The 72,089-nt window shown below is 40.5% G+C and overlaps 3 protein-coding genes across 4 annotated transcripts in view; 2 read left to right on the top strand and 1 right to left on the bottom strand.

Annotated features, from left to right (window-relative positions):
- LOC113145728 (troponin C, slow skeletal and cardiac muscles-like) overlaps nt 1-8,585 on the top strand; it is an 8,952-nt gene extending 367 nt beyond the window's left edge. The window contains exons 2-6 of the mRNA XM_026332770.1: nt 865-895; nt 2,454-2,600; nt 2,732-2,846; nt 7,813-7,949; nt 8,427-8,585. Of these exons, the coding sequence (XP_026188555.1) occupies nt 865-895; nt 2,454-2,600; nt 2,732-2,846; nt 7,813-7,949; nt 8,427-8,458 (462 nt within the window). The 3' untranslated portion in view covers nt 8,459-8,585. The remainder of the gene's footprint in view (nt 1-864; nt 896-2,453; nt 2,601-2,731; nt 2,847-7,812; nt 7,950-8,426) is intronic.
- An 18,535-nt stretch (nt 8,586-27,120) lies between these two features.
- On the top strand, nt 27,121-58,320 carry suv39h1b (SUV39H1 histone lysine methyltransferase b). 2 transcript variants are annotated; one of them, XM_026333027.1, is made up of 6 exons: nt 27,121-27,249; nt 28,032-28,177; nt 29,044-29,703; nt 31,995-32,141; nt 33,671-33,800; nt 58,274-58,320. In XM_026333027.1, exons 1-6 carry the CDS (start codon nt 27,231-27,233, stop codon nt 58,303-58,305), a joined length of 1,134 nt encoding a protein of 377 aa, XP_026188812.1. In that variant the 5' UTR covers nt 27,121-27,230; the 3' UTR covers nt 58,306-58,320. The 2 variants fall into 2 exon arrangements, with proteins under 2 accessions (XP_026188812.1, XP_026188811.1); XM_026333026.1 differs by lacking the exon at nt 58,274-58,320 and adding an exon at nt 52,737-54,295.
- A 5,690-nt stretch (nt 58,321-64,010) lies between these two features.
- LOC113145929 (probable G-protein coupled receptor 173) lies at nt 64,011-65,492 on the bottom strand. The gene has a single exon (XM_026333086.1). It carries the CDS (start codon nt 65,490-65,492, stop codon nt 64,308-64,310), a length of 1,185 nt encoding a protein of 394 aa, XP_026188871.1. The 3' UTR covers nt 64,011-64,307.
- Between the last annotated feature and the right edge of the window lie 6,597 nt (nt 65,493-72,089).

The following is a 72,089-nucleotide window of genomic DNA, read 5'->3' as shown; positions in this document are numbered from 1 at the left end:
AAACACACATTTTAGCTCTGTCAGTAGGTCAACAATCATATGACAATAAGTTCAATACTTATACAACCAGTAGGAGTACAGTAAAATCCCAGACATAAACCCTGTAGTAACTAATTCCTTTGTAAAGCTACAGTAAACAGTTGTTTGAATTGTGTCAGAGGTTTCAATTTATGTATATCATTTTGTCAAAAATTTGATTTCAGTATTTTTGGAATAATTATGTTGAAATTACTTTCAGAAAATAATATATAAATAAATATTTTGTCTACTGCAATAATATTACATCAGTGTGGAGATGACAGAAAATATAATGAAGCAGTTGACCGAATTAAAATATAAAAAAAAAAGAAGTGACTCACGATACCAGTATTTCTGAGATCAGATGGTCCTCAGATGGTCATGACTGCAGTTGTGCTTCTGTTTTTTTTGCAGTGACTGTGGCTTATAGTGTATCTTCCTGTGATGACCACTTAATGTTTAAATTAAAAAAATGTCATGAATATTATTGATATCATAAAACAAGAGTCTCTGTTTCCATAGCTTGAATAAATATTTGTGACAAGCACATATGGAGTTATGGAGTGTCAGTTTTGCAGTTGGGTCATATTTCTCTGCCCGACAATAGAACAAAGAGTTGAGTGGTAGGCCAAGGGGAGAGTGAGGGGGTGGGGAGTGGGGGGCAGCTGATGGCTATAAAAACAAATGGGTGACTACTAAAAATAGTAAGTGAAGGTTGTAGGAGCGTGACATACTACACTGAGAGCAGCAAGGGCTGGAGGTGATCAGTATAACCTAGTTGAGTTCAAGTTCTTTTTAAATTGTAGAGTGGTAAAAAGAAGTGTGTTATTCTTTTCTTCCCTTCAGGTTGAGAACTTGACAGAGGAGCAGAAAAATGGTGAGGAAATTACTACTGTTTATAGTTAAATGTTTATTACTGAGATATTTTCCATATTGACTCATAATACTAATAACTTATCTACAAATATGACCTCTGCTACTAACAAGACTATGTAAAGGACGTTTTACTGACTTCCCAATTTGTCTTAACAGAAACAATGACAAACAATCAAATATGAAACAACATATAACAACAAATATATTTAATGATTAAAGGCTTCCCTTCAAAGATTAGATCACAGAGATTTATCATTGGCAACACGTGCACAGATGAACACAGGAAGGTTAGGTATCTTCCCTCACGTGAAATAATCGAGGCCAGCACACAGCAGCAACAAGAGAAGACTGTCATCATGACTGGCGGAGAAAGTGGAGATATAGATACCAGTTCTGACACAAGGCAAGATGAAGTGGAAAAATATCTGCAGGACAAAGCCCCAACGCCCAGTGACAGACATCTTAGAATTCAGAAAACACTATAAAAATCTGCTCTAGTTAATGTCTAGTTAAAAATCCTGTGGCCTAGAGTCAAAGGTGTGAAATGTGGGTCTGCCATCAACATCTTCATCTATAATTCAGACAATCATTAGACTTACTTCAGCACTGCTAGCATTATTGCCTTGCCCTTTTGAAACAGCAACATATTATCAAGACTATAGAGTGTCATCTATCGATGTAGTAGTTTTATTAATGCCATTATTTTGACTGAAAAACGTTAAAGACAACTTGGAAATAGTTTTGATGATCCACTCTATTCACGGCGTCAATTAATGCATCACAGTATACGTAATTTCACATTTGCACTGCTTATAATTAAATCCACAAAACACAAAAACATTTTATTTTAATTTATTTAGAAAAAAAAGCAAACTGGACAGACAGGCAAAAAAGGATATATTTATATACATATTAATGTGCCATAAGCAGAAAACCAGTTAAGAACAACAACTGTAATGTTCTGCAAGCAAAGAACAATATACAATTTGGTAGATGAGAAGGGTAAGTGCTTAAGCCCTGTTAAGTCAATAATCATAGCTTCTTAATTGCCTTGGGTAAGCAGGGCTCCCGGTCCAAATTGTGCCAGGGTGTTTGGACCTTGGATCTATTCGGGTTGGGTCTGGCTGTGCTCAGGTCCGTGTCAAATTGGGTCTCAATTTTTAAAAAATTAATGAAAATAAAGTTTTGTATCCATGAAAATTCCTAGTCTCCATTCAAATTTCAACAAAGAATCATGAGACATTAAGGAATAAGGGACACCAGGATGACACCATGAGTCATGTCAAAAATTCCAAATGCTAATTATTCATATTTTCCAAGAACTCTCCAGGACCAAATTATGTCTTGATAATGAAAATAGCTAAAATACAATAAATACTAATAAAAGCGTGTCTACAGGTAACCCAGCTATTTAATGTATATGCAGAAGAAAGTTTCCAAAAGCCAGTGATGACTTCTATGTCCTTGGTGTTACATCTTTGACAATTTTTTTATGTTTGTATTAACTTCTAGTAACTTAAAAGCCTTGTATGGTAGTAACTGTTATTATGCTCTTCTAGAGTTCAAGGCTGCATTTGACATCTTTATCCAGGATGCCGAAGATGGCTGCATCAGCACCAAAGAGTTGGGAAAGGTGATGAGGATGCTTGGACAGAATCCCACTCCTGAAGAATTACAGGAGATGATTGATGAGGTGGATGAGGATGGTATGACAGCATCATCAAGCTTATTTCATCACCACACTCGGAAGAAAATTAAACTAAAGCAAACTATAAATGTAAATTTAAGGGGAAAACAGGGTTTTGTGAGGTTAAATATTCGTGGTGTATCTTCATAGGGAGTGGCACAGTGGACTTTGATGAGTTCTTGGTTATGATGGTCCGCTGTATGAAGGAGGAGAGCAAAGGGAAATCAGAGGAGGAGTTGGCTGAACTGTTCCGCATGTTTGACAAGTAGGTTTTTCTTTGTATTTCTGTTGAATCATTGCACAAATCCGCTACAAAATGTCACCAATATACTGTAAATTGCTGCAAATACCTAGTAGTAGATTAACAGATGATGTTTTCAACATTACAAATATTAAACAGAACTTCCTTGGTGACTGTGATCAGTATCTAAAAATTCAACATGACCATGTTAAAGAAATTATAGGATTCAACACAGTACACTGAGAACAGTTTGGTGTGCTAAAGATTCAACTTAGCAAATGGGCATAAGTCCGGCCACACATTGGACCAGGGATATTCAACTAAAATTTAAAGAGGTCCAGTTAGAGAAAATTTCTTGAAGCAAAGGTCCGGAAGATCATATGTCTAACTAGTTAGCATGATATATATTTAAGTAGCCTAGTAGTTTTATCAACATCTGCATGTAATCACTACCTGACTGTCAAATCAAATGAATTCAGTACAATTCAAAAACTTTCTGACAATATTTATTGTCATGTAACATACAACTGAACATATATGTATGGCTGTAGATATGTATAATGTTCTCTCATTAACTAAGTTCTCTCTCTTTCTCCGTCTCACTCGACAGTTTCTCTCCCTTTGTTTTCTACATGTATCGCTCTCTTTCTTTGTACTGTCTTTTCATGTGTAACTTGTCTCTAGCGCTGTTTACACTGTAGAGTCGTAATGTTTACCGCCTGGGATGCACAGACTTGATTGGCTGAGTGGTATCACGTGGGATGGCTCAACTCGTATGCAATTGGTTTGTGCGTTTCCACTACCGTAAAGTCTAAAAAAGCTGCGCCGGTGGAAATAGAAGCGCCCCGTTAGGTTTTAAATCACAATCTTCTGTTTTGGCTGTAGGTTAGGGTCCGTATGGGGCAGCTTCTGGGTCCGCACCCGGACCGCGGTCCGCCTGTTAGTGACCTATGCACTAGACGATTTTGTAATCTTCCTTGATTTTAAAAATGTGGGAGACCACAGACATAAAGTCAGTTTTAACTTATCTTTAAGATTATAATCCTCTGAACGCACTAGATGATTTGACCAGCCCGGGAGACCACACACCTGGCGTTTGCATCAATTTCACATTGGTTATGCCACAGACATGAGATTTCCCAGAAACTTGCATGATGAAACATGACTTTGTGAGCACTGGTTTTTCATTGTTGGCTCTTTTTTGGTATGTCTTGCACAATACGTTAACCCTCTGGGGTCTGAGGGGGTTTTTGGGGCCTGGACAAATTTTGACATGTCCTGACATTTGTGCTTTTTTCAGTGTCTTTTAAACATATTAATGTCTAAAGTCTGATAACACTGTAATCAGCACAAAATTGGCTACAATAATATGTGAGCAGCAAGTTTATACATGATTGTGTTTTTGAGAAAAAAGTTATGCATGGTTAGTGCAAAACTACAATTTTTTACTCACTGAAATAAGACCATAAAACACAAACAGAACATTGGTTCACAAGACTTTGGAGACCTGCATGTTGTAGGCTAAAGTGTTTACTTCAGAGTGCTGTGAATGTCATCTTGTTCACACATTCACAGTAAACAATACACTGATTAAAATTTTCTAAGACACTTTTTGTCCAGAAAGGCCATATGCAAGAGGGTGTGTCTGAGGATGAATAGTCATGTGATTTACCTGAGAACACAAAAGACGCGCATAATGAGCATTTCAGTCAATGTAGATGGGACGGATTAGTGCAGCACAATACAACACAATGAGTAGCCAAACGATCCTCGTTTAGGTTAAACTATTTGTCTCTGTGTGGAATACAAGAAGCGCTTCTTCACGTCCGTGACGTGCCATCATCCAAACGCGCAGAAAAAGTGAGTAAATTCTATGATGAAGTTTGACGTTTTATGTCATTTCTCGGGGGTGTGCACATATTTACCTGGTTCACCTGAGATTATTTACATGTGAACAGTGGACAGTGTACAAGGCGGGACCGCATTACCTGTAATGAGGTGAGACAGGAAAAAACGGACTTCTCCTTACGTTCATACGGATTAAATAAAAAGTGATGATTTGTTTTCAACTTGAATTGTTTCACTTAAAAGAAAACATTTCAAGCTTTCTAGCCATATGATTCTTATTTTTATGAGCCAAGTATTCGCTGAGATTCTGGTTGTTTTATTTACGCGTCTGTGAAGAGAAATGGCAGAGACAGAAAAGGCCGAGAGCGCACCCTGTAGGCTTTCTTTATTTAAAAAAAGCACAACGTTTTGTTGTTATTATGATGGTATACCACTAAAACTAGACCCTTTACAGATTTGAATGATATACTTCTTTTATCTGTACGATCAGAATTGACGGAGTAATTTAAGTTTGTTTCGGCCTTATCAGGAAAAGATGCGTCAAAACGCGCCGGCGCGTGCATCGACCCCAGAGGGTTAAAAAGACAATCATGTTGTTGCCATAATTCATCAGGCTTGACTTCTTTTTTAATGCTCCATTTAGCTTGGGTTGTGTTGTGATGCACTGACTCACTGTTTGTGAGGTGTTAAAGAACACAACATCTAGTTGGTGACGTTTCCAGGGCTGTTCTTTCTCAGTGGCTATCGTGGCCATTCCAAGCAGAGCCTCCCCTACCAGGAATTGTAAATATCAAATATTTAATCAGGGGCAGTGAAATAATCTTGTTGACATCACACAGGATTATTTAGACAAATAATCGACAAGCCTCAAACATGGCCACAACCCCATAATTAGTCATATCCCCTCTACGCGCCTGCGCACTGAAGAGAAATTCATTTACGTGGCCCCCCTCACCCGAACCGAGTGTCCACATGCAGCTTCCATATAAACAAAGGAAATGTGAGTAACTGCCTGACCTCATGAGGAAGCAAGCACCAGGTGGGATGCATATGCACTGGTTTTAGATAAAGCTGAAAACAGATGGATGCCTGTCCCACATCCATGTAACAAAACACGCCTCCCGGGCCTGCCAGACTAATTACAACTGGAAGTGTGAGATAGGGATGAACTCGCAACATCCCACAAATAGAAACACAAAGGAACACGTGGAGGCCCATGGGGAGGTCCACGAGGCCGCCACGCAAATATCTTCCACTGACAAACCGTGCAGGAGAGCTGTGGAGGATGACACTCCTCTAGTGGAGTGTGCACGGATGCTGACCAGAGGCTCCCTGCTCAATGCGGAGTAAGCCTGTTCAATGGTGTCACATAGCCAGTGAGACAAACGTTCTGCAGAGAGGGGGAAGCCCAGCGAACACTCTCTGTAGTGAACAATCAAGCACTCTGAATGATGTAACTCCGCTGTACATTCTACATAACATGCCAGAGCGCGCACCGGGCAGAGAAGATGTGAAGCAGCTTCCCCTGTGGACGCATGGGGAGGGGGAAAGAAGCCCTCCAACATGATCACTCTAGATCTGAAAGAACTAGTGATGCATTTAGTCATGTATGCAGGGTTAGGATACAGAACTGCTGCACTGCGATCCTCCCTGATCTGAAGACACTCCGGGGATACTGATAGAGCCGACAGATCGCTGACCCTCTGTGCGGAGGAATGACACCAGCAGAAGAGAGGTTTTTCCCGATAAAAAATGGAAAGGGACCTGCTGTAACGGCTCGAACGCGTCCGTGAGTAGGCGTAAAAACACAGCAAGGTCCCATTGTGGAGCCAGGGGATGTGCGACAGGGTGCTGTCTGCGCACTCCCCTCAGAAAACGCTTTGTGAGCGGGTGACTGAACACCAATCTGTCACCGAACCCCTCATGGCATGAGGAAGTAGCCGCAGCATATGTCTTAATGGTGCTAAATGCCAAGTTTCTCTCCAGTAATAACTGGAGAAATGACCATCTCTCAAACGCGGCCCATTTAGCCCGATACAACGCTGTAGTGGACCGGGCGCGCGCCATTTGTATGTTGGCAATGACGCCGGCGGAAAACCCCAAACTCTCTAAGCGGTTCCTCTCAGCAGCCAAACCCACAGGTGCTGCCTTATTACCGGAGGGCTGACTATCACGCCCCCTGCCTGCGACAGAGCATCCTCCCTCCATGGAATCTTCCAAGGGGAAGATGCCAGCATGCGCTGCAGAAGGGGAAACTATGATGCTCAGGGTCCTCCTGAACCCGGGCCAGCAGCTGAGTGATCAGGGAGATCGGAGGAAACGCGTAGAGAAGGTAACAGGGCCATGGCTGATGAGTGAAGGCATCTACCCCCGGCGGAGGGTTGTCCTTCACACGCAAAGAAAACCACAGGTTGCAGTGCGCGTTGTCGTGAGCTGTGAAAAGATCCACTGCTGCGAACTGGTTCCATATCTGAGCCACCAGGCTTACATGGAGATGCCAATCCCCTGCGCTAGGACCGCCACGTGACATGATATTGGCGGCCACGTTGCATTCTCCTGCAGTGTGCACCACTTTCACGGAGAGAAGATGCGTGTGAGTCCACAGCAATAGGCGATGAGCAAGGCAGAGGAGACGCGCTGAGAGTACCCCCCCTTGCTGGTTGATATATGCCACTGCTGTCGTGTTGTCCATTTGGACCAGAACGTGGCGACCCCTCAACAGTGGAGAAAAGTGCCGGAGAACTTTCCACACTGTGAGCAGCTCTAGTTTGTTTGTATACGCCGCCTCCCTGATCGTCCACTCTCCCTTTACTGCACGTCCCTCCCGAACCGGAGGGAAACGCGTAGAGAAGGTAAAGCATGCGTGAACACTGACACGTGAGAGCACGGGGGGTTTTCCAGTAAAGCGCGGGGTTTTTTCCAGTAAAGCAGATCCGGGCCCACTGACTGGGGGAGGGATAGTATGCGCCGCTGGTGACATGCTGGGTCGAGCCTCAGTCAGATAAACCAGTGCTGAAACAGCCTCGTATGCAATAGGCTGAGTGGCACCACCGGATGAGCCGCTGCCATCATCCTCAGAAGGCGCATCACCGATAGCAATTGTGTGGCCATTCCAAGTCTGATTTCCTTATCTTGTTTTGAGGAATGGAGATGGCTACATAGACTTAGAAGAGCTGAAGAACATGTTGGAGTCCACTGGAGAAGCCATCACTGAAGATGATATTGAGGAGCTGATGAAGGATGGAGACAAAAACAATGATGGCAAAATTGATTATGACGGTATGCGAACAACCGCATTTATTGCACAACAGTAAACAACATGAAACTGAATGTCCTATTTGGCATATCACATTGGCAAATGTAGCAAGTCTTTATGAAATTGGCAAAATGTCTGTCAAAAATAGATATTTGTTTCAAATAAAAACACCAGTAGCTTGTGTACTTTGCCATTTAGGGTACAATTAGGGATGCATTTTTTAAATTTACTGTATTTCCGACTATAGTAAATCACCCATAAATCACTATGCAGCCAGTCTAACCATCGAAAGTGCACATTCCCTATGTGAAGTTCTGTTTCACCAAATTAAAAAAAATTAAATGTGACCAAATTTTTCCAGGCTTATTAATAAAACTTGTGGATTTAAGAACACCAACTTAAATGTTGTAAGACTAGATATAAGAAAGACATACAAATTTAAACAATAGCAGGATTTCATTTGTCTGTAAGCCTGACAAATTTTGTGTTTTCTGTGACAGAGTTCCTGGAGTTCATGAAAGGTGTTGAATAAAGGATTCAGCTGGAGGCCTCACATGTCGAATCTACCATCACTTTGATGACTGTCAATTTATGAAATGTGAAGGTAAATCAAAGCGTTATGTTTAAGGGCTATTTTAAATAAAATAATTGTAAAATAATCCTGTGTTTCAATTTTTAATTCAATTCAATTTTATTTGTATAGCAAGCCCTAACTATAAGCTTTGACAAAAAGGAAGGTTTTACATCTAGCCTTAAAAGTATAGAGGGTGTCTGCCTCCTGAACCCAGACTGGGAGCTGGTTCCACAGAAGAGGAACTTGATATAACCACAAGTAGACCTGCAATTTGAGAGCAAAGTGCTTTATTGGTATGGTGTGGTACTATGAGGCGTTTAAGGTATGAAGGAGCTTGAGCATGAAGGAATTTGTATGTGAGGAAAAAGATTTTTAATTCTATTCTGGATTTTGTATGGAGCCAATGAAGACAAGCTAACAAAATAGTAACTGTACTGTAAAAAAATAAAATAATAAAACTGTACAGTTCCTACTGTCTCAAGAAAGCCATGAATATACTGGAAGACCCATCACACCCTGTCCATCCTCTGTTTGAGCTGCTGCCTTTGGGCAGTAGATACAGGATGCTTAAGAGAAGAACAAACTGATTTAAAAAGTTATTATCACAGAGCCATCACGGCCTTGAACGCTGCTAAAAGGACTGAATAACTAAAGTGTGCAATATACTATGATGTTAAATGCTGCTCAATCGGGGTGTACTTTTTAGAAATGTATATATATATATTTTGTTTTTATAAGTATTTACGGCACCAAAGATAGCATTTTCAATTTTGTTGCATTTGTGTAATGACAATAAAGATTCTAGTCTATTCACTTTTATCTGCCACTGCAGGAAAAATGATGCATCAAAATGAATGTTGCTGCCAATTATTGACCCATCTCAGGCCCTGATAAGAATAATAAAATATTCAATTCAGCTTAATTCAGTTTTATTTGTATAGCGCCAAATCACAATACAATCATCTACATCACCAATCATGGTGTACAAAAAACACCAATTCCCTTATGAGCAAGCGACAAGGCGACAGTGGAGAGGAAAAACTCCCTTTAATGGAAGAAAAACCTCCAGCAGAACCGGGCTCAGTTTGGCTCTGCCTGACCGGTTGGGGTGAGTGGATAGAGGAGAGAGAAAAGAACAGCAGCAATAAACAACCAACAGACACTGCAGGTTGGAGGGGCCAGTACCTGCACATCAGCAATATACAGCTCCAGGACCGGGGACACCTGCAGAAGGTACAGAGAGAGAGAACAGAGAGAGAGCACAAGGTTAGTGACATTCAATGGTGGAATATACATGTGATGGGGGAGGAGAGGTAGAGAGGGGAAGAGAAGGGAGGGGAGGGTTAGGGTAGGGGAGCTCAGTGCACCGATGGTCCTCGGGCAGTCTAGGCCTATAGCAGCATAACTAAGGGATGGTTCAGGGTTACCTGAAGCCAGCCCTAACTATACGCTTTGTCAAAAAGGAAGGATTTAAGTCTAGCCTTAAAAGTACAGAGAGTGTCTGCCTCCTGAACCCAGACTGGGAGCTGGTCCCACAGGAGCTTGATAGCTAAAGGCTCTGCCTGCCATTCTGCTTTTGGAAACTCTGGGAACCACAAGTAGACCTGTGCTCTGAGAGTGAAGTGCTTTATTGGGATAATATGCAGAAGAAGAAGGATTTTAAATTCTATTCTGTATTTTACAGGGAGCCAATGAAGAGAAACTAATATAGAAGAAATATGATCTCTTGCTAGTTCCTGTCAGAACCCTGGCTGTAGCATTCTGGATTAACTGGAGGCTTTTTATGGAGATACTGGGACATCCAGATAGTAATGAATAACAGTAATCTATCCTTGAGGTAACAAATGCATGGACTAGTTTTTCTGCATCATTATGAGACAGGGCGTTCCAAATTTTGGCAATGTTGCGCAGAAGGCAGTTCTAGAGATTTGTTTCATGTATGAGTTAAAGGACATGTCCTGGTCAAAAATAACTCCAAGGTTTTTCACAGTAGTGCTGGGGGCCAGGGCTATGCCATCTAAAGTAGCTATAATTTTAGAAAAGCTATTTCTTAGGTTTTTAGTCCCAAATACAATAACTTGTGTTTTCTCTGAATTTAAAAGTAGAAAGTTACTGGTCATCCAGGCCTTTATGTCAGTTAGACACGCTTGAAGTACGGTGTAACTGGTTTGTGTTATCAGGTTTCATAGATACAGCTGAGTGTCATCTGCATAGCAGTGGTAATTAATAGAGTGCTTCCTAATAACATTGCCTAAAGGAAGCATGTACAAGGTGAACAGAATCAGTCCTAGCAAAGAACCTTGTGGAACACCATAACTAACTTTTGTGCACGTGGAAGGTTCATCATGGACATGAACAAATTGGAGTCTGTCTGATAAATAGGATTGTAACCTCTTATAGGTTTCCTCTTGTAGGTTATAATGCTGTACCTCTGATACCAGTCACATGCTCCAGTCTCTGTAATAAGATGCTGTGGTCAATAGTGTCAAATGCAACACTAAGGTCTAGGAGGACAAGCATAGAAACAAGTCCATTCTGAGGCTAAGAGAAGATCGTTGGTGACTTTTAACAGTGCTGTTTCTGTACTATGATATGCTCTAAATCTTGATTGAAAATCTTCAAATAGAGATAAATTTACCAAGTCTAAACAAGATGAGTTAATTAATGGCAAGGTGTCTTTAAGCAGTCTAGTCAGGATGGGGTCTAAGACACGCTGATGATTTAGATGAAGCAACTACTGATGTGAATTCAGAGAGATCTATGGGTGAGAAGCAGTCTAAACAAAACTGAAGTCTTACAGATGATTCAAGAGCTATTGTAGTAGAAGATTCATTTATGGTAGCTATAGGAAGCATCTGATGAATTTTATCTCTAATAAAGTAAGTAATTGTAAAGAAACTCATAAAGTCATCACTGCTGAGAGCTATTAGTGATGAATTGTATGTAGTTCTGGGTTTACGGAGAGCTTTTTTATATGTTAATAGACTGTTTTTCCAGGATAGATAAAATTCTTCTAAATTTGTGGAATGCCACTTCCTTTCTAGACTTTGTGATGCTTGCTTTAAGGTATGAATATGGAAATTATACCATGCTAATTTCCTCTGATTCAATAACTTCTTTTTCAGAGGGGCCACAGTATCAAGAGTATCACGCAGTGAGGCTACAGCACTGTCAACAACATGATCAATTTGGTAGGGAGTAGGATGAAGGCAGCTGCCCTCCACTGTGTTGGCACATAGCATAGATGTAAATAAAGATTTAATAATTTTCTTAAATTTATCAACAGCATTGTCAGATAAACATCCACTGTAGTGGGATTTTCTTCTGAATGCTGCATGATCCTGTCATGATCTGTATTTTGAGTTTCCTGTTTTGTGCTTTCATTTTGTAGGATCATTTAGGATCTAGTTTTGTTCATGTTTTGTCCCCTTTTACTTTGACCTGATTTTAGTTAATCGTTTTCACCTGTAACTTGTTTTGTTCCTTCAGTTTATATACCTTTGTTCAGCCACAGTCTCATTGCCAGGTCGTCTGCCCAGTACTGCCAAGAACTGCCATTTTCACGCCAAGTGTTTCCAAGTTTGTTTTGCCTTTTGTTTCCCCATGTCACTGGATTTCCCTCTTTGGACTTTTTTGTCATGGATCACCTCGTTAGCTAAGTAGCCTTTGTTCTTTGTATGTGTTTTCTAAGTTCCCTCACCATGTCTTGTGTTCTTGTTTAGTTTTCTTGTGTTCATGTTTCCTTGTTCCCCTAAGTAGTCTTGTCCTGTTCCCCTAGTTCATGTTTCCCAACCCATGTGTTCATGTTCATGCTTTGTTCCCCTTGTTCACGTTTGTGTTTTCCTGTGGTCTGGTGAGTCCCCGAGTGTGTGTGTGACCCCGACCTTCATGTTTGTTAGCCTTGTTCACATTCATGTTTTCTTGTGGTCTGGTGAGTTCCCGAGTGTGTGTGTGACCCCGACCTTTATGCTTTGACCCCTTGTTCCCTTGTCCTTGTTTTCCTGTGGTCTGGTGAGTCCCCAAGTATGTGTGTGACCCTGACCTTCATGCCTTGTCCCTTGTACTCCTGTCCATGTTCCCCTATAGTCTGGTGTTTCCCCTAACATGTGTGTGACCCAGACCGTCATGTCTTGTCCCTTTTGTTCATGTGCCCATGTCCCATAGTTTCCTGTTTAGTCCACCCTTGTCAAGCCATAGTCTTCGTGTCTCGTCCTGTTTTCCTGTTTCTGGTTTTCCTTGGTTTTTGTTTGAATAAAGTTTCCTTTTGAACCTGAGTACCAGTTGTGGGAGAATCATTGGTCTGAATTAATTATAACCCCCCTCCCCCCCAATCATGACAGATCCATTATCTTAAATTCAAAAGTTATTAAAGAATGAGCTGACAAAATAGGATTTGGGGGAAAAACTATTAAATGTTCAATTTCGATGCCATATGTCAGAACAAGATCAAGGGTGTGATTGAAACAGTGGGTGGGTTTATTAACAATTTGAGTGAAGAAAATTCCACTACAGCAGATGTTTATCCGACAACGCTGTTAATAAATTTAAGAAAATGATTCCATTTTTATTTACATCTATGCCAAGTATAAACATAGTGGAGGGCAGCTGCTTCAATCCCACTCCCTACCAAATTGGTCATGTTGTTGACAGCGCTGTAACCTCACTGCGTGAAACGCTTGATTTTGTAGCCCCTCTGAAAAAGAAGCTAGTGAATCAGAGAAGACTAGCCCCATGGTATAATTTACATATTCGTACCTTAAAGCAGGCATCACGAAGGCTGGAAAGGAAGTGGCGTTCCACAAACTTAGAGGAAATTTTTCTAGCCTGGAAAAACAGTCTACTAACATATAAAAAAGCTCTCCGTAAAGCCAGAACTGCATACTATTCGTCACTAATAGAGGAAAATAAGAACAATCCCAGGTTTCTTTTCAGCACTGTAGCCAGGCTGACAAAAAGTCACAGCTCTGTTGAGCCCAGTATTCCCTTAGCTCTCAGCAGTGATGAATTTATGAGTTTCTTTACAAATAAAATCACAACTATTAGAGATAAAATTCAGCAGATGCTTCCTATACCTGCAATAAATGAATATTCTACTACAGTAGCTCTTGAATCATCTGTAGGACCTCAGTTATGTTTAGACTGCTTCTCTCCCATAGATCTCTCTGAATTTACATCAGTAGTTGCTTCATCGAAATCATCAACCTGTCTCTTAGACCCCATCCCGACTAGACTGCTTAAAGACACCCTGCCATTAATCAACTCATCTTTATTAGACTTGGTAAATTTATCTCTAGTATCAGGCTACGTACCACAGGCCTTTAAGACTGCAGTAATCAAACCTTTACTCAAAAAACCTAGTCTTGATCCAGGAGTCTTGGCTAATTATAGACCAATATGCAACCTGCCATTTATTTCTAAAATCCTAGAAAAAGCTGTTGCTAAGCAGCTATCAGACCACTTACACAGGAATGAACTATTTGAAGATTTTCAATCAGGATTTAGATTTAGATTTAGAGCACATCATAGTACAGAAACAGCACTGTTGAAAGTTACCAACGATCTTCTCTTAGCCTCAGACTCAGATAATGGACTTGTTTCAATACTTGTCCTCCTAGACCTTAGTGCAGCATTCGACACCATTGACCACAACATCTTATTACAGAGACTGGAGCATGTGATTGGTATCAGAGGAACAGCGTTAAAGTGGTTCCAATCCTATTGATCGGACAGATTCCAGTTTGTTCATGTCCATGATGAACCTTCCACACGAACAAAAGTTAATTATGGAGTTCCACAAGGCTCCGTGCTAGGACCGATTCTGTTCACCCTGTACATGCTTCCTTTAGGCAATGTCATTAGGAAGCACTCTAATAATTACCATTGCTATCCAGATGACACTCAGTTATATCTATCTATTAAACCTGTTAACACAAACCAGTTAACCAGACTTCAAGCCTGTCTAACTGACATAAAGGCCTGGATGACCAGTAACTTTTTACTTTTAAACTCGGAGAAAACAGAAGTCATTATATTTGGGCCAAAAAATCTCAGAAATAACTTTTCTAAAATTATAGATACTCTAGATGGCATAACCCTGGCCTCTAGCACTACTGTAAAAAACCTTGGAGTTATTTTTGACCAGGACATGTCCTTTAACTCACACATAAAACAAATCTCTAGAACTGCATTCTTTCACCTGCGCAACATTTCCAAAATTAGGAACATCCTGTCTCAAAATGATGCAGAAAAACTAGTCCATGCATTTGTTACCTCAAGGCTAGATTACTGTAACTCATTACTATCTGGATGTCCCAATATCTCCATAAAAAGCCTCCAATTAATCCAGAATGCTGCAGCCAGAGTCCTGACAGGAACTAGCAAGAGAGATCATATTTCTCCTATATTGGCTTCTCTTCATTGGCTCCCTGTAAAATATAGAATAGAATTTAAAATCCTTCTTCTCACATACAAATCCCTTCATAATCAAGCTCCTTCATACCTTAAAGACCTCATAGTACCATATTATCCCAATAGACCACTTCGCTCTCAGAGTGCAGGTCTACTTGTGGTTCCCAGAGATTCCAAAAGCAGAATGGGAGGCAGAGCCTTTAGTTATCAAGCTCCTCTCCTATGGAAGCAGCTGGTCCCACCAACCTGCAGTGTCTGTTTGTTGTTTATTGTTGCTGTCCTTTTCTCTCTGCTCTATCCACTCACCCCAACCGGTCGAGGCAGATGGCCGCCCAAACTGAGCCCAGTTCTGCTGGAGGTTTTTTCTTCCGTTAAAGGGAGTTTCTCCTCTACCCTGTCGCCAAGTCTGGAAATTCAGTTAAAAAGTCTGAGTAAGGGACAGGTGGACAGTACACAATGACAAGTAGAACTGGTTTTTGTGTTTTCCAGTTTGGATATGAGATGCTAAGAGTGAGGCTCTCAAATGAGTTATAACTGTTTGCTAACTCCACCCAGACTAGGAGTAAAACACTGGATAATCCTACCCATATAAGAAAATTACATAGTGCTGTTGCAGCCAATGCAATGTCACTCAGGCTGCAGTGGTGGTAGAATTTGTCCAGGTAAGAGTTGCTCTCCCACTGAAATTTGGTAGAAATCCTAACGACCCCTACCTCTGCTCACTTCTATTGTTTACCTAACGAGCCTGTTGTGTGAAGTGAAAATAACTCAGGAGTGTGGGTCTAACGACTATCACTCCATTTACATAGATCATTTTACTAGCCTATTTCAACACCCTATACAACAGACTTATTTCCAGTGACCATGGTTGCATGCCAGGGTTGGATATATCAGTCCAAACAGTACTTCCTCTGCTGTCTGGCCAGACAAATCATTGCATGGGATGTCAAGGAAGTGCTTTGGTGCTTTCTAAATTGCACAATGTTGGTGGGGGACTGGTGATCTGTTGAAAGTGCACTGCATTTTTATGTAAAATACTTGTAATTTACTGCATGTTTAACACCAGCTGAACTGATCTAATACAGCAAGTACCACAAAACAGTGATCCTTATGTTGATGGAAAAACTTACAGAGTACTTTCAAATGGACATTTTCATGTCATCTACTAGGCTGCTGTTGCTGTACTAGTAAAGCTTTATAATTGGTTTTATCAGTTATCTTAAAGGTTGTCAAACAAGTTGTAAAAACAATATTGGCATTCTGAATTTATAAAGTTGATATGGTATCTTATTAGCAAGCAGTTGCCTGTTTATAATTCGAACAGCTATGGAGTAACATTAGCTTTTATTTTGAGTGTTCAATACTTTCTCTCTTTAAATATCCATCCATCCATTTTCTATACCCACTTTCTATACCCACTTATTCCTTAACCAGGGTCATGGGGCTCTTTTTTGGTTTTAACAAACTTCTGAGAAAATATCAGGCTCTAAAACTGACCTCTAATTGTGGCTGTCTACTGAGCAGATAATATATAGAGGCTCCTCAGAGCTTGTTCTCTCGAAACAGCAGCAAAAGTTGCAGTAAAAAAAAAAAAAAAGCTATAGACCGAATCAAAACAAACACACAGACAACAAACAAAAAACAAACAGAGGACATATTTTTACAAACATGATTTGACTTACTGTTTATTTCAAATATTTATTTGTGGACTTTTTTTTTAAAATTAATAACAGTATTTTTCATGAGATATTCTTAGATGTACTTCAAGCCTCTTGAATGGACTTGGATCCCTCACCTGTCTTCTCATGTATCTAGTCAGTCATTAATGTCTCTAATCAGGAGGGAAACTGGTCAGGTCAACACGGAAATAAAAGGACAAAAGCCTGTGGGAACTGGCCTAAACACCAGTCTTTCATCCCTGATTTGGGAAGACTACAGGGTTTTTTGGGTACTGTTGGCCATTATTCAAAAACATGTTTTTGTAGCTGGCTAATTAATTTGTTCATGTTTGCGTGTTTGTTGTATGACAAGTGAAAAGAGAGGAGAATAAAATTATATTCAGAATCGGAAGAGGGAACAACTGTAGATGGATTGGGCCTGAGATCCCTCTGTCCTCACAAATCTTCAGTGGTAAGTACAATGTTTTACTTGTTCAGCAGTTGAATTTCAAGTTTCTAATGATGTCATTACTATCAAAAGATATTGTTCTCAGCCTTTATGCAATGTGCTTTTCTCTGTTAGAAGGATAACGTGGTAAAGGGCCTTCAATTTTAACAGCAATTAAATGTTGCTAACAACAATAATAATAACAATATTGCTGAAATTCATGGGACTGATTACAGACTTCTTTGGAGGAAAAGCTGATATGCTTGCTGCTTTGACTGCACCATCACCAACCATGCCATCAGCCCCTGTTGATGATCTTGTAAGCAGTTTCAGCTCCAAAGTTATGACTGTTATTGATTCCATTGCCCCAATTAAGACCACAGTATTGTCAGCAAGAAAAATGTCACCTTGGAGAAATGCCACAGTGGTTAAAATTCAGAAAAGAATATGCAGACAGGCAGAACGCAAGTGGCAAAAAACCAAAATCCAGGTTCATTTCGACTTGTACAAAGAGAGTTTTCACAACTATAACCAAAAATTAAAAAATGCAAGGCAATCATTTTTCTCAGAGGTTATCAATAGAAACAGCAATAATGCCTGCACATTGTTTTCGGTTGTAGACAGACTCACAAACCCAGCAGCCTCTGTTCCTTCTGAACTGAAAGTCATGCAATGATATTGCAGCTTTTTTCACAGACAAAATATTAAAGATAAGACAAACTATATCTAGCTGCAGTCCAAGGATCATGACAATATCACCTGTGCCTCCTTGTTCTCCAGTGAATCTGGAACATTTTGGTCTCCTTGATCACAGAGCTCTGGCAGAAACGCTTCTACAATTAAAAGCTACATCATGCTGCCTTTATATTTTACCAACAAATTTTTTAAAAAATGTTTTTAACAGCTTAGCTTCAGATGTATTGCAGATTGTCAATAGTTCAGTTAAGTCAGGGCAGTTTCCCCAGGCCTTAAAAACTGCTGTCATAAAACCTCTTCTTAAAAAGCCTAATCTAGATGCTTCAGCAGTAAGTAACTACAGGCCAATATCAAATCCATTCCATTTTTAAATGGTAAGGTAAGGTAAAATAACGAATTTGTTTTTCAACAAATTCACAGTTTTATGGTGCAAAACAATCTTTTTAATGCACTTCAGTCTGGATTTCGCACACACCACAGCACTGAGACTGCACTTATTAAAATTTTAAATGATTTACATTTGAATAATGATGAATCCAAAACCTCTGTTTTAGTACTACTGGATCTCAGTGCTGCATTTGACACAGTTGATCATGATGTGCTGCTTGATAGACTAGAAACATGGGTGGGAGTTACTGGCACAGTGTTAAAATGGTTAAAATCTTACTTAGAAGATAGAGACTATTTTGTCTCACTTGGTAATTACGAGTCTGAGCGAACAAAAATTAAATGTGGGGTTCCTCAAGGGTCTATTCTTGGACCTCTCTTATTCAATATCTACATGCTGCCCCTTGCTCAGATTTTGACTACCTACAACATTGACTACCATACCTATGCAGATGACACCCAACTTTATTTATCAGTATCATCTCATGATTATAGTCCTCTAATTTCATTATGTGAGTGTATTAATCAAGTCAAAGAATGGAGGTGCCAGAATTTTCTCCAGCTCAATACAGACAAGACAGAAGTGATTGTTTTGGCCCCAAAAGTGAAAGGTCAAAGGTCATTGCTCACCTTGACTCCATGTCATTGAGAGCTACAAACCAAGCCAGAAACCTTGGTGTAATCATTGACTCAGACCTGAATTTTAACAACCACATAAAATCCATCACTAAATCTTCCTATCACCACCTGAAAAACATTGCTAGAATAAAAGGTTTTCTGTCTAAACAGGATGCAGAAAAACTTCGTGCATTTATCTTCAGTAGGTTAGATTATTGTAATGGCTTGTTTACAGGTCTTAGCAAAAAGTCAATCAGGCAGCTGCAGCTAACCCAGAATGCTGCTGCCAGAGTCGTTACAAACACCAGGAAACTGGACCATATCACACCAGTTCTCAGATCACTACACTGGCTTCCCGTTAGTCAAAGGATAGATTTTAAAATCTTATTGCTAGTTTATAAAGCACTGAATGGTTGTGGATCAAGATGTATTAGTTCCCTATGAGGTTTCCAGACCACTCAGGTCATCTGAGACAGGTCTACTTTGTGTTCCCAGAACCAGAACCAAATAAAGTGAAGCAGCATTCAGTTACTATGCTCCTCACTTGTGGAACAAACTTCCTGAACACCTGAGGTCAAACTGCCAGCTCATTCAGATCAGGACTGAAAACACTGTTGTTTACTGCTGCCTTCAAATAATTTTTCATCATTGTTTTCTTAATGTGCTTTTACATGCTATTTTAATTTACTTTATTTTATTTAAATGTATTTTATTTTAAATGTCTTTGTTTTTAAATGCTCTTTTCCATGCTTTTAATGTAATTATATGCCTTGTAAAGCACTTTGAATTACGTAGTGTATGAATGGTGCTATAAAAATAAATTTGCCTTGCCTTGCCTTGGACAGCAGGTATCTCCAGATCTTTTCCACTGTTGCTGCTGCTGCTGTCTCCCAATGGTGGCCATCAACAGGTGAACACCAGACAAAAAAAAAACAAAAACAAAAAAAACACTTGCATTGAATATTTGATGCTTTGAATAGATTTCAAAAGAGTCAAGCTGTTCCATCAGCTGTGATGGTGGCAGGTTGGGTCTCCTCATCATCACATTGAAGTACATTTTACATACTTATTTTGAATGGTTTAATTTGATTTTATTGACACAAATGTATTAGTGTGACTTAGCATACTGCTAACATGTTAAAACGTTCTCCCTTCTATTGTAACTCTCTATTGTTCGCAGTGTCCTGTTCTTTATCACTGTGGTCCTGTGGACAGATGAACAGTATGACTATGGTGATGTAAGTCATTTATTCAAACCTTGATCAGAGCATGTTCTCCCATTAAGCATTATCTAGTCAAGCTGTGTGGTCTGTAATGATGTAATGTACTGTATTTTGTAGTACGGAGGATCTAGGACTTTATCCAGCTTTTCTTCTTCATGTGTTTTTCCAGGGCTTTTTTCACAGAAAGACATTTGATATTTTTCTCTCAACTGAAAGAGATTGTGAATGATTTGTTTAAAGCCATTCTAGCTATAGCTAATTTGTATAAATTATTTCAGTGAGCCTGTCACTACAGCTATAGCTCAGTTTGGACATTCAGAATACACAGAAACATGACATGGTCAGCTGAACAAAATACTTTATTTGAAAATTATTGAGGCCTCAAAAGTCTTAAGCCTCGCTTGTGGCCTATAGAAGCTGCAATACCCATTTAAATAACTCTTAAATAAGTACACTGTATTCTTTTCAACCAGCCCTGGATCTTCTTCTTTTCCTTTCGGCTGCTCCCCTCAGGAGTCGCCGCAGCGAATCATCTGCCTCCATTTAAACCTATCCTCTGTATCCTCCTCACCCACACCAACTATCCTCATGTCCTCCTTCACTACATCCAAGAACCTCCTCTTTAGTCTTCCTCTAGGCCTCCTTCCTGGAAGCTCTAACCTCAGCATCCTTTTACCAGTGTGTTCATTGTCCCTCCTCTGAACATGTCCAAACCATCTCAGTCTGGCTTCCCTGGCTTTTTCTCCAAAACATCTAACATGACTGTCCATTTGATGCACTCATTCCTGATCCTATCCATCCTCATCACTCCTAAAGAGAACCTCAACATCTTCAGCTCTGCTACCTCCAGCTCTGCCTCCTGTCTTTTTCTAGTGCCACTGTCTCTAAACCATACAACACTGCTGGTCTTGTACACCTTTCCTTTCATTCTTGCTGACACTCTTTTGTCACACATCACACCTAACACTTTCCTCCACCCGTTCCATCCTGCTTGCACACGTCTCTTCACTTCTTTTCCACACTCTCTGTTGCTCTGGACTGTTAACCCTAGGTACTTAAAATCCTCCACCTTCTTCACCTCTACTCCCTGTAACCTCATCATTCTACTTGAGTCCCTCTCATTTACACACATGTACTCTGTTTTACTGCGGGTAACCTTCATTCCTCTCCTTTCCAGAGCAAAACTCCACCTCTCTAGATTTTCCTCCACCTGCTCCCTGCTCTCACTACAGATGACAGTGTCATCTGCAAACATCATGGTCCATGGAGATTCCTGTCTAACCTCATCTGTCAGCCTGTCCATCACCACAGCAAACAAGAAGGGCCTCAAAGCCGATCCTTGGTGCAGTCCCACATCCACCTTGAACTCCTCTGTCACCCCTACAGCACACCTCACCACTGTCTTACAGCTCTCATACATGTCCTGCACCACTCAAACATACTTCTCTGCCACTCCAACCTTCCTCATACAAAACCACAGCTCCTCTCTCAGCACCCTGTCATACGCTTTTTCCAAATCTACAAAGACACAATGCAGCTACTTCTGGCCTTCTCTGTACTTCTCCATCAGCATTCTCAAAGCAAATATTACATCTGTGGTACTCTTTCTTGGCATGAAACCATACTGCTGCTCACAAACGCTCACTTCTGACCTCAGCCTAGCCTCCACTACTCTTTCCCTTAACTTCATTGTGTGACTCATGAGCTTTATTCCTCTGTAGTTTCCACAACTCTGCACGTCTCCCTTGTTCTTAAAGATGGGCACCAGTACACTTCTCCTCCATTCCTCAGGCATCCTCTCACTCTCCAAGATCTTGTTATGTAGCCCAGTCAAAAACTCTACTGCTACCTCTTCTAAACATTTCCATACCTCCACAGATATGTCGTGAGGACCAACTGCCTTTCCACTCTTCATCCTTACTAATCTTTGCTACTTCCTGCTCCACAACAGTCAGCTCTTCTACCCTGTGCTCTCTACCATTTTACTCATTCATCAACTCTTCAAAGTATTCTTTCCATCTTTCCATCACACGTGGCACCTGTCAACACATTTCCATCCCTGTCCTTGATCACCCTAACCTTCTGCACATCCTTCCCATCTCTGTCTATCTGCCTCGCCAATCTGTACAAATCCACCTGTCCCTCCTTAGTGTCCAACCTATCATACAAATCCTCATATGCCCTTTTTTTGGCCTTTGCCACTTCTACCTTCACTTTACGCTGCATCTCCCTGTACTCCTGTCTGTTCTCTTCTGTCCTCTCGGGGTCCCACTTCTTCTTAGCTATCCTTTTCCTCTTAACACACTCCTGAACTTCCTCATTCCACCACCAAGTCTCCTTATCTGCTTTCTTCTTTCCAGATGACACACCAAGTACCCTCCTACCTGTCTCCCTGATCACTTCAGCTGTAGCTGTCAAGTCATCTGGAAGAACCTCCTGACCTCCCAGAGCCCGTTTCAGCTCCTCCCTGAAAACCACACAACACTCTTCCTTTTTCATCTTCTACCACTTGGTCCGCTGCTCTGCCCTTGTCCTCTTCATCTTCCTCACCACCAGAGTCCTACACACCACCATCCAAGATAGATGCCATAGGTTTATGGGGTTACAACTGAACAACCGTGTGGAGAAAAATCAGATAAGATAAGCATTTTTCTCCAGGAAGAGAGAAAGAGAACATTAAGAGAGTACTGAGAAGAGTAAGCAATAGAAGATGATGTCTAAAAAAAGTTGCATTTACCTTAATTTTAGTTGCTTAATTATCTAAAATTCAGAGTTAAATGTAGCCTATGAAAACAAAAGAAAACTCCCCATAAAACTAAAAAGGACTTTGAAAGACTGAATACAAAGTGCTTCAATCAGACTGCTCAGCCTTCCATTTATAGCAGTGGTGCAAGAAGGCAGAACTGCATATTTCCAAAGTGTGGTTTCATCTGGTGAGAAGCTAGCACCTTGCCACGGTGAAACACCACAGCCTGACACACTAACATTTGCACCGTCCTGCCCGCTTGATCTGCAGATACAAGCATTAACTTTGCACAGTCCTGCAGCTCAATGCCATCATCACTGACTACCCACAGCAATACAAACCCATCCTTTTACTCCTGCTAGTGGTTCAAACTGTATTCACTGTCTCCACACGAAAGCATAAAACCTGCTCCACCCTCGGGGGTAAGCTTGCCACTACAGCACTTGTTTCAGAGCTCCTGTTTTTAAATATTCAGGACAAACTGTATCAAGGCAAGGCATGTTTATTTATATAGCAGACTAATTCAAAGTGCTTTACAGAAATAAAAGACAAGTTAAAAGTACATACGCAAAAATCAAAATGAGAAACTGCAATATGAACTTGAGATAAAATTAAAGGAGAATAAGTGCAGATAAAACACTTTCAGTTGTCATATGCCTCTAAAAAGAAAAGTTTTTAGCTTGGACTTAAACATTGCCAGAGATGAAGATTGTCTAACATCATCAGGAAGACTATTTCATATTTTAGCTGTATAAAACTGAAACGCTGTTTCTCCATGTTTAGTCCTGAACTCTGGGCACAAGCACAAGGCCTGTCCCAGTTCAAGATGATTCATGTGGCACCAACATGTCAGAGATGTACTGTGAAGCTGAGCCATGAAGAGACTTATACACAAGCAGTGCTGTTTTCTAAGTCTATTCTCTGAGCGACAGGAAGCCAGTGCAGAGATCTGACAACAGGAGAAATGTGGTTATACAGCAGCATTCTGAATGTACTGCAGCTGCCTTACAGCTCGTTTTGAGAGCCTTGTGAGCAGGCCGTTACAGTAATCTAACCTGCTAGAGATAAATGCATGGATGAGTCTCTCCAAGTCTTGGTCGTGGTTTAGACATGATCCCTTTGATTCTGGCAATGTTTTTGAGATGGTAAAATGCTGATGATGTTATTGATTTAATGTGGCTGTTAAAATTTTAAATCTGAGTCCATGATTACCCCTAGATTTCTAACCTGATTTTTAGATTTTAGAGAAAGAAACTCAAGGTGACTGCTGACACTTTCTCTTTGTTTCTGTGGCGCGTTGATATTTTTTAATGCAAATTAATCGTTTGATAAGGTTTGACCCCAACTTCTTGGTGTCTTTGCAGCGCAGATCTATCATTGTGTGATAAGGGTAAGTTACAGCGAGCGCTACACTACTTACTATGATGGCAGAAGACGCGACGCCTGGTCTGCTAAACGGCAAATTTCGTTATAACAAGCTTCCAGATGGAAGTTTGGATCTGTTTTCTTAAACTAGTTTGTCATGCATTTCTTTATTTGAACACATTTACAGGGAAGTTCTAATATTTTAAATTTGCAATTATTACATTTTTTAATTGATTGACAGCACTAGTTTTAGTTTGATCAATTATTATGATATGTGATGACATCATGATCATGAGAGCTTTAGGTGTACTGGTAGCAGTTAACACAATGTAGCCATCAGTATAACCCCCAAACTGAAGTGGTTTTCCCAAGAATGGTGCAGGAGGACTTGAGCAAACCTGTTTTTCAATACGTTTTTTACTTCAAGAAGTGAGCTAGTGCACATTACCTCCTGATGGTAGGCCTAAGTCAAAAATATTAAAATCTTTCAAGATACTGAATGATTTGCGAATGAATCTTTTCATTATTTTGAGAAAGCAGCTGAGTATTTTGAGATAAAGGATCTTTTTCCATTCCTGTGCCAGAAATGAGCCCCTATATAAATTAGACTTGTGGCTTTTTTAAAAAAACAAACAAGATTAGAGTTCACAACCTCCCTGTACAAGAATTACTACTAAGGAATGTGTGGCTTGACAAATGTACACAACCACTATGTATGATTTGCATATTTTATGTTGCTACTCAAATATCCTTTAAGTCACTAAGAACATTCAAAAACAACTCTAGTGAAATAAGAAGTCAGTTCAGAGAAGAAGAACTGAGAAGCATGCACTACAAAACAGTAGGTAACAGCAAGGTCTGATTATTTATATAAACAGGCCAGTCAGTAAGGCTTTATGGGCATTGGCTTGTGCAGAATGTCCAGAGTATCTCAGACTCTGGCAGTACTACCTCTGTTTCACCTAAAGGTGCAATGTGTAAAATGTGAAAGATTTAAAGATTTTATGGTTTCTAGTGGTGAGACTGCAGAATGCAACCTCCTCAGAGAAAAACTCTCAAATGAAAGAAACCTCAAGTAGAACTAAGCTCAGTTTGGGTGGCTGTCTACATCAACTGGTTGGGGTGAGTGGATAGAAGAGAGAGAAAACAACAGCAACAACAAATAAACCCTATGTAGTTTGGTGGGACCAGTCACTGCACATCAGCAATATACAGCTCCAGGACCAGGCGTACCTGGTATAGAGAGAGGGGACAGAGACAGAGCACAAACTACAGGAGAGAGAAAGTGAGAGTAGAGATATATAAAGCCTCTGCCTCCCATTCTACTTTTGGAAACTATTTTTTTTTCTTCTAAAAAGCAGGGTCTTCATCATAAAGGGCCTGATATGTGAAGAGAAGGATTTATAATTCTATTCTCTATATTCTCTATTCTGCCTCACAGCAAGAAGGTCGTGGGTTCGCATCCCGGCCTTTCTGTGTGGAGTTTGCATGTTCTCCCTGTGCTTGCGTGGGTTTACTCCGGGTACTCCGGTTTCCTCCCACAGTCCAAAAAACATGCATGTTAGGTTGATTGGTGACTCTAAAATTGCTCGTAGGAGTGAGTGTGAGTGTGTGAGGTTGTTTGTCTTTGTGTGTCTATATGTGGCCCTGCGACAGACTGGTGACCTGTCCAGGGTGTACCCCTGCCTTCCACCCGAGAGAGAGCTGGGATAGGCTCCAGCAGATCCCCGTGACCCTGAACCAGGAAAAGCGGGTATAGAAGATGGATGGATGGATATTCTCTATTCTCTATATCGTGCTATTTTACAGAAAGCCAATGAAGAGAAGCTAATATAGGAGAAATATGATCTCTCTTGCTAGTTCCTGTCATAACTCTGGCTGCAGCATTTTGGATCAACTAGAGGCTTTTTATGGAGATACTGGGACATCCTGATAGTAATGAGTTACAGTAATCTGGAGATCAAGCATTTATTTAAATTTATATTACACATAGGTCATTTGGCTAAAGAAATGTATCAAATCACACAATCATTTTGCACTTTATTCCAGACTTATACCATAGTTTCCAACTTCTACAAGAGTTCTAATCGGATGTGACTACAATATTTCTAAATTACCAACAAGCTATCAGAATCATCTCTATTGACTAGTATGTTGGATACAAGAAATTTGACTTCGGTATACAGTGGTTCTCAGTGTGCTTTGTTGTAAGTTAACAGTATATACACTAAAGTAAAAAATATAAGTATGAAGAAATTGATTAAGTGTAAGACTCATAACTTTTCACCACATAGGAGAGTTATTGTGACAATAGAAATACTATATGAAGTAGGTAAATTCTTTAACAAATAGACTCAGAGGACGAACTTCGGTAAGATTATATAGAAGTTTTACTTGCAAGGAGTAACAGTCACACAGCACCTTGGTACAGCATGAGGATCACTGGCCCTTAGCTGGGCAGCAAATCATTTTAATACTATGATACAAACAGTCATGTGATAGAAGAAGAAAGAGGAGGCAGTTTCCCATGAAACTGCAAAACATCTGGGTTTCGATACTAAGTGTCTTATCAGAAAGTGAAGGTCAGAACAGACTGACCTTAGGAAGAGGCAAGAGGTAACAGGCCCTACTCAAAAGTGTTTTTGACTTACATTAAAGTAAAGCAGATTAATAAACTTGAGGGTAACATTTTAATTTCTCTAACAGAAGTGAACTGGGTTGAAAGAGGTATACCTTTTGTTACTTCAGCGTTTGATGAAAATGGTAATCGGTTGAGGTACGAATACGTCTAAATCCTTATGTACCACACGTTTCACAAGAATTACCAGTCACGAACACGTATCATCACTTTGATGATAAACGCAACTTTTGTAAAAATGAGCCATATAATCATGCGTTTTCTTTGTCCTTTTCCAGTTGCTTCAGAAATAACTTTTCAAACGTCACCTTGCAAATGAAATTTTAACTCATCGATATATCTGTGTGAGTGTGTGTGTTTGTTTCTTATAAATAAAGAAAAAAACTACGTCTGTTCCGGCCGGAAGACCCGCCTAACTACATCTGAACCAATGAGAGAACTGAAGGATGACGCTCGTCCAATCAGCAACCGCCACAGCCTGGCCTGCGGCAGGATCTTTCCCACCAATGTGGTTTCTTCAGTTTTGGCGGCTGTGCAGAAAACATGGCGGAAAATTTGAAAGGTATCACATGAAGATTATTTCTGACTTTATATCCCTTTGTAGGTTACACAAAGGGATACAAAGATAGTCTTTAGTTTAGTTTCGGTGCAGACATCGGATACGTGCGCTTTTGTGTTGTCGAGTTGACCTCACATTAACACGGTGGTGGAATTGTGTCGTGACCTTAGGAAGCCCAGTCCAAAGTAGCCACTTATGCGGTTTAATGTAAGCTCTTTTGTGAAGTATTGTTACATCGGACTTTGGGAGTAACTATGATTAAGCTGACATATGTGCTGTCTTATCTAGGAAGCAGAAATGGTTGAGTCTGTGAAGTTCGTTTAGCTGTGACTGCGACTGTCGTTTAGCGGGTAAACAGTATTCGTAACGTTAAGCCTTACCCGCCGTGTAACGTTAGCATCACTAACTTAAGTGTTCAAATCCTACTGTGTAACAGTTACTGCGTTATTCGGTAATACTTGATATTTCAGCGGGGAGTATTTGTACCTTTCTAATACTCAAAACCGTCTCGATTTGCTTGTGTGGACTCATTGTCGGCGCGCTTTTTTGGAAAACATTGGTAGTAGTAACTTAAGCTTTCTGTATTTTGTCGTACAGAACAGTAGATTAATTGGTTCGAAAGTGGGTTTTATTTTAGATAAAATGTCGAATGCACCCAGATGAGGAATAAAGTTATTTCTTTACACTTTCAACAATAAGCAGGACATCTTAAATCGAAAGACCGTGCGGACATTGCTGATGCATCAGTAAATTCTACACTAACCTAAGGGGAATTGCTGTGTCAGGTTGCAGTGTGCCCTGTAAGATATCGTGTGATGACCTGGAAGCCCTATGTCGCAGAGAAAGGGTCCACTGTAAACAGCTTGGTGTGAACAGAAACAACGTCAATGAATATGAGGTGGAATTCCTATGCGACTACAAGAAGACAAAGGTAAGTATTATAAGACAAGACCCTGTCTATATCTCTATATCTCTGTCTGCAAGAATAATGAAGTATACATTATATAACTTAATGTACATGGACTTAAGACAACTGTTTTTCTGATAAGGACAGTGTTGAAACACTGTCTGTATCCACAATTAAAGCCTGCAAATCAGTGTTCTTATATTATTCCCTTTGAAATTCTGGGGATGTTGAATATGCAGATTTTCTCTGGTATGTTTGACATAGTGTCCCAAATACACTAGAATGCTAATTGAAAAGGGGCAAATTAAGGATCAGTCAAAACAGATTTGTACTTGTAATTTGCAATTCAGAAGTCTATAGTCTTTTTATAATAGGTTACAATTATGTAAGGAACGGTGGTTAATTTGAACACAGTGAAGATGTGTGATGGTTTTGTTTACATGCTTGACCCATTTGAACATAGAGAATTATATATTTTTATATAAAAGTTTTTTTTTTTTTCATTTAGTCTTTTTTATATCTTGACCTTTTTCTCCAAGAAAATGAAATGATCTCTATGTGATTAGGGTGGAAACATTCATAACATAAGATAGGTAGTGTGGAATAGGTAACCTTTCCACTCAGCAGATTGACAGGCTGAGAAAGACCAGTTGCTGAACTTATTTTGTGTGCAGTTGCTTAAAAGGGCCCGGTTATTAAAGGGATTTTGCCAGTTTTTCACATTTTGAATCAGTGTGATCATATTGTAAACAATATGCCTAGTGTGATGTTTGGGTGCTGTAACTTTTACACCACTGGCAGTTAAAACATCTATTGTCTGTATTGACATAGTAAATAATGCATTATTTAGAAAGCCAGTTTTTGTCCCTGATTGAAGTTTTGTATTTCAGGGTGAGGATTTCTATCTGGTGAAGTGGAAGGGGTTCCCAGAGTCTGAAAACACCTGGGAGCCAAAGAAGAATCTCAGGTGCCCAAAACTGATGAAGCATTTCCATCTGGACCTGGATCAGGAATTGAGGCGCCACAAGAGACGGAGCATCCCTAAAAAGCTGGATAAGGAAGTTGCTTCAATCCTCACTCAGAAAGCCAAACTCCGCCAGAGTCTGCAGCTCTGGGAGGACCATTTGAATATGACACGCAACCACCCCGGTCGCATTTTTGTCATAAACGAAGTGGACCTCGAGGGCCCCCCAAAAAACTTTACCTATATAAACAACTACAAAGTAGGCCAGGGTATCGTGTTAGATGAGATGGCTGTGGGTTGTGAGTGTAAGAACTGTTTAGAGGAGCCAGTGAATGGCTGCTGCCCAGGAGCCTCATTACATCGCATGGCTTACAATGATAAAGGACAGGTCCGGATCCGGGCAGGACAACCTATATATGAGTGTAATGCTCAATGTAGCTGTAGCCCTGATTGTCCCAACAGAGTGGTGCAGAAGGGCATCCAGTTTGACCTGTGCATCTTTAAAACAGAGAATGGCCGGGGATGGGGTGTCCGCACACTGCAGCATATCAAGAAGAACACATTTGTCATGGAGTATGTGGGAGAGGTAAGTTCTGTTGAGTCACATCACTGATGTGATGCTGTTGGTTTAAAACCAGTATTTGAACCTGAGTATTTTGGTCATACTGAGGTTAAGCAAATATAGAGATTTCACATGAATGTTTTTGTCACAGTTAGCATGAAGTACTGCATATGGGAGTGAAATGTAGTGTGTGTGTATATCTGTATCAGTATTTGAGTATGTTACTGGTTCACTCTGTTTCAGCATCCAAGTTGGAAAAATGAATTTCCTTTTATTTGTTTTTTAACTAGCACTTCTTAATTTTACAGCAGAGCACAACAATATGAATGTCTCCTGGTAAAGACATTCTGAGAACATGCTGTTATTGCTGTCTGAAATGTGGCCATCATAAAGATGGGGGAGATGTATCATTAAAAACAGAATAACACAATAGAAATCTAATAAAATATAACAATAGAAAAGTAATTTTAGCAATATTGCACTCTTGTGTTTTGAATTTTTACAGTTTATAGGTGTGTAAGGGGGTTTATCAGTGGGTGTTGTACGTATAGAGGGCAGAGCTGGTTGTGCAGTGTGACAGCAGCTTGAAGAAAGGACCTACGGTATTGCTCTGACATGCATGATGGATTAAGTAGTTTGTTACAGTTTGGTGCAAATAGGTTTTAGTTTGGACCGAAGTGCAGACGCAATGGAAAGGGATGTAGTTTTGCAGTTTTACTAAATGAACACAAATACAAAACAAAAATCGATAATTGGCAAGCAAGGGGAGGTGGGGAGCAGGGGGTGGACGAATGGTCCCCTTCAGCCTAGGAGCTAGACTTTCTGTAACCATAGATGGTTTTGAGGCCTTTCCAGCCAGTTGATGCTGTTCTACTGCAGCTGCTTCTCCATCTCAGCTCTTGTAGTTTACGTCCCAGGCATGCCTGGCAGCACCACTTTTACTGTAGGTGCATCTGCACAAAGACAGTAAAAAAACTGCATGGCGAAGAAGCACATCTTATGTCGTGATAAGTGTTTGGACACCACAGCTTTGCAGCGTTTCAGCTGTGGGCAGATAAAGATAAAGTTCAACGTCACATTCAATTTTACAAAAGAACTACTTTCACTAAATTAAAATGTCAAATATTCTGAATGAAAAAGAATGGCCTGAACGTAAACAATAACAGCAATGTGAATCACCAAGCAATGTGAATCACCAATTAATTTTGTCAATCACTATTTAAGTTTAGTTTTAAAATTATTTAAGTTGTTACAATAAAGACAAGCATTTATGTTACTTCCATTCACAAAGATTAACATTATTGTGGGAAATGACAAAAAGTAAGCCATTACATCATGATGCTAAGGATGCTGCCAAAAAAAAAAAAAAAAAAAAACAGGGCACACCTAAATTTGTGCTGGTGCACCTAAATAAAAACTTTAGGCACACCAGTGCAACCAATGTAAAAAGTTAGTCAGAAACCATTAGTGTTCCCCACACAGACGTTAATACAGTCCATAATGCAATGGGTAAGAATCTCAATGTCCTCCCTGGATCACACAGTCCTTACCACAGTAGTGTCAGTCTAGTCCCTCAGACCCTCTTTGACCATTTCCTATTTGTGTTGGTGAAAACTGGCTCCTTGTGTACAAGGGGGTTTGTACATGGACAGGATATGAACCAGGTTGTGATCTGATCTTCCAAGGGGAGGGAGGGGAGATGAATCATATGCCTCCTTAGGGTTGGCATAAAATAGATCCAGTGTTTTACATTGTCACATACTGGGTTAAGGTGGACAGAGCGGGGGTGGTGGATAAGCATGATTAAAGTGCCCAGAAATAAGGAGGAGGGCCTGTGGATGCTGTGTCTGCAGCCTGGTCACAGCTGAGTACAAGACGTCACAGGCAGCGTTAGTAGAAATGTACTCAGCCGTCACGTAAACGTGAGAAAACCCTTGGTAGATAACGGCCTCATACTAATCGCTAACAGTTTCAGGTCTTTATATCTGAGTTGCTCTTTAGAAGTGATGTGCCCAAAGTGCCCAGAGATACCCTATCTATCATTTACAAGTACTGCCAGCCCTTCTTTCCTTTTACTATTTTCTTGTCAGCTGGGCTCCATTTCTCATGACCCTCAAAAGGGTAAATTGTAATTGTTCAGCTGAGCTTGTGTGTGCTGATGTGCATGGTACCTGTGATTTTTTTTTTTTTTTTTTTTTTTTTTTTTGATTTTTTTTTTTTTAAATATTGCTAGCAGTTTTTTTTTTTTTTTTTTTTTAAATGATCATTATTTTTGACGTACTATACCAGTCTTTGTCCTGCCTTGGTTTCTCCAGATCATCACAACAGATGAAGCAGAAAGGAGGGGACATGTGTATGACTGCCAAGGGTCTACATACCTTTTTGACCTGGACTATGTGGAGGATGTGTACACGGTGGATGCAGCACACATAGGCAACATCTCTCATTTTGTCAACCACAGCGTGAGTACAGAATATGATGTTGACATCTTGATAAAAGTTCACTTTCTGTCATGAGAGAAACCTTCACACTCACTGAACTTCAGCCTCATTCATCCACTTATGTAGAACCTCATCCTAGGTCTAAAAAAATTCACATCCATTAGCCTTTTCACACTTACTCAGATATTTTACATGCAACCTCCTCTTGTTGCATACATTTGGCATTCTTCATCTACTTTTCTCTTTTACCTATCTCACTGCTACCAATAGTCTTTGGTGTTACTTTGGAAGTTCTTCATACAAAATTATATCAGTATATTTTATGGTTCCTGGCTGTTCCCACTGTCTAGCAATTCAAACCAGCTTTAGCTGTTTAGCAGCCAGCAACACATTTTAGCTCAAGCTATTTTTCTGCAGCCAGCAATCTAGTTACTTATAAATGTGTTTGTAATAATCTTTTTTTAAAAATATACAGTGTATATTTAAAAAACAAAGATAAACACTATTAATGACTAAACCTTATTTCCTTATTGTCAAATATATCCTGAAATAAAAATTCTTAAATTGATAATATTAAGGAACGGTTAGGTTTATTACTACTTTCTTTTTCACTGTTTAGACACCTTGGAAGTCTTTAACAGTATACTGGTTAATGTCTTTGTGGTATGTGAATGATGTAATATTCATCCTTCCACTGTTGCTCATATGATGAGACTCACAGGTCATGTTTTACTCACCGTATACACTCATCAACATGACCTATGGTGTATTTTTACACTTCAGCCTTTTTTACTCCATTTTACACAGCTAACTACAGTGATTGTGTATTGGGCTTAGTGCTTGAATATATTGGACAGAGCACTGAAGTTGCTGCTTTGAAGTAAGCTCAACCATAACAAACTGAATTTTATTTGGTAGTAGTAAGTTACTACAATAATTTAAGCTCTGTATGAAGCCCTGATTATACCCCAGCACAAATGAAGACAGCTGCCGGCTTGCATGCCAGTGCACACAAGCACATATACTTATAACAATCTGGGATATGCATTTGCAAACAGACTCCACACATATAGCTCAGAAAACATGTGGGTGACCTCCTCCTCCGCACAATTGAACTTAACCAGTCTTTGAACTGTGGAAGAAAGCCAGAGTACCTGGTGAATACCCACACAGATACATTTTTTTTCATGCTGTCAAACTCTCCTGGTAGTTGTTGGAAAAAGATACCCACTCAGTTTACAATTTGTATTATTTTAAATCATTGTTCAGCCATAAAGAAGGCATTTCAAATTTGAAATGATTAGAGAAACACAAAAAGCAAAAAACACATGGCTGAGGATTAAGAAGAGGCAGTAAGGTTACTCAAGTGATTAAATGATGCATGTCTGCAAGTTTATGTTCTGCTTATTTGACAAATTGCTAGTAAATAGTTAGTAAAAACAAACCTAAAGTCAATTTCATTATCTGTGGTGTGGCCCCTTCTGCACTCTGAAGGAAGCTACAGTTTCCCAGCAATTTCTCACATTTTCACAAACGTGGTTTCTTTGCAGTGTAACCCCAACCTGCAGGTATTCAATGTGTTCATTGACAACATTGATGAGAGGCTCCCAAGAATTGCTTTATTTTCAACACGGGCTATTCGGGCAGGAGAAGAGCTCACCTTTGACTACAAGATGCAAAGTAAGTCTCATTGATTCTCCAGATTTTACCATTGTTTCACTGAAGCTTTGGCACAAACAGCTATAAGGTACAAATTTCAGAATTTTATTTTTATCATCAGCATTCTTAGAGTGGCAGTTGATGAAAAATACGTCACATAATGTCACCAAAAGTTTTTTTTTTAAGTGTCTTTTAACAGCTCATTATATACTACTGACATCTAGTGGGCATATTTTGATTAGCAGACTAACTGATAACATAAATTCTATGCTGTAGTTATTGACAGTTGTAAGTGATGTTACAAATTAAGCTATACAGAGATGTGATTTAAAAAAATTATTTGCACTGGTGCCCTGAACATGTTCAGTTGTGTCAAATGTTGCACTAAGTTAACTAATGCTGTGTTAACATTAGATTAACTCTTAAGACCACAGATTGATTTTGGAGTGAAGCAGAACTGCCGTTTTGTCTGGAACAGTCACACTTTGTTTTACTCCTCCAGTTTGTTGTGCGCCTTATATAGCAAAGCAACCTATATGTGTATATACAGTAATTTAAAGTAGTCTCTATTGTTAGATGGCACTCTTGACTCAATTGAAGATAATATTATGCTGCCGAAAAAGTAAAAATGCTTACGTTTAGTTTATGCTAAACTACAACTCCCAGTGTAACGCAAGTGAAATTTCAGCCCAAAAGAAAGAGCTATACTGCAGATTTCAAATTGCTGGTAATAAAGTATGCAGCTGAAACAAAGTTTGGAGTGAGAGTCAGCATTCAGACAACCTGAAAAGACACCTCGCTTTAACCCACACCCAGATGTTGATGTTGATGTTGTTTGTTACTTGACATGGATGAATGAATATTGTAATGCACTTCTGCTTGTTGTTATGGCTAGCCTACATTCTTCATAGGCAAATTTAGACTATAATTATAAATGTGACCTAGTGACCTATACACTGAAGCAACTTATGTTTTTTTTGGGGGGGGGGGGTTCTTTGGCTCATGTGGCTGTTTTGCTAAAAGTGACTTATACTCTGATGCGACTTGCAGTCTGGAAAATATGTGCCTAACTAAAGTAGTTAATAGATAAATATAAAAAGCTGGTTTTACTTAAATAGGTTATCATTAAATTTAAATGATAAGATATTGAGTTAGTAGTTGAAAACGTAACAATCGAGAGAGTGTTTGAAAATACGTTTTTGGAGGTTATTCTTGACCACAAACTGAGCTGGAAACCTCATAAATTACTTGTGTGGCAAACTAGCCAAGAGCATTGGGGTTACAGACAAATGAAGATATATATTTAATCAGAAAAAATTACATTCTCTGTACTGTGCATTAGTGTTACCATATCTGAACTACTGTGTCAATGTCTGGGGAAATACTCCTAAGACCACTCTACTATATTTGTTTTTGACCATACCAGTGTATTAGTTTTAAAAGCAAAAGGCAGTTAGCCAGACAAACGTACAGCTGCCCAATCACATATCAGTGCAATTTGTTTTCTGGTTTATATGGCTGGAGCTTCTCCCTCTGGAGTTTTTTTGAGTCCTACTGCAGTTCTGTCCGCTAATGGAGAGAAAGAGAAATCTTTCTACAATTGAAACATCAGTGATGTATCTGAGGACAATCACACACTGACTTATATATGCCAGAGCTAGAAATGAACTTTTTTTACATGGTAGAATTAACTTAGAAAAGTTAGGAGACCCATCAAAAAATTTGGAGCACAAGACTAAACACAATAACTAAAATATACAGTACTCTGCAGAAGTTTTAGGCACTTCAGATGTTTTAGATTCTTATCACATAACACCATCAGGTGTCTGATTGATCCCAGGTTCATTGTGCAGGACAAGTCCACAGAGCCCTGATCTGGGCAGTGAAGAGTCAGTTTGGGGTCAAATGAAACAACAGAAGACACGGACAGACTGAATCTACAGAACTGCAGCAGCTTCTCCAAGGTGGTGCAAAGTACCAGGAGAAACTGTGTGCAGGTTAAACCAAAGAGAACTGCTGCTTGTTTAAGGGCAAAGGGGAATGCTACAAATGCTGATCAGATTTAGGTTTTGTTCCATTCACTGCATTTGGTATGAAGTCAATTTATAAATGAAAACATAATATATGTAATTTATATTAAAAGCATTGCCCTGTGTCTTTTTAGTGCCTAAAACCTTTGGACAGTACTGTATATTTAACATATTTCCTTTATTGACAATATTGTAACTGCCACTCTGACTTTGGCTTCATGTCTGCAGAGCTGAAAATTCACTCCAAACCACATCAGCTTCAACATCCACCAAATCACTATCCAGCACAGCTGCTGAAGTTGTCTTGGTATTATTTGTCAGACAAAAAATAAATAAATCAGTGTCCTCTTCATTTCAGCTCTTTTTCAGAGATTTCGCACTATCACAGGACGCATGCAGTAAAAAAAAAGCAGTGAATAACCTTTCTTTCCTTAGAGGTACACATCAGTGACCCACAGAAGAGCTTTCTCTTCTCTCAAGGAAATTGGTCACACAATGACAGTTTGCATTCGCGCGTGTGCTACCAGATATATTTAGAGGTTACACTGACTTGTTTTGATCACATGTGACTAAAATGGTTGCAATTTTGATTATGGCATGCCACATTGATTGCCTCGACAGCTTGCAGCAACTGACGGTGCGTGTGAAATCTCATCAGCCAGTTTCCGTCCACAAACACAAAACATACAATCAAGTAACTTATTTTGGCTACACTTAGACGCATACTTGGCAACCTGTGTATTAGACAGATGATCAGCTAACTGGCTCTCCAGAAGTGAGAATTGGTCAATAGGGTCCAGAAAAAACACCTTGTTGGAGTCGGAGATTCATTGTAACCCGCCAGACCTAGCTCCTGTGCCTCATAAAATTGAATGCTTTCCACAATCTGAAAGTGAAAGCCTGTTTTTTTTCTAATCGTTGTGTCTCTATATTGTAATGCAGTGGCCCACATCAGGATGAGAGGCAATGTTAACTTTACTTAACATTGAAAGCTTTATGCTGTTTTCAATGTGACTTGCGCTACATTCGTGTTTCCTAATTTTGTCAGATAAATGTTTCAAATCCACAATTCCTTGTTGGGTATACGATCCATCCATCCATCCATCTTCTTCCACTTATCCGGGGCCGGGTCGCGGGGGCAGTAGCTGAATCAGGGATACCCAGACTTCCTTCTCCCTGGACACTTCCTCCAGCTCTTCCGGGGGGACACCAAGGCGTTCCCAGGCCAGCCGGGAGACATAGTCCCTCCAGCGTGTCCTGGGTCTTCCCCGGGGCCTCCTCCCGGTGGGACATGCCTGAAACACCTCCCCAGGGAGGCGCCCAGGAGGCATTCTAAACAGATGCCCGAGCCACCTCAACTGACTCCTTTTGATGTGGAGGAGCAGCGGCTCTACTCCTCCCGGGTGACCGAGCTCCTCACCCTATCTCTAAGGGAGCGCCCGGCCACCCTGCGTAGGAAGCTCATTTCAGCCGCTTGTATCCACAATCTCGTTCTTTCCGTAGGTGAGAGTAGGAACGTAGATTGACCGGTAAATCGAGAGCTTCGCCTTCCGGCTCAGCTCATTCTTCACCACAACGGACCGGTACACTGACCGCATTACTGCTGCCGATGCCCCGATCCGTCTGTCAATCTCGCGTTGCGTCCTTCCCTCACTTGTGAACAAGACCCCGAGATACTTAAACTCCTCCACTTGAGGCAGGATCTCTCCCCTGGCCTGGAGATGGCAAGCTACCTTTTTCCGGTTGAGTACCATGGCCTCGGACTTGGAGGTGCTGATTCTCATCCCAGCCGCTTCACACTTGGTTGCAAACCGCCCCAGCGCACGCTGGAGATCCTGGCTCGATGGAGCCAACAGGACAACACCATCTGCAAAAAGCAGAGATGAAATCCTGTGGTCCCCGAACTGGACTACTTCTGGCCCCTGGCTGCGCCTAGAAATTCTGTCGATAAAAGTAATGAACAGAACCGGTGACAAAGGCCAGCCCTGCCAGAGTCCAATTTGTACTGGGAACAGGTCAGACTGGCAATGCGAACCAAGCTCCTGCTCCGTTTGTACAGAGACCGGATAGCTTGTTTGACCACCGGCCGGATCCTCCTCTCCAGCACCCTGGCATAGACCTTCCCCGGGAGGCTGAGGAGTGTGATCCCTCTGTAGTTGGAACACACCCTCCGGTCCCCCTTCTTAAAAAGAGGAACTACCACCCCGGTCTGCCAATCCAGGGGTACTGTCCCCGAACGCCACGCGATGTTGCACAGGCGTGTCAGCCATGACAGCCCAACAACATCCAGAGACTTGAGGTACTCGGGACGGATCTCATCCACCCCCGGTGCTTTGCCACTGAGGAGCTGCTGAACTACCTCAGTAACTTCGGCTTGGGTGATGGATGGATCAGCCTCCGAATCCCCAGCCCCTGTCCCCGTATGGAAGACGTGTTGACGGGATTGGGGAGATCCTCGAAGTATTCCTTCCACCGTCCGACATTATCCCCAGTCGAGGTCAGCAGCTCCCCACTTCCACTGTAAACAGTGTTGGTAGAGCACTTCTTTCCCCTCCTGAGGCGCCGGACGGTTTGCCAGAATTTCTTCGGGGCCGACAGGTAGTCCTTCTCCATGGTCTCACCGAACTCCTCCCATACCCGAGTTTTTGCCTCCGTCACCGCCTGGGCTGCAGCACCACCAGGTGGTGATCAGTTGACAGCTCTGCCCCTCTCTTCACCCGAGTATCCAAGACATACGGCCGAAGGTCAGATGACACAACCACAAAGTCAATCATTGACCTCCGGCCTAGGGTGTCCTGGTGCCATGTGCACTGATGGACACCCTTATGCTTGAACATGGTGTTCGTTATGGACAAACTGTGACTAGCACTGAAGTCCAGCAACAGAACACCACTCGGGTTCGTATCGGGGAGGCCGTTCCTCCCAATTACGCCCCTCCAGGTTTCACTGTCGCTGCCCACGTGAGCGTTGAAATCCCCAAACAAAATTATGGAGTCCCCGGTAGGAGCACCTTTCAGCACCCCCCCGAGAGACTCCAAAAAGGCCGGGTACTCTGCACTGTTGTCCGGCCCATAGGCCGAAACCACAGTGAGAAACCTATCCCCGACCCGAAGGCGCAGGGAAACGACCCTTTCACTCTGGGGGGAAAACTCCAACACGTGGCGGCTGAGCTGGGGAGCTATGAGCAAGCCCACACCAACTCCAGAGTAGAAGAGAGTCCAGCCCCCCTCAAGGAGCTGGGTTCCAGAGCCCAGGCTGTGCGTGGAGGTGAGCCCGACTATCTCTAGTCGGTACCGCTCGACCTCCCGCACAAGCTCAGGCTCCTTCCCCCCCAGTGAGGTGACATTCCATGTCCCTAGAGCCAGTTTCAGCGTCCAGGGATCGGGTCGCCGAGGTCCCCATCCTCGACCACTGCCCGATCCACTATGCACCGGCCCCTTATGGATCCTCCTGCGGGTGGTCGATCCACAGAAGGGCGGCCCCACATCGCTCTTTCGGTCTTTGCCCGGCTGGGCCCCATGGGGGGAGACCCAGCCACCAGGCGCTCGCCTACGGGCCCGAACCCCAGGCCTGGCTTCAGGGTGGGGCCCCGGCTTCGCCATGCCAGGCAACGTCACGGTCCTCGTTTGTCGTTCCATAAGAGGTCACTGAACCGCTCTTAGGCTGGTCCGTCACCTAGGACCTGTTTGCCTTGGGAGACCCTGCCAGGGGCATATACCCCCAGACAACATAGCGCCTAGGAGCTATGGGTATACGATGTTCAAGTCATTTTTTTTGGAAGTCCAAGTCAAGTCTCAAGTCTCTGGTCACAACCGCGAGTAAAGTCTTAAATTCTCTGGCCACAAGTCCAGGTCAAGTCTCATGGTTGTAATGAACAATGCTTGTTGAATGCTGTGCAGACTACAAAGCTCTCTGGTGAAACAAGAAGCCTGTCCTGTTTTCCTTGTGAGCTGTGTGTGCTTGTGAGCGGTGTGTGCTGCTGCTGTTCTGGGGGGAAAAAAAAAAAAACAAACTTAAGGTTTAATATTTTTTTCAGCTTTATTATAAAAGGTACAGAGGGCTTAGCCCTTTTAGCCCATTTGTACCACCTGTTCCTAGAGGTGAGAATATCCTTATAACATAACATATACCAACCTAGACAATTGTTAGCTAACTTTTGTTAGCAACAAATGCAAAACATGAAAGCTTTTTTTTTCTCTCTCTTTTTAAATTAAGGAATGTATATTAACTAACTTAGTGAATAGGAGATGTGTGGCTTAGTTTTCCACATGTACATCTTTTGATTAGATGGATGATTTCATTTGTAGGTATTCTAAAAAACATTTATTTGGCATGCCATGTTTCCGGACAAGTTGGGTCAATGAGGCCAGGCTATTATTATGAAAGTTGTGAACTTGTGTGATAGCCTTTTCTACCCTTCTATGAAAGATAAATGTTTTTTTGTTACTTATAGGTTCCGCATTATTATATTAGTTATGTATATTTACAGTCATTTTGTCGAGTGGTCAGTAGCGTTGGATGGCACTCGTGGCACTTTTGACTTAATTGAAAATAGTATTGTACTGCCGAAAAAGTTCACACCAAACTACAACTCCTAGTGTAACACAAGTGAAAATGCCACCCAAAAGAAGGAGCTATACTACGGGTTTCACGCTGCAGGTAATAACTTTGTTCCAGCTGCAAACTTTTGGTTTGCATTCAGGCAACCTGAGAGATGTGGTGGACTCGCTGCTTTATCTCCTCCCACCTGACGTTGGCGCAGTTCTTTAAGGTTACTTGACACGGATGAATGAATATCGTAATGCACTTCTGCTTATTATGCCTAGCCTATATTCTTCATAGGCTAATTTAGACTATAATTTGCATAATTAGAAATGCAACTTATACACCGAAGCAACTTATTTTTTTTTTTTTATAGCCCAGAAAATACGGTATTTGTGAATTGATAAAATTATTTGTTCAATGTCTAACCATATATTTTTTGATGGTTTGGGAAAAGTCCATTGTATATGTAGTATATTTAAACTAATCGGCCAGAGAGAAGTGGTAGAAATGTGATGCCTTGAGTCATCCCTGTGTTTTTGTTTTTTCAGATGAGTTTGATAATTGTTGATAATGATGCAAGATTATAATTATTTGTGTTGTCTATACCTCCAACCTAGAAGATCAGTCACATTTTATGATCATTCATTGCAAACAACCAGGTAGTTCCAAAGGGTTTGCATACTTTTTCGCACCAAGATATCGGTATATACCGTCCCCTTCAAAAGTTTTGGAATGTCAAGGCCAATTAATTTGTATTGCTGTATCAGTTAAATTCAAATTATTTGCATGTTGCCAAATCACAATAAAATTATTAGAGATGCACTGATTGGTTTTTTTTTTTTTTTTTTTGACTTATTCCGATTACTGATTTTTCAGTGTGACCTGCAATTCAGATTTTTTCTGATTCCGATTTTTTTTTTTTTTTTTAAATCCAGCATGGAGTCCCTCTCTCTGCCACCGGGTGTATTAAAAGCTATTAACCTGTTTGTGGATGCGCAAACATGCAGGTACCATGCCAGATAAATATTTATGTGTTACACCGGGTTTCATGTGTCTAGTCAAACATTTATTTAAAAAAGGACAACACCATAATTTACTAAAATAGTAAACACTATGTCCCTTTGTGTAATTTCTAAGAAACAGCAGCATACAGCTGATTGTCAGGGAGGATGGTGAAGGTACAAAGTATAGAGTTGTCACACTAACAGCTCAAGTTTGATTTCAGCCTGAGTTCTTCACTGGAAGTAAAACTAGGTTCAATTAGTGTGTTTTATTCTCTCTTAACATTATTTTTACACAGACAACAAAAAAGAAATGGTTACATTGGCTTACAACTTCACACATAATGGCATTATGTCATAAATTATTATTAAATATCTACATCTACATTTTAATGCAGTGGTTTTTCCAAGGTATACAGTAAGTTTGTCAGAGAGGAGGCTGATGCATAACAGGTAAAAAGAAAAAGTGACAGTCAAGTTAATCAGAGTATACACAATACAAATATACTATAATCAGTGTATAAACACTGAAAAAATAAGTGTAAACATATCCAAATTGTACATGGAAATTGTGTTACATTGTGCATTTACATTTGAGGCAGTTTGTATGTTGAAACTTTATTGGTCATTTACATTCAGTAGCTGAACATTTTCAGTCGAGGAAGTAGTAGTGGATGATGCAAACAAGCAAAAAAAAAAAACATACGAGGCATATCTAGCAAATGCTCATGCGGTAAGATCAGAAGTGAGGACGTTAATCCTGCACACTGCATTATGCGCCTCCACATTCACACTAGTTTGTTGTAATAAGATGCTGTGGTCAATGCAGCACTAAGTTTGAGCAGGACATGTACAGATATGAGTCCTTTTGCTGAGGCTAAGAGATTGTTGGTGACTTTTAACAGTGCTGTGGACAGTGAAGCCGAGGATCAAACCACCAACCCTCTGGTTTCAACCTGAGGGTTGGAAGGGATCAATCTGCTTTATCTAGTGAGCCACAGCTGTCTGTAAGCATACAGTTGATTACTGTAATCTTGCAACCCTGTGATACATAGCACGTTTCTAAAGTGAAATTGACCAGGTCTAATAAAGATGGGTACCCACATTCCACAGGCCCCTGCTCTGCTCCCAACCTTGAAATTTTGGACATTCCCAAGAGGGGATGGGAATGAAGCAACTTTGGTCAGGATCTAATCAGGAACAGGGCAGCTTTGATTGCTTGAATTGGCAAGAGTGGAATGGTTGGGTGGTGTCTTGGAACCTGCTCAAAAACTTCTCCCAACCTGTAGAGAGCGCCAGTAGAGCGAGAACGGGTTGAGAAGCGTGGAAGTTGAACGGGAATGGGACGGAAGTTAAGCATAATTGATCGGCAAGAGCATGAACAGTATGGCATCAGGTCACGAATGAGTCGGGAGGCAAAATCTTTCTGCTGATCATTGGCGTTTGACTCACAATCCTTTCGTAACAGTCCCATTTAACACCTGACTCACTTATACTAATTGATCACCACTAATTACCCCTTTATTAATACCAGTAGCCCTGACATAATTTAATTCCTGTTCTACTCATGCCCCGCCCCCACCCAATCATATCCGTTCTGCTCAACTGCCAGTTAAACCCCGCCCAACTGTGAACTAACTTACGCCGTCTACGTTGTATAAACCAGGCAGCCAACCACTGCCACTCGTTCCGATTTTGACTGCTGACCTTCAAAGTTCCCATCAACCAACCACTTCTGTTTTCACAAGACTAAAACTATAAATACTGTTGTGCTCCACAACCAGCTGACCTGGGTACCTGGTGTGGTACCTGCTTTGCTGTTTTTGACCAGTTTTTGTCTGTCTTTTGACCAGTTTGAGTCTGTGACCTTGTCTTTTTAAATTACATTGGTCATATGAAGCCAGCTGACTCTCCCAATGATCCAAAGCCTCGTCTTTTTAAAGAGGCTGATCAGAGAAACTAGATGAATTAATGAATAAAATCCTCACAGTCCGTCTGGCCGCTGCAGGGTAGTCCCATGGAGTTTGGTTGATTGGAGATAGTCAGCTGGAGGTGAAGTTGCAGAACTGAGAGGTTGAGGAGATCCTTTGTCCCCACAGCCATTAGACTTTTTAATAGTAATTGTTGATATATTATTTATGCTATTTATATGTTATTGACTGGGTGCCTTTATCCGTTTATTAGGCCTGAGCCCACTGAAAGTGAAGGCAAGGGCCTATTATAATCGCTCAATGAACCAGGAGTGCAAAACTGCTACAGGTCCCCCCAGGTAGCATAGGGGACTGACCCACACCCCACCAGGACGAGGGGCTGTGTTAGACCTTTCCAAAAATGTATATCTCATGATTGACAGGTGGACGTGGACCTGGAAATCACTAGGAATATTCTTATTATTCTTCTTCCATAACGACCTCAAATTTAACCCCCTAAACATATTCAAAAACTCACGAAAATTTGCACACAATTCAGAACCGCGTGAAAATTTTGTTTTTTAAAGGTTTCATACACGATCTCAAAACAAGGCTCTTCAGCACCCCTGTATTCGAAATACCTTGGGCCTATGGGAGGCCGATCGACATTTTTTTCATTGCACACTCACCAAACATGGCACACCTCTTCTTTTTTTTCGAGGCAAGCAAAAAAGCTTACCATGTCAACATCGTACCATCAACAGGAAGTCCGCCATTTGGGATTTAAACTAAAGGTAATTGAATTCGCCATTTTTGCTCACCTTGTTCTTTTTCAAACTTTTTGACCGATTGAGCTAATTCTTGGTCAGTATCACCTAGACGTGGGGCTGCAAAAGTTATCCAAATTTTTTTGCTAACTTTCACAGTTTTCCTTTGACGCTGCCAACAAGTTGACGTACGTTTTTTGGCTCGCCAACAAACCTTGAACTTGTGATAACTCGCACACACAGATTTGAATCGAATTGATGAATTGTAGTTCCATCTGTCCTGAACCCATGTGATTTAACTGAATCATAATAGAAGATAGAAGAAGAAAGTAATTAAAAAATTCTCTTTCTGGCATTTAGCAAATAGAAATAATTTTTGGTAATTCTAACTGACCTAAAACAGAAAAGGTTTAGTCAGTGTTTAATGTCAGATGGAAAAATAAGGTTGTGTGTCTTTCTGGGCTGTCAACGTTAACATGTTAACGCATGCAATTAATCTCAAAATTACATTTAACGTGTTTATTTTTTTTTAATGCAAATTAATCGTTTGAGGTTCAGCTTCTTGCCGTCATTGCAGCATGAATGGATATACACTTTGTGCACAATTATTAGGCAAGTGAGTATTTTGACCATATTGTCATTTTAATGCAAATTTTCCAACTCCAAGCTATATACAGTGGGTACGGAAAGTATTCAGACCCCTTTAAATTTTTCACTCTTTGTGTCATTGCAGGCATTTGCCAAAATCAAAAAAGTTCATTTTATTTCTCATTAATGTACACTCAGCACCCCATCTTGACAGAAAAAAACAGAAATGTAGAAATTTTTGCAAATTTATTAAAAAAGAAAAACTGAAATATCACATGGTCATAAGTATTCAGACCCTGTGCTCAGTATTGAGTAGAAGCACCCTTTTGAGCTAGTGCAGCCATGAGTCTTCTTGGGAATGATGCAACAAGTTTTTCACACCTGGATTTGGGGATCCTCTGCCATTCTTCCTTGTAGATCCTCTCCAGTTCTGTCAGGTTGGATGGTGAACGTTGGTGGACAGCCATTTTCAGGTCTCTCCAGAGATGCTCAATTGGGTTTAGGTCAGGGCTCTGGCTGGGCCAGTCAAGAACGGTCACAGAGTTGTTCCGAAGCCACTCCTTTGTTATTTTAGCTGTGTGCTTAGGGTCATTGTCCTGTTGAAAAGTGAACCTTCGGCCCAGTCTGAGGTCCTGAGCACTCTGGAAGAGGTTTTCTTCCAGGATATCTCTGTACTTGGCCGCATTCATCTTTCCTTCAATTGCAACCAGTCGTCCTGTCCCTGCAGCTGAAAAACACCCCCATAACATGATGCTCCCACCACCATGTTTCACTGTAGGGATTGAATTGGACAGGTGATGAGCAGTGCCTGGTTTTCTCCACACATACCGCTTAGAATTAACGCCAAAAAGTTCAATCTTGGTCTCATCAGACCAGAGAATCTTATTTCTCATGGTCTGGGAGTTTTTCATGTGTCTTTTGGCAAACTCTATGCAGGCTTTCATGTGTCTTGCACTGAGGAGAGGCTTCCGTCGGGCCCCTCTGCCATAAAGCCCCGACTGGTGGAGGGCTGCAGTGATAGTTGACTTTGTGGAACTTTCTCCCATCTCCCTACTGCATCTCTGGAGCTCAGCCACAGTGATCTTTGGGTTCTTCTTTACCTCTCTCACCAAGGCTCTTCTCCCACGATTGCTCAGTTTGGCTGGACGGCCAGGTCTAGGAAGAGTTCAGGTCGTCCCAAACTTTTTGCATTTGAGGATTATGGAGGCCACTGTGCTCTTAGGAACCTTGAGTGCTGCAGAAATTCTTTTGTAACCTTGGCCAGATCTGTGCCTTTCCACAATTCTGTCTCTGAGCTCCTTGGGCAGTTCCTTCGACCTCATGACTCTCATTTGCTCTGACATGCACTGTGAGCTGTAAGGTCTTATATAGACAGGTGTGTGCCTTTCCTAATCAAGTCCAATCAGTTTAATTAAACACAGCTGGACTCCAATGAAGCCGCAGAACCATCTCAAGGAGGATCAGAAGAAATGGACAGCATGTGAGTTAAATATGAGTGTCACTGCAAAGGGTCTGAATATTTATGACCATGTGATATTTCAGTTTTTCTTTTTTAATAAATTTGCAAAAATTTCTACATTTCTGTTTTTTTCTGTCAAGATGGGGTGCTGAGTGTACATTAATGAGAAATAAAATGAACTTTTTTGATTTTGGCAAATGGCTGCAATGACACAAAGAGTGAAAAATTTAAAGGGGTCTGAACACTTTCCGTACCCACTGTAAACTTGACTGCCTATTGGATTTCAACATACAAGGTGATGTGCATTTGTGTATTGAGGGAGGGTGTGGCCCTAGGAGACCAACACTCTATATCTGGTGTGCACAATTATCAGGCAGCTTCTTTTCCTGAGGGAAAATGGGCCAGAAAAGGGATTTAACAGACTCCGAAAAGTCAAAAATTATTAAAAATCTTTCAGAGGGATGCAGCACTCTTGAAATTGCCAAGATATTAGGACGTAACCACAGAACCATCAAACATTTTGGTACTGGTATGGGCTGGAATTATTAAAGATGAGCTTGTTGGACCTTTTTGGGTGGAAGATGGACTCAAACTGAACTCCCAAACCTACTGTCAGTTTCTAGAAGAAATTCTCTTCAAACAGTGGTACAGGAAAAAGTCTGCATCTTTCAAGAAGACCATGATTTTTATGCAGGACAATACTCCATCTCATGCATCGAAGTACTCCGCTGCATGGCTAGTCAGTAAAGGCCTTAAAGATGAAAGAATAATGACAAGACCTCCTTCCTCACCTGACCTAAACCCCATTGAGAACTTATGGGCCTTTCTTAAACGTGAGATTTTACCTCTCTGAACGCTGTCTGGGAGGCTGTGGTTGCTGCTGCACAAAAAGTTGATGGTCAAGAAATCAAGAAGCTGACAGAGTCAATGGATGGAAGACTTTTGAGAGTTACTGAAAAGAAGGGTGGCTATATTGATCACTGATTTATTTTTTTAAAATGATAAAAATGCTTATTTTTAAAGTTTGTTTCTTTATTATTCTCACATTAACAGATGAAAATGAAAAAGTGAGATGGGAAAATTTTTGTTTTTCTTTGAGTTGCGTAATAATTCTGCACACTAATAGTTGCATAATAATTGTGCACACAGATATTCTTGTACAAAACCCAAATCCTCACATTCACTTCTTTAAATATTCAGGTTTGAAGCTTATAAACATTTTGATTTGACCAAGAGCACTGTTGTTAAATAATAAATCTAATCGTCAAAAATGCAACTTGCCTAATAATTGTGCATACAGTGTATATCATTGTGTGAGAAGGGTAAGTTATAGTGAACGCTACGCTACTTAATATGATGGCAGAAGACACGACGCCTGGTCTGCTGAACGGCAAGTTTTGTTATAAAATACTTCCAGGTGGAAGTTTGGATCTTTTTCCTTAAACTAGTTTGTCATGCATTTCTTTATTTTAACACATGTACAGGTAAATACTAATATTTTAAATTTGCGATTAATCGTGATTAATCACAGTCCAGGACTGCAGGGAGCAGGACCAACAGGCCACAGAGCCCTGCCCACAATCTTGGCCACAGCAGGCCCCCAGCCCAAGGGCCCCAGGGCTCACTCCAGTCCAGGGAGAACCGGCCACCAAGCCAGGGCCAACAGCACCCCAAAGAGAGACCACCGATCCCCTGCTCCCAGAGCAAGAAAAGCTGCTCCCCAACCCGCTTCCCTGCTCAAAAATTTGTGCTTGTTGTGTTGGAAATGCCATGTATTGTTGTATATTGTTTGTGGTGAGCTGAGTGTGAGGTGCATGATGACCTTAAGGTGCAGTTAAAATGAAGAGGCACCCCTGACATGCATCTCCTACTGCTGGCTGACAGTGGATATCTGCCACACTCCTCTTTATGCCCCCTATGTTTAATATGCATTTAAAATTGTAGGACAGACATTCAAGAGGGCAGAACCACCGTAGGGCAGTGCTGCCCATCAACCCTCCTCCATCCATTTCCCCCCCCAATGCCCTACGTGTTTGTGTTGAGCTGACAAAGAAAGGGAGAGAGAACAGGGGTGTCCAAAGGAGGCAGAACATGGCCTCCTTCCAGGATCCAGCTTCTGGACTGGTCCCAAGACTTGTACCCAGCCCCTCTGCCCAGAATCCCATTCCTGGCAGCAGGGAACCAGCTTTACTCGGATCACAGAGGGGCAGCCTAGTCAGGATGAGGTCGAAGAGACATGTTGATGGCTTAGATGAAGCAAATGCTGAAGTTAGTTTAGGAAGATCTATAGGAAAGAAGGAGTCTAAACATAACTGAGGTCTTACAGATGATTCAAGAGCTACTGTAGTAGAAGATTAATCTGTGGTAGCTAGAGGAAGCATCATGAGCATGATGAAATTTATCTCCAAAAATTGTGTTTTTGTTGGTGAAGAAATTCATGAAGTCATATTAATAGCATGCAGCACTAGCTTTATAGATAGCTTTGGTTTATATGTTATTGGGCTTTTTTCCCAGCCTACGTAAAATTCTTCTAAGTTTGTGAAATGCCACTTACTTTCCAGCATTTGAGATGCCTGCTTTAAGGTGCGGATGTGTGAACTGTACCATGGAGTTATTCTCCCCTGACTGACTATTTTCTTTTTGAGACAAGTGTTTATGCAGAGAGGCTGAACTGCACCATCAGCAAGATAATGAACTTGGAAGTAACTTGGAATGAAGTAAAGTTGAGGTTGCTGCCCTCCACTCCTCAAGTGCCAACATTGGCCCACCATCTCTCAGTTGTCCTCTTGTTCTTCTTCTGTCTTCTTCTCCTTGGTGACTTTCTCGCTAGATTTAGTGACTTTTAAGACATTTTTACCAACTATTGTTCGAAAAAAGCAATTAGCAAAAAAAAGTGACTTTTTGGACAAACTTCAGCTCCTTTCTCAGGACAAGATAGGACCATAGAGACTACTCTTTCTGTGTCTAGTCAATGAGTGGGAGACAGGAGCAGCAAGTCAGGTTGACCGCTCGGCTCCTGCAATAATAGGTTGCACATGTGCCAACATGTGTGCCAACATTCCCAATGATCAGTTATGTTATTTTAATTTTTATTCATTTAATTTTTTTAATTAGCAACGCACCACTGCCTTCTGCTGTTCCTGCTTTATTTTAACAAAATAAAGAAAAATGAAGTGAGAACAACTGTAAAATCATTCAATTTAGTAATATGCGAGAACAGGGTTTCCCACACATATACTTTGCCAGGCCACCCAAGTATATTGACAACCCTCTGTAGACTGTCAGAGAATGATGCAGTGCAATCGAGTAAGTAGTAAAGAAAAGTTCTCTCACTCTACCACTCACTCCTATTAGGTAATCATCTTGAACTAGAGATCAGATAAGACCGTAGATGTGAGGAAAAGCAGCTTTTCCATACAGAGAAGGCGAAGGGAGTAAGACAAGACAATAGTTATTTGATGATTGAGTCTTAATTGTTGTTTAAATAATATGCATATACCACAAAGAATTACATCAAATACTTTTAGATAATATCTAGGTTGTACAGGAATGTTGTGTAGTAATTCTTGTGATTCTTAATGGAAACTGTACCGTTCCAATTGGACAACTGATTGACTATGATGCTGTTTGGAAACCAATAATCTAGGAATGGTTTGTGTTTAAACAATATGTACTTACTGTTCCATAAAAAATGTGCTTGAGGTGAATATGTTTCTAGATGGATGATGACCATGATAGAAAGGCCTTGTGATGAATGGCTGATAACTATTGGCACCTTATCGGTATTGTAGTTGAATAAGAGGAAAAAGTTCATGCCACCGGGACTGAATAATGTTCCATATAGTAAGTGTTTTTAAAACATGTCTTACGCAGGTAATTTTGACTGTGTTGAAATTTAGAAAATGTAGGCCATCATACCGCTCATGAAATTTTTTAAAAATATGATAATTTTTCTGGTTTCCTGAAGGAGCCAAAATAATTTAATAATTTAAAACAGGCAAAACCTAACTACAAGTTGAATGAAAGGAAAAACGGAGGTAGTATAAAAGTCTCTGGCCAGAGATGCTAAATCAATTAAACATGACCTGTTTCTTCATTCAAATCTAAATAAACAATTACTTAATTTAAAATAAACCCACTTGAACCAGGCAAAATAAAAAAACAAGAGAAAAAAAAGCCCCCACTTCCCTCTGCACCCTCAATCATGTCTCTCTGTCCTCCTGCCTGACTGATTTTGGACAGTCCAACGTGTGGAGAAAGGACATTAGATCTGTTGTATGCTAATGTGAAAGAAACTTACAGGGTTTTAGCTCTTCTACCACTGGGTAGATCTGATCACAACATGGTCTATCTTCAGCCCACATACACACCCTGTGTTCAGAAGCTTCCTGTTACCACCCAGTCTTTCAGGAAATGGTCACTAGAGGCAAGGGATTCATTGAGAGACTGCTTTGAGTGCAGAAACTAGGATGTACTGCTGGAGGAGCAGGAAATGGACACTGAGTTGGTCAGGAGAATCAACATCATCCCTGACTACATTAATTTCTGTAGAGACACAGTACTCCCAGTACTCCACCATCCCTCTGTTACAATCTGAAGAGCTCCTCCTGTCAACGGAAGAGGTTGGAGCTGAGCTCAGGAGGGTTTGTTCAGGGAAGGCAGCAGGACCAGATGGAATGTGTCCAAGGCTTCTGAAGGACTGTGCAGGACAACTTGCTATCCCTCTTCAGAGGCTCTTTACTATCAGTCTTTGGTTAGAAAAAGTCCTGGTGCTGTGGAAGACTTCTTGTCTAATACCGGTGCGTAAAACAGGTGAGCCGGTAGAGCCGAATGACTATAGACCGATGGCTTTGACATCCCATATGATGAAGACCTTGGAGCAGCTCCTTGTCCCTCGCATGAGGCTGCAGGTTGAGGAGGATCTTGATCCCCTTCGGTTTGCCTATCAAAGAAACACATGGGAGTGGAAGATGTGGTGCCGTACACGCTACTCCCTGCATATGTCTATTTGAATGTGCCTAGTTCGTATGTCAGGATTATGTTCTAGGACTTCTCCAGTGCTTTGAACAATCTATGGCCTCCCATACTGAGAGACAAGCTTCTATGTATTATAGGGGTGGCCCCTTCCCTGACGTCATGGATTATGGACTATTTGACATCCAATCAGGCTGGGGAGATGTGTTTCTGGGACACTGGAATGCAGCACTAGGGCTCTGCAGGACCTTTTCGGTTCATGGTCTACACATTGGATTTTAGCCCTCATGCCCGGTTCTACTGGAGGTTTTTTCTTCCGGTAAACGGAATTTTTCCTCTCCACTGTCGCCAAGTGCTTGCTCCTAAGGGATTTCTTGGGTTTTTTGTTTTTGTAAAGTGCCTTGAGATGATTTGTATTGTGATTTGACCTTGGTGTCATTGGAACAGAAAAGCTTTCCAGTTTATTATTTCACACTGTAAAATATGAAATATGACTCCCCTTCCACCCGTAGCTGAGCCCGCAGCATGCCCAGCGTTGTCAGGAAGACCTACAGTGGGGGTGTGTATCCCCCCTCCCCTTCGCCCACAGCACACACATCCACATCGTTGGAAAGGGTTTTTCATTGGCTACAACATATGTCAGTCGTCATTGACAAACAATGCGGCTGGCTGATTTTACTGTCATTAGAAGTTGTTCTCTCCCTCTGGGTGGGTTTTGTTGAGAGTTGTGACTCCCATTGCTTTTTGTACTGACTTACACTGTAAAACGTAACAAACAAGTTTTATTGGGGGCTCATGTGAGTTACAGAAGTCTGATATATGTTGCTGTACCGTTTGTAGTGGGAAAAAAAACGAACGAGATTAAAACTTTTCATGAGGATGATGATGGTTTTATGGATTTACTTAGGGATAATATGTTTTTTGGACTAAAAACATGGATGCATTATGTTCCCTGGATTCCAATGAAAAAAATGATATACAACACTTGCTGTTTCAGTACATGTGTGGATCTGTAGACATCAGTAAAGGTAAGAAGTAGCGTTTTTTCCAGCATTTGTACTCTTAAACATTAAGAAACTGTAGACGCTGTGATAAGTCAATCCTAAGTTGCTTTATACCATTTGAATCGTGAGACTGCTTTCAAATGATATGTAGTTTGTCGGACTTTATTCAAATTTGTCTGACGATCGTTCGTAATACATTTGGAAATACAGCCCAAATACAGTTTTTGTCCACCCCTGGGCCCGGGGTTAGCAAACATTCTAATTGCTTTGGGCAGTGCAGTCGGGTATTGTTATTTTGACTATACTTTCTCACTTGAAGGTGGTTGGTTGTTTTTTTTTTTGTTTTTTTTTCATGGAATAACATATTAGTGTCCATAAATGCACTGTAAATATACTTCAGTGTGTAATTTTTTTTAAACACTGCAATTGTATTGTGCAAATGCTTCTCTATTTGGAACTTTTCATCATCTCCATTTACTATTGCTGGAAAAACAAAAAAATTCCCTATCAAGATGTTATTCTCTCTTAATCCAATCTTGTTCACCATTTTGTTAGCATCTGTATATATGGGTCAGTTTATTTGTGAAAGGTCGGGTGGGTCATGCAAAGTTAGATTGCACTTTATCAATTGAGAGACTTTTAGCTGAGACCTTTTAAACACAATTCTTTTTGTTTCCAGTTGATCCTGTTGACACAGAAAGCACCAAAATGGATTCCAGTTTCAGTCTAGCAGGCCTCCCCAGCTCTCCAAAGAAGAGGATTCGAGTGGAGTGCCGGTGTGGATCAGACTCTTGTCGAAAATACCTGTTTTGACACGGGACTGCTGTGAAAGTAATGTTATTTGTGTAAAGATGTTAAATTGTACAGATTTTAAATGGATTTTTTTTATTTACTTTTGTTTCAAGCTGAAATCTACAAGCTTTTAATATGAGAATGACAAACTATTGTAAAATGAAAACCATTATCTGGTTTACTTCAACAGAACATAGAGCTTTTAGGTTTCCAATGAATTCAAGATTTAATCAGTGGGTTATTTGGTGACTTATTGAGAATGTTTTTATGTTTCTCTGAGTAAAATATTTTCTGTGGTTACTTTCTGTGTCCTGTAAAAATGTATACAAGTACATTATTACTCTGTGAAGGTGAACATTAAATTTATGACCCAAATTGCTCATCAAAATTCATTATACTTTATCGGACCATTTTATCATTTAACTTTGACCTCATTAATTTACTGTTAGTCTGTAAGTAAAGTTTCACTTGATTCTTACTTTCAGATTGACCTTTTAAATAAAGTGGTTTTGAGTGGTCCAGATAAATTGTTCAGATTTTGATCTCGCTAGGTTTTTTTTTTTAGTGTGCTTAGAGCTCTGCTTAGAGCTCAGCTATGAGTGTGATTCCATAAGTGATAAAAATCCAAAAATCAATTTGTAAGCATTCTTGTCATCACTACATGCACACAAACTCTACAGTTAATGTTGCCCTGTCTGTTGTCCATGTTGTCCTGACTCTGTTTTGGCATAAACTCTCATTTCCCCTGTGCTGGACTGAACTGTCTTAAATCAGATGTATTTTTCCCCTTGTATTTTTAGTAATTAGGTAATTTATAGTTTGTTTGTTTTTGTTTTTTTTCTTTTATCTTGAGTATTGGAGTAACAGAACAACACACTGATAGTTTTGCACTCAGTTGATTACAGATACACTGACAGAGTAGTTTGTAAAATTTGTTTTTCATAACGGACAGTCTCCACCTGTTTGACAATTTAAGGTACTCTGACGTCTTTTACTGGCCAACTCGAAATCAGCACATACTGTTGCTCATCGCATGATTTACTATGCAGTAAACTTGTACCTGCCAACCTGCTACAGTCTGGGACTGACCATCAGCTTGATATAAAACTGCTGCTTAGTGCATTTATATGTTCTTTGCATCTTTTCACCAACAGCATTAGTTGAGGAAAGTTGGGACATCAAGAAATGCTTTATACCTTCAGTGTCATATCATCAGAATGCATTAAAGGCTCAGTTCCTCCAGATCACAACAAAACAGTTGGGGGAGGGAATGTAATTGTTTTTTTCCATTAACTTTGGTTTCTGTGAGTGTTGTAACTGTAAAATATCCTTTTTGTTGCCAAATAGCTGGTTATTTTACAGTATATATGTTTAAAACAATTTAGTTATCAGTACTTGTGATTTGCTTAAGTGGAGAAAAAAATGTAAATAAATAGTTCAATTTAACTGATGCTTTCGTGCTTTCATTGTAGTTTTATTGTAACAGAGTACCACTATACGAAAGGCTATAGCGGTCAGCATGATCATAGAAGTGTTTTGAGTTTGACTTGCCACCATTATAATAAATAGCACTATGGTTGCCATGTATGTTTCTTTATAGAGTAAGAAAACTTTGTCAGTACCCCAATCCTTAGAACCTTAGAAATAAATATATTTACTTAACTAACTTAACACAATAACCCATTTATAAAGTGACTGAATGCATGTTTTCCAGTTTCAAGTATTAGTTGGATTCAAACATGAATAAGGTATACATTATAAATATGACAAATTTGAAGCAGTTCAATCATTATTCATCCATTTTCTTTTGCTTTTTCCGGGGATGGATCGTGGGGGCAGGGGCCTAAGCAGAGATGCTCAGACTTCCTTCTCCCTAGTCAGTTCCTCTAGCACTTTTGGTGGAATAGTGAGGCATTCCCAGGCCAGCTGAGAGAGAGTCCCTCCAGTGTGTCCTGGGTCCTTCCCAGGGCCTCCTCCCAGTGAGAAATGCCTGGAACACCTCCCCAGGGAGGGGGAATCTGGAACAGAGCCTCAGCTGACCGAGCTCCTCACCCTATTTAAAGGAGCACCAAGCCACCGCTGTGGAAGAAGGTCATTTGTCTTCGAGCTCTCGTCTTTTCAGTCATGACCCAAAGCTCATGACCATAGGTCAGAGTAGGAATGTAGACTGACCGGTAATTTGAGAGCTTCACCTTTCCTTCCACTGTCCAACAACGTCCCCAGTTGAGGTCAACAGCTCCCCACTAGTTTGCCAGAATTTCCTTGAGGCCGACCGATATGGCCCGATATCCTCTATGGCCTCACCGAACTCCTCCGAGACCTGAGTTTTTGCCTCCACCACCACCTGTGACGCAGCATGCTTTGCCTACCAGTACCAGCTGCCGCAGGGGTCTCGTGAGCTAGCCAGTCTCAACAGGACTCCTTCGGCTTTACATCATCCCTCACTTCCACCACCGTGTTCAGGGGTTGCCGCCACGACAGGCACCAGGACCTTGTGACCACAGCTCCGAGCGGCTGCATCAACGATGGAGGTGGAGAACCCAGTCCAATCGGACTCAATGTCCCCATCCTTCCTCAGGATCTGGTCAAAGCTCACCCGGCAGTGGGAGTTGAAGACTTTACTGACAAGGTTTGGTCAAATGTTCCCAATAATCCCTCACAATACGTCTAGGTCTGCCAAGTCTATGCAGCTTCCTCCTCCAACAGTGGATCCACCTCACCACCAGTGAGTGGTGAGTAAACAGCTTAGTTATTATCCTAAGACTGATAAATATGGATAAATTCGCAGCTTCTTACTACAAATACCACAAATTGCACTTATATGTTTTGCCCCTACTTACCAGTCCACCAGTCCATCATAGGGGTCACATATACAGTGGGTACGGAAAGTATTCAGACCCCTTTAAATTTTTCACTCTTTGTGTCATTGCAGCCATTTGCCAAAATCAAAAAAGTTCATTTTATTTCTCATAAATGTACACTCAGCACCCCATCTTGACAGAAAAAAACAGAAATGTAGAAATTTTTGCAAATTTATTAAAAAAGAAAAACTGAAATATCACATGGTCATAAGTATTCAGACGCTGTGCTCAGTATTGAGTAGAAGCACCCTTTTGAGCTAGTACAGCCATGAGTCTTCTTGGGAATGATGCAACAAGTTTTTCACACCTGGATTTGGGGATCCTCTGCCATTCTTCCTTGCAGATCCTCTCCAGTTCTGGCAGGTTGGATGGTGAACGTTGGTGGACAGCCATTTTCAGGTCTCTCCAGAGATGCTCAATTGGGTTTAGGTCAGGGCTCTGGCTGGGCCAGTCAAGAACGGTCACAGAGTTGTTCCGAAGCCACTGCTTTGTTATTTTAGCTGTGTGCTTAGGGTCATTGTCCTGTTGAAAGGTGAACCTTCGGCCCAGTCTGAGGTCCTGAGCACTCTTGGAAGAGGTTTTCTTCCAGGATATCTCGGTACTTGGCCGCATTCATCTTTCCTTCAATTGCAACCAGTCGTCCTGTCCCTGCAGTTGAAAAACACCCCCACAACATGATGCTCCCACCACCATGTTTCACGGTAGGGATTGTATTGGGCAGGTGATGAGCAGTGCCTGGTTTTCTCCACACATACCGCTTAGAATTAACGCCAAAAAGTTCAATCTTGGTCTCATCAGACCAGAGAATCTTATTTCTCATAGTCTGGGAGTCCTTCATGTGTTTCTTGGCAAACTCTATGCGGGCTTTCATGTGTCTTGCGCTGAGGAGAGGCTTCCGTCGGGCCACTCTGCCATAAAGCCCCGACTGGTGGAGGGCTGCAGTGATAGTTGACTTTGTGGAACTTTCTCCCATCTCCCTACTGCATCTCTGGAGCTCAGCCACAGTGATCTTTGGGTTCTTCTTTACCTCTCTCACCAAGGCTCTTCTCCCACGATTGCTCAGTTTGGCTGGACGGCCAGGTCTAGGAATAGTTCAGGTCGTCCCAAACTTTTTCCATTTGAGGATTATGGAGGCCACTGTTCTCTTAGGAACCTTGAGTGCTGCAGAAATTCTTTTGTAACCTTGGCCAGATCTGTGCCTTGCCACAATTCTGTCTCTGAGCTCCTTGGGCAGTTCCTTTGACTTCATGACTCTCATTTGCTCTGACATGCACTGTGAGTTGTAAGGTCTTATATAGACAGGTGTGTGCCTTTCCTAATCAAGTCCAATCAATTTAATTAAACACAGCTGGACTCCAATGAAGGAGCAGAACCATCTCAAGAAGGATCAGAAGAAATGGACAGCATGTGAGTTAAATATGAGTGTCACTGCAAAGGGTCTGAATACTTATGACCATGTGATATTTCAGTTTTTCTTTTTTAATAAATTTGCAAAAATTTCTACATTTCTGTTTTTTTCTGTCAAGATGGGGTGCTGAGTGTACATTAATGAGAAATAAAATGAACTTTTTTGATTTTGGCAAATGGCTGCAATGACACAGAGTGAAAAATTTAAAGGGGTCTGAATACTTTCCGTACCCACTGTAGATGAACCATAACGCACACACTCACTCCTATGCTTTCTTCCTGTGAGGTAATAGTGCTAACCATTGATCCACTGTGCTACCCAGTACTCAATTTGCTTTAAATTACTTTAATGAAAATTTTAAATTAAAGCTAATTGTATTGCAGTCCCATTTACTGCATGAACTGTTGTCCCAGCAATCAAAAGAGCCCAAAGTGCAGGTGGAGTAATGTTAATGATACTTCCTCTCGGAAGATCTGCTGCTGACTTGGTATTACTCCCTTTCATGGATAGATTACAGAATAGGTCTACTTTGCACAAGCCCTGGGGCCCATGATGTCAGGGAGCCCCTTGACCAAAGAACCACAGAGGGGCTGTTAACCTTTGTGTTGGAAAATCAAACAAATGACAATAAAGGACTGCAAAAAGTCACAAGATAAAAAAAAATCTAAAAAGAAATGAAACAATACCAAAGACAGAAAAATGACAGTAGAAATATGCAAAGGGAACAAATGAAACACAACACAAATAAATAAAAGTTTATATAAAATAGACAGCAAATAACCACACAAACTGACTTCAAGTTATGTGGTTGTTCAATCTGTGAATCTTCCTCTGTGGAGTGTAGGCGAGATGTATCATCGGGTTCTTGTATTTTATTTGAATGTTTTATTTTCATCCAAGTTAATAGTTTTACTTCATTTTAGAGGAAGAAATTTACCTTTTATTGTGCTGCATTCATCTTTTTTATGCATTTAGGGGCTTATACACTTTATCAAGTAAAATGTAAATAATTAGTTGATTAATCAATAGCCAATTGTCAGAAAAATAAGTAGCTGTTATGCCACCATTGAATGTCACTAACGTTGTGCCTTCTCTGTCTCTTGTAATTTGTGCTCTCGCTCTCTGTCCTCTCTCTTCTCCCTGTACCTTCTGCAGGTATCTCTGGTCCTGGACCTGTATATTGCTGATGTTCAGTTACTGGCCCCACCAGTTTGCACAGTTTTTATTGGTTGTTTATTGTTCTTTTTCTCTCTCCTCTATAGTTTTCAATGGTCAGAACAATAATTATATAACAATTATATCCTTCACTGTTTTTTGTAGTTTGTTTTGATGCACTAAAATTACATTTTTCTTTTAACCTTCAATATTTCATTTTCTTCATGGCCAAAATGAACCCATTCCTATGGAATTCATAGGTGTGGCACTCTAAGAATCTCAAACGTATGCTGTACATATCTGAGATGATACCTTTTTATTATCATTTTGTTACTTCAGAAAGAGGCTAATATTTGTATATATATATATTTTTTTTTGCAACGAAGAAAGTTCAAATGAATAATTATCTAGTACATGTTTTTAAAAGGGACTTGATTGGTTTGAAAACACATTTATGTCTTTAAGTCAGAAAAATGAGAAATACAAATGAAATTGCACATTTGCAGAAACAATATCTTGAAAATGCAAGTTGTAGTCAGGTCAATATTTTTCTTTTCAGTTTCCTTCATCTTACAAATATATACATTCATTCCTGCTAAACACACACACACAATCACAGAAAAACATACAATGATCAGGAACTCTTCCATTGCATTTCAAAGTTAGTTTGCTTTCAATATAATACACACTAAATAGTACAGAGGTCACAATAAATTTACAAAAGATATTTTGTCTGTGGAAACTAAAACACAATGTCAGGTATCTTCAGCATCCATTGTGAATCCACACATTTATCTGGCTTTGTTTAAGAAATGAAAATGGAAAATAAAAATCCAGTCATTTCCCCTTCATTCCTCAGCATATCAGCAAGAACAACAAAAAAGAGCAAGGTTTACTCAGATCATCAGTCTGCAATAGAACTGTGACTGTATACTACTTTGAATGTCCTCCTCCTTCCCTTATTAGTCCATGAACTAAGCTAACCAGGTTTTGATGGAAAGAGCAACAAGTTTTCTAAATGTCATTAATCTGTTAACTCCTCTTGAATGACAATATACATGTATCCTTTCTTTGTTGCATTGCTTTGATGTTTTTAATGGAGTAAGGCCATTATTATGAAAATTAAAACAAAATTTGCAATTCTCTGACATTCTGTTGTTCGGTGTGTCACATTCATAACAAAATGGACACCTCAAACCAAAAAACCGTTCCTGCCCTCAAGCTTAGGGATTGTGTCATGGTCTCAGGCATTCACTGACAATTTAGAATCACTGTTCCCTGTCTATTACTTCCACCTTCATTTCAAGTTACACATCATTTTCAGAGACAAGCAGGAAAGAAGCACAGCACATTGATTTATCTAAATGTGTACATAAAGTAGGATGCCCTCATCCCTTCAGTACTCTTGGTAAGTAATGTTTGAAATTTTTTACCTAGGCTGTATGGTCTGAATATCAACTTATTTCCAGCTCAATCTTATGCTCTAAAAGGAATCTTAAAACCTTTAAGGGCATTTTCAGGGTTTTGTAAAAGGTTTTCTTTTCAGCCATCTTGGCTCCACTTTCTAATATGAACAGCATAGTTTTTTTAAATGTAAATTTTGAAAACACAGTAATTTTGCCAGACCAATTATCACTTTAGGAAGCTGATTCTGCTATAGTATCAGTAACAGGTATGTGATTAAGTCTTAGTGTTTTTTTGAAATTGCTAGGCTCAGGAGCTTAATTTCCTGTCAGCTCTGTTTGCTCTAGAGGACACAGTCTTAGCTTGTGCTTTCATTGCATACATGTGTTTCACTTGATACCTACTTTTTTCACATGGAGCAAATGCAGCTTTGAAAAAAGCCTTCCCTGAACAAGTGATGGAGAGCTAGATATAGTTATCAGTGCCCAGTTACATAGTCCACCAAAAAAAATCCTCTCTTTACCAATACTCTTTATAAGCTACAGATAAAACTTATGGTTTGTCTAGGAAAATTGTTATACAAATAAGGTCTTGCGTAGTTATGTTCCAAGCAATAAAATTCTCTTCCTGTGGTATGTTTTTTGTTTTTTTCTTACACAAGTTGACAAGGACAACAAAATGCTTTATAGTTCTATTACTGGTGAAGATGGAAGTTTTATTATATTGACAAAATGAAAAAGTCACAAAAGGACTGTGGATCAAAAAAAAAAAAAAAAAAAAATACTTAACAGTACAACTCATGCTGAAGTATTGTTTAACACATGATTCACAATGACTTAATGCATGAATTAATGCCTCTTGGTCTCTTTCAATAAATGATCATGTTACTGTTTCTGTGATTAGTTCATAATTATTAATTAAGCAGTGTTAATTCACATTGAATTCACCAAATTATTTGCATTCCAATTACAGAAAGATTAATTCCATGTATTTGATCAGCCTCTCTCTATATGCTTTTGCTTTTTAGAGCAGTAGACATGGGAAGTTTATTTCAAAAATAAGCTTCATATTTCCATGAGAATACATAAAGAGGTTCACCAATTCTATGGATGTGAAATTGTCCTATGTGTAATTGGAATGCAGTTAATTATAGGTGGCATATCAATAAATGTATAAATTAAATGTGACTTAACATTCCATATATTAAATATGAACTAATCAGAGAAAGCCATACTGAGTTGATCATTTTTAATAATAAAGATGAAGTCATGATACATCCTGCATTAATTCAAGATTCAGTACTGTCTTAATTGCAATTTGTTTCAGTGAGCTTCACACAAAGAATAAACACATAGTGCCATACATTGCAAAAAAACTGTAAAAGACCTTCATGATTAAATTTAAAGTGCAAAAATCAATGCACCATAGGGGGATATTAATAAATCTAATACAGATAAAACTCTATCAATCCATTGGCTTACCTCTAGATTACTTAAAGTACAACTTTCTGAGAATTGGGGAGCCAGCGATATCCACGGAAGCTATTATTTGGAATCTGGTTTGTCCTGACATAGTACTTCTCACACCAATCTAAGAAGGAAGAAATGTAAAAGAGCAATTCGCTGAATGGAAGGGGTCATTTAAGATCAGGTTTTCGTCTGCTGCCTGGGCTTATAAATTACAGTAAGTGATGGGACCTTACACCCAATTTATTATTTTTGATGCAGTACACACCACCCTACGCATTAAGGCATTGTGAATCATATGTTAGTTAAACATTACTTGAGTATATTCGTTGTACTCATTATAAAATGTTAACATATTTATTCTGCAGTGCCTGTTTTTCTGTAGCTTATTTGATCTTTCAGCATGTTTCTCTTACTTAATAAAGTGCAGCTCCTTTTTCTCTGCCTTTTAACAGTTTTCATAATAAGAACCATGGCAGATTGGATTGCAATTGAGTTTTGATTCCTGCTAGAAATCACTCAAGCTGTGCCCAAGATCACTCTCTTGTTATGTCACTTGTAAATGATGAACACTGCATGTACAGCTAGTTATTCTGTGGTGATGATGTAATTTGAGATTTCAGACATGAATCCTCTGATGGATGAATCACATAATTGAATTTTTAGAAATATCAAAGACAAACAGCATAGTGACATTAGCATTTAAAACAGGCATAACACTAATAGCCCACAAATTATTAGGTATTTTGTTGAATTAATAAAGTATTAATAAAATTCTGACTGGGTCCAATTGGAAGTTAAATGTATGTCCAGTGGAAGAAAACAAGACTGGGGACGAAAGAATTAACAGTAAACAAGGAAAGGACAAAAAAAGCTAAATTAAACATAATATAATATTAATATATTTATAGTCAGTATAGTTATTAATATAATTCATATTTTCTCATTTTCTCTAAAATACCTAATTGTTATGCATTCTGTATAGTTGCATAGTCTTGTTTTCTTATGCTGTATATACATTTAAGGAGGAACCAGTTAGTATTTTATTGGTACCTGATTCATGCAACAAGGCTGTCCCATTTAAATTGTTGCCAAAACGGCTACATTTCAGAGTTAAATTGATTCATTACAGTCAATTTGACATACTCAACTACACAATGGAGGCAAAGTAAAGCCACACCAGCATTATTGAAGGTTAACATGTAAATTTGCTCGGCTGCTATAGAAAACTGTCATGACATTATTGACCTGAGAGAACAGGGTCAGACAGTGCAAAACAAAGGAATCTGTCACAGGCCATTAAATGTTTGTCACCATACAACTTGAAACAATCCTCCTCTGCCAGAAAATAAACTGTTAAACTGCTCTGTCAACATTTTTTGCCAATTTCAAACATATGTGAATCATGTTTTTCATGTCACATGATCAATATTGTAACAGATATACTGCAGCTATACTGGTGGTTTTGATAACTAAAGGAAGCAGAACGTTGTCTGATATATTCTACTGAATAGCGAATATTAACAAAATGCATTTCTTTCAAGTTTTGGCATTTGTACATAAAAACAAAGTTTGTAAGAAATTAGATGAATCATTAATTATTAATTTCAATTCAATTGTCAATAAATACAGGCAATTATATACATTCACAAGTAAATTCATGCTTCAGAGACATTAGGTGCATAATGTTTGCTGAAAGGAGAAAAGAGCCAGGAGTGATACTGTGCTCATGTGTCTGGTGGACATTTTGGGTATTGCATTGTCGGTTTTTAACAGAAAAATCCACTCTTGAGTACCATGGGAATTTGCGAGGGAATTACGTAGTGCATACATTTTAAACTTCTTAACATTCAGACACTAGAAATTATGTAAGTAAAGTGTGCTAGGTAGTCAGTGGGAAGTGATTTCCAACTTATTCTTAGAATCAGACCCCAGCTTTTGGAGGTCTTTTTGCAGCATTTGGAAGTCCAATGGTCAGGTTAAAAGAATTACTTCCTATAAGAAATATTTTATGCAACTGGGCACTGTGTTCAAATTCAAGATGTAGGCTATAACAGGCTGCACTTACTGAGAAAACTCTGCTTGCCATTAATTGAGCTGATCAGGTCTTATCTTTTGTATTATTATGCACTGAATACAACACACATGTATCAGTAGTAGATTTTCTCTAGTCACCAAAAAGGTTGTAATTAGCATCAATGAGTAACAGAAATAACATTAGACATGGATAACCTGTGCACTGAGATGAAAGAAAATACATCATCATAGTGATAAAAAAAAAGCTGGTGCACTGCATTCGGTTCAGTGAAGAGCATTAATAGGACCAGATTTGATTTTACTATCATTTTTTAAAATTTTTTCTGATTCCTAAGTGACAGAATTCATACTTTAAAATAACTGTTAAATAACTTAAGCATTACTCTTTAAGTGGGCTTAAACAAGAATGTCTTTGGATAGACTGCTGTGTCAGAAAATCAGAGCATTACATTCACAGATCCTTAGAATTATATTTTTTGAATAATGTTATCAACTAAAAATTAAAGACTGATAAGAAAAAAATGCAGTTCAGCCTCATGGCTTCAGGATTAAGATGTCAACTATAAATGCCAATATCCCTAGTTCAAATCTGACCAAGGGCCTTCATTGCATCTCTCTGACTCATTTCCTCATCTCCCCATGTTTGCCATTCAGATACCATTACAGTATCTGCCTTTTCTAACTAATCCAACATTTTCTGAACATTTTTATTTAGAGCAGGTTTTTTTGTCCCCCTTAGATATTTTTTTCTCACACCAAACCAACTCAAACATATTAATCCAGTCTCAACATTCTTAATGAAGCAGCTTATGAGAGTTGTTGGTGACTGTTTGTCTGGCTTGGTTTCCACAATGACTACATTATTACTTGCATGTTTTGCTATTAAAGTTTTTTTTTTTCATGTTACCAATGGTCAGGTCTGAAACCATGTATGCTGTTTTCAATGAAAACGGATTGGTAAATGGAAATGCATGCTTTCCATTCCAGTGTTTTTTTTTTCATTACAATCTTTAGTTTACATCCACTGCTTTGAAGTAGCTTGTATTGAATAAAAATTAACTGAAGCAAACACTCCTACAACTGTTCGCTGCCCCTTGATTTTTTTTCCATGTTTAGGTCATGTATGCTTACATGACGCAATAAGGCTCTCGTGGCAGATGAGGTTTAGTCCTGCAGCAAGCTGGTAGGTGGGAAAGGAGCCCTTTCTTCAAGTCTTTGTTAAGGAAGAAACAGACAATGGGGTTGACCCCTGCCTGGGCAAAACTCATCCACACAGTGGTGGAGAGGTACCGGTGGGGTATTGTGCAAGCCTTGACAAACACCCTCCAATAACAAGCCACTATATAAGGAGACCAGAGCACCAGGAACAGCAGGGTGATTACATAGAACATCCTGCCAAGCTGCTTCTCTGCTTTAAACTCCTCCATGCCCAACAGGCGGCGGTTCTGATTGTGCAAGTTCTGCCGGATTCCCAGCAGAGTGGGTGGCATTGGGCCCCTGCCAAAGCCTGCAATCCAGTTGGCTGCAGCTTGGCCAGTAGCCCCTGGACCATGGAAGGTCCAGTTCTGACTAATGGCTGGCACCATCTGAACCGGCTTCATCTTGCGGTGCTTGTACTCAAAGAGAAGTAACTTCATGTACACAATATGTGTGGCTAGAATGAGCACAGCCAGCATTAGCATGAAACCTAGTGTATCATTAGCCTTGAAGTAGCGATGCTCAAAGATACACTGATCTTCCTCACGAATGAATTTGTAGGTGCCCACATCAAAAACAGGTGGAAAAGCCATTGCCACAGACAATGTCCACACCATGCACACCACTGCCACACATGTCCAGAATGTCATGCGCTTTGAATAAAAGCGGTGGTGTGCAATGGCCATGTAGCGTGTTACGCTGATGCAGAACAGCATGAAGGCAGCATGGAAGCAGAACAGCACTGCCATGAAGGCCACCACCTTGCAGCTAAGCACACTGTAGGTCCAGGCTGAGCCATTCTTTATGGACACCAGCACAAATGGGAAGCAGATGGCTGAGCGAATGGTGTCAGCCAGGCACAGGTCCAGCAGGAAGTAATAAGGTGCCTTGTGCAGGGCTCGGTCCCGCAGTACAAGTAGTGACACCACCAGGTTTCCCACTAGGCTGATGCAGATGATTAGCCCCAGTAGCACCAGTTTGATATAGGTAGAGACAGCTGAAGAAGGACTCTCTGCTACCATACCTCCTGCAGTAGCCACCACTGCTGCCATTGACCCAGCAGGCCCTTCACTGCTCTCATTTCCATTTGACATCTTGAATGCCCCCTCACCCATAACACCAAAGCAACCACTCCTCCACCACCTCCTCTGTCTGTTAGTCGTTCCTTCGTCTTCGTGGTTGCTCCCTTTCTGCAGTTCACAAAGAAGAGGAATGCCTCATTCCACATTGCCCCATTTCAAGCATGGTCCCCTTGTAGGTCTATTAAGTCGTCTCACCTCCTGAACCTCTCCGTGAGCCTAAAAACATCAGAAAAAACAAAGAATTATGGCTTGGATGGGTCTCTTTTAGATCAACCACATATAAAAATTAAATACTGTGCTTTTTATTGGCTTGTTTAAAATGTGTCAATGTTTATTGTGATGGCTTCTTTAGGTCTCACAAACATTTGTAAAACAAGAATGTTTCTGAGACCACATATTTTTGGTGCTGAGAGGAGCTTTCATGCCAAACTGATTAGTTTTCATTTAAACTAATGCAAAAGCCCTTAATCAATCTCAAGCAAACCTTAAAACATCGCCAAGATGATTGCAGGACTGTTTTACAGTAGACAGTAGTTGTAATGTCACATCTAAGTCAAAAGAAGAACTGCTATTAAAATCATCTGTGTATTACAATCTGACAAATAGCAATTACCTAAGGGATTTGTAAAGATATATAATCATGCAACATGATCTTTACAGATATAGTACAATATGTGTATGAATGTTGAGCATTTTCCTGATACATCGGAAAGTTAAAACAGAATGCAACCACAAGGTGGCACAATCCAGTGTCTTCATGTGCCAGTCCCAAGTCCGGGTAAATGCAGAGGGTTGTGTCAGAAAGGGCATCCTACGTAAAACCTAAGCCAAATCAAACATGCGAATCACAAATATTATTTCCATACCGGATCGGTCATGGCTAGGTTAACAAAGACCGCCACTGGTGCTGTTGACCTACAGGGTACCAGTGGAAATTGGACTACTGTTGGTTGAAGAAGGAGAGGAGGAAGGCGTGTTCGTAGGCAAAGAGAGAAGAGGAAGGGCAGGAGTGTAGGACTTAGAGTAGGGACATTGAATGTAGGGACTTTGTCAGGGAAAACTAGAGAGTTGGCTGATATGATGGAGAGAAGAAAGGTGGTTATTTTGTGTGTTCAAGAGACCAGCTGGAGAGGTAGCAAGGCTTATAGATTAGGAGCAGGGTTCAAGCTATTTTATCATGGTGTGGATGGAAAGAGGAATGGAGTAGGAGTTATCCCGAAGGAGGATTTTTCTACAAATGTTCTGGAGGTGAAGAGAGTGTCAGATAGGGTGATGAGTCTGAAGCTGGAATTTGAAAGTGTGATGTTGAATCTTGTCAGTGGTTACGCCCCACAGGTAGGATGTGAGTTAGAAGGGAAGGAGAAATTCTGGAGGGAGATGGATGAGGTGATTGTGGGTATCAGTGGTGAGAGAGTGTTGATTGGGGCAGACTTCAACGGACATGTTAGTGAGGGAAACAGAAGTGACGAGGAAGTGATGGGTAAGTTTGGTATGCAGGACAGGAATGCAGAAGGACAGATGATGGTAGACTTGGCAAAAAGGATGGAAATAGCCTTAGTGAACAAATTTTTCCAGAAAAGGGAGAAGCATAGGGTGACATATACAGTGGGTACGGAAAGTATTCAGACCCCTTTAAATTTTTCACTCTTTGTGTCATTGCAGCCATTTGCCAAAATCAAAAAAGTTAATTTTATTTCTCATTAATCTACACTCAGCCCCCCATCTTGACAGAAAAAAACAGAAATGTAGAAATTTTTGCAAATTTATGAAAAAAGAAAAACTGAAATATCACATGGTCATAAGTATTCAGACCCTTTGCAGTGACACTCACATTTAACTCACATGCTGTCCATTTCTTCTGATCCTCCTTGAGATGGTTCTGCTCCTTCATTGGAGTCCAGCTGTGTTTAATTAAACTGATTGGACTTGATTAGGAAAGGTACACACCTGTCTATATAAGACCTTACAGCTCACAGTGCATGTCAGAGCAAATGAGAATCATGAGGTCGAAGGAACTGCCCAAGGAGCTGCAGGGACAGGACGACTGGTTGCAATTGAAGGAAAGATGAATGCGGCCAAGTACAGAGATATCCTGGAAGAAAACCTCTTCCAGAGTGCTCAGGACCTCAGACTGGGCTGAAGGTTGACCTTTCAACAGGACAATAACCCTAAGCACACAGCTAAAATAACAAAGGAGTGGCTTCGGAACAACTCTGTGACCGTTCTTGACTGGCCCAGCCAGAGCCCTGACCTAAACCCTACTGAGCATCTCTGGAGAGACCTGAAAATGGCTGTCCACCAACGTTCAACGTCCAATTTGCAAAAATTTCTACATTTCTTGTTTTTTCTGTCAAGATGGGGTGCTGAGTGTACATTGAGAAATAAAATGAACTTTTTTGATTTTGGAAAATGGCTGCAATGACACAAAGAGTGAAAAATTTAAAGGGGTGGAAGAGTGGAAGCAGGAGCACATAAGTTGATTGCATCTTGTGCAGACGTTTCAACCTGAAAGAGATCAGTGACTGCAAAGTAGTGGTTGGGGAGAGTGTAGCCAGACAGCATAGGAGGGTGGTGTGTAGGATGACTTTGGTGGTGAGGAAGCTGAAGAGGACAAGGTCAGAGCAGCGGACCAAGTGTTGGAAGTTGAAAAAGGAAGAGTGTTGTGTGGCTTTCAGGGAGGAGCTGAAACAGGCTCTGGGAGGTCAGGAGGTTCTTCCAGATGACTGGACAGCTACAGCTAAAGTGATGAGGGAGACAGGTAGGAGGGTACTTGGTGTGTCATCTGGAAAGAAGAAAGCAGATAAGGAGACTTGGTGGTGGAATGAGGAAGTTCAGGAGTGTTTTAAGAGGAAATGTTTAGCTAAGAAGAAGTGGGACACTGAGAAGACAGAAGAGAACAGACAGGAGTACAGGGAGATGCAGCGTAAAGTGAAGGTAGAGGTGGCAAAGACCAAACAAAGGGCGTATGAGGATTTGTATGATAGGTTGGACACCAAGGAGGAAGAGGTGGATTTGTACAGGTTGGCGAGGCAGATAGACAGAGATGGGAAGGATGTGCAGAAGGTTAGGGTGATCAAGGACAGGGATGGGAATGTGTTGACAGGTGCCACAAGTGTGATGGAAAGATGGAAGGAATACTTTGAAGAGTTGATGAATGAGGAAAATGTTAGAGAGCACAGAGTAGAAGAGGTGACTGCTGTGGAGCAGGAAGTAGCAAAGATTAGTAAGGATGAAGTGGGGAAGGCGTTGAAGGGGATGAAGAGTGGAAAGGCAGTTGGTCCTGACGACATACCTGTGGAGGTATAGAAGTGTTTAGGAGAGGTGGCAGTAGAGTTTTTGACTGGGATTTTTAACAAGATCTTGGAGAGTGAGAGGATGCTTGAGGAATGGAGGAGAAGTGTACTAGTTCCCATCTTTAAGAACAAGGGAGACGTGCAGAGTTGTGGAAACTACAGAGGAATAAAGCTGATGAGTCACACAATGAAGTTATGGGAAAGAGTAGTGGAGGCTAGGCTGAGGTCAGAAGTGAGCGTTTGTGAGCAGCAGTATGGTTTCATGCCAAGAAAGAGTACCACAGATGTAATATTTGCTTTGAGAATGCTGATGGAGAAGTACAGAGAAGGCCAGAAGAAGCTGCATTGTGTCTTTGTAGATTTGGGGAAAGCGTATGACAGGGTGCTGAGAGAGGAGCTGTGGTATTGTAGGGGGAGGTCTGGAGTGGCAGAGATGTTCGAGTGGTGCAGGACATGTATAAGAGCTGTAAGACAGTGGTGAGGTGTGCTGTAGGTATGACAGAGGAGTTTAAAGTGGAGGTGGGACTGCACCAAGGATCGGCTTTGAGCCCCTTCTTGTTTGCTGTGGTGATGGACAGGATGACAAATGAGGTTAGACAGGAATCTCCATGGACCATAATGTTTGCAGGTGACATTGTCATCTGTAATGAGAGCAGGGAGCAGGTGGAGGAAAATCTAGAGAGGTAGAGGGTTGCTCTGGAAAAGAGGAATGAAGGTTAGTCGCAGTAAAATAGTGTACATGAGTGTGTAAATGAGAGGGACTCAAATAGAACGGTGAGGTTACAGGGAGTAGAGGTGAAGAAGGTGGAGGATTACCTAGCACCTAGGGTCAACAGTCCAGAGCAACAGAGAGTGTGGAAAAGAAGTGAAGAGACGTGTGCAAGCAGGTTGGAACGGGTGGAGGAAAGTGTTAGGTGTGATGTGTGACAAGAGTGTCAGCAAGAATGAAAGGAAAGGTGTACAAGACAGTGGTGAGACCAGTAATGTTACATGGTGAAGATGTTGAGGTTCTCTTTAGGAGTGACAAGGATGGATAGGATCAGGAATGAGTACATCAGAGGGACAACTCAACTTACAGTAGATGTTTTGGAGAAAAAGCCAGGGAAGCCAGATTGAGATGGTTTGGACATGTTCAGAGGAGGGACAGTGAATACATTGGTAAAAGGATGCTGAGGTTAGAGCTGCCAGGAAGGAGGCCTAGAGAAAGCCCAAAGAGTAGGTTCGTGGATGTAGTGAAGGAGGATATGAGGATAGTTGGTCTGGGTGAGGAGGATACAGAGTGTAGGGTTGAATGGAGGCGGATGATTCGCTGTGGCGAACCCTGAAGGGAGCAGCCGTAAGGAAAAGATCAGAAAGTTAAAATAGAGTTGTGTAAAAGTGATATATAGTATTAATTATACCCCCTAATATTAGAGAACATGTTTTTTTTATGTTTTTCTCTCTTTCTTGTTGAGCTCCTTGTGCCTCCTGACAAGATTAAAAAAAAAAAAAGATTTTCCTGAAGGGTTCATCAGCTTCACAATTAACAATAATGTATTGTAATATTACAATAATGTCCAGTGGAGTACTAAAATACATTTATGAATAAATAACAATAAATAATGATATTTATAGCCTATTTAATTGTTTGAGAAAATGTTTTACCCTCAAGTGACCTAATCCACCTTAATCTAGTATAATCGAAACACTGCTTAATAGGGCCTATTGTGCAAACATAACTTTGTTTTCATTGAGAACAGTTTGCTCTAACCTTGATTTCTTGATCAAGACACTTAGTATAAAAACCCAGATGTCTTGCAGTGGGAAATTGCCCCCTTTTTGTTGCATGACATTATTTGTATAAAAATAATGTGGGGTACCAGCCAGTGAGTTTCATTACTACTTATTTGTTAACGAATGTACCTAACAAACTTAGGGGCTCGTCCAAGATTGCAATAGCTCCTCTTTCTTCCAGGCTTGGACCTGATACTGTGGACGGGGGAGTCTGGGACTCCTGATTTAAAGACCTCCACCCCATTCTCTTAAGGTAAATGTCTGGTGAGTTGAGAGGCCGGGAGATCTGCTAAAAGGGAGAGGAATGATGCGATTGAATTTTGAAAAAAAGGGACCAGAGATGAACTCCTGTAAGGTAAGAGGAATCTTATGAGCGAACTGAGTAGGGACTCAAAACAAAACGAATAACATTCAAGAGAGCAAAGATAAAAAGGAAAAAATTGAAATAACAATATCTTATAATAATAAGATACAAATAAATAAATAAATAAATAATAATGAGTATAAAACAGAAGTAATTAAAAATAAAGAAATAAAATGGGCAATAAGAATACAAAATTTAAAACAAGTCACCGGTGACACTAAAGTAATGCCAATAACAAAAGGGTCCTAAAAACATAGAAAAATTTAAAAAACGAAAAAAAATAAATATGGTTTTTCAGGGAAGTTAAACTGTGATGACTGTAAAGGACATAAAATGTAAGACTAAGGGAAATCAGAAGGATCAGAGAAAAGAAGGGCTGTTTGCAGCCCAAGTATGGTTAAAAGAGTAGATGGAGAGGGAAAGAGGAAGCAGAAGAAAGACAGAAGCAAAGAGAAAAAGAGCCAAAAACCTCTGCACCAATAATGCATTTAGGGCAAACTGCTAAATTTACAGATGATCAATCAATGTCATGTTGTAGACCACTTCCTCGTCCTAACAATCCACCACCGGCTCAGCCTCCTCCGTATACCCAGGGAGAAGAGGGTACTGTCAGTGGAGCAATATTACCTCCCACAGCGCCTTCCAATCCTGTGCCTCAACCTCAATCTTCTTATACAGAAGACAGTGAAGGAGTAGTGGCTTCTTTTAACAGACTGAAAGAGGTGTTTAAGACGGTGGAATACCAGTACCTGAAGTTACTGCACAGAATGGGGATGGGCCTTACGTGCAGCAGTTAAAGAATGCCTTCTTGAATGGTCTCAAGCCTGAAATTTAAGGATTTATTGGACAGCATCAAATTGGATGGCAAACTTGTGCCCTGACAGAGACTAAAATTATGCTATGCATGCAGCTACTGTCCTCCAACAAAGGGCAAAAGGGCAAAAGCACAAAAGAAAGTTAGGAAAACAGTGTCTATGTATTTTCAGGGTGACAAGCCATGGTTTGCCATGGCAGGAGGTGGGGACGAGGTCGCGGCCAGAGTCCTGGCAGATGGCAGATCATGACTGACAAAAACAGGCCACTGGGCTAAGAACTGCCTACAGAAAAAGACATGCCCTGAGCAGCAGGAGGGAGGAGCAGGCTACTTTGCATGACTAGTTAACGAAAAAGGTCAGATGCAACTGAACTTATGCTTTATGA

This window comes from Mastacembelus armatus, chromosome 7, assembly GCF_900324485.2.
Source record: "Mastacembelus armatus chromosome 7, fMasArm1.2, whole genome shotgun sequence".
Classification (NCBI taxonomy): domain Eukaryota; kingdom Metazoa; phylum Chordata; class Actinopteri; order Synbranchiformes; family Mastacembelidae; genus Mastacembelus; species Mastacembelus armatus.
Note: the sequence above shows the minus strand (reverse complement) of the source record. Positions and strands in the feature narration are given on the sequence as shown.

Coding starts and splice junctions, on each gene's coding strand:
- suv39h1b (XM_026333026.1), top strand. Junction 28,178..29,043: donor GCGACTACAAGAAGACAAAG/GTAAGTATTATA, acceptor TTTGTATTTCAG/GGTGAGGATTTCTATCTGGT. Junction 32,142..33,670: donor CTCATTTTGTCAACCACAGC/GTGAGTACAGAA, acceptor GTTTCTTTGCAG/TGTAACCCCAACCTGCAGGT.
- LOC113145929 (XM_026333086.1), bottom strand. CDS start 65,492: ATGGGTGAGGGGGCATTCAAGATGTCAAATGGAAATGAGAGCAGTGAA.